This window comes from Zalophus californianus, chromosome 17 (assembly GCF_009762305.2).
Source record: "Zalophus californianus isolate mZalCal1 chromosome 17, mZalCal1.pri.v2, whole genome shotgun sequence".
NCBI classification, from domain to species: domain Eukaryota; kingdom Metazoa; phylum Chordata; class Mammalia; order Carnivora; family Otariidae; genus Zalophus; species Zalophus californianus.
The window spans coordinates 56,160,594-56,231,611 of record NC_045611.1 but is presented as its reverse complement, the minus strand read 5'-3'; the positions used below and the strand labels follow the sequence as shown (position 1 = coordinate 56,231,611).

Here is a 71,018-nt window from a genome sequence, read left to right as displayed (position 1 = left end):
GATGCGGGACTCCATCCAGGGACTCCAGGATCATGACCTGAGCCGAAGGCAGTCGCTTAACCAACTGAGCCACCCAGGCGCCCAAAGATTTTATTTATTTGACAGAGAGAGAGAGAGATAGTGAGAGCAGGAACACAAGCAGGGGGAGTGGGAGAGGGAGAAGCAGGCTTCCCGCGGAGCAGGGAGCCCGACGCGGGGCTCGATCCCAGGACCCTGGGACCATGACCTGAGCCGAAGGCAGAGGCTTAACGACTGAGCCACCCAGGCAACCCTCCAACTACGTGGGATTTAACACAACACTGAAGACCTTTCGTGTTGGGGGTTCTTAGGCTATTTGCTCACAGTATTTCATGGTGTTGTGACGGTGGGTATGTAACAGAGGTTAAGGTCGAGGCCGAGGGATTAAGGTCACTGACCTAGATCAAGGGGTATGCAGACCCGGGGACCCCGTCTTCAGGAAGCCTAGCAGGACTTACAGCAACCCGGTCCCCTGGACCGCTAGCCTCAGACTGCGAAGTACAATGCCTTTTAGACATACAGAAGGCACTGCCCAGCTTGAAATCACAGCTGGAGTTGAATCCTGTGAAGGACAACTTGAGGCGACCCTATTTAAATAACCAAATGTAAACAATTACAATTCTAAAATTTTACACTAGTACCTTATCTTCTCCTTAGTTTGAAAAAAAAAAGATTTTCAAATGGGAAAATGTCTTTTAGGGGGTCTCAGGATTAAATTAGTTTACATAAATTTCTTTTCTGTTTTTTTAAGATTTTATTTGACAGAGAGAGACACAGCGAGAGAGGGAACACAAGCAGGGGGCGTGGGAGAGGGAGAAGCAGGCTTCCCGCGGAGCAGGGAGCCCGATGCGGGGCTCGATCCCAGGACTTTGGGATCATGACCTGAGCCGAAGGCGGACACTTAACGACTGAGTCACCCAGGTACCCCCAGGTTACATAAATTTCAAGGATATTCTTTCCAAAAAGAGATCTCCTGCCTGAGCACAGGGATTTTTTTCTGAGCTCACTTTCAATCTACAAGGTCCCAGGTATTTGAGGATTATTTCTATGCCAGCCCCTAGTCTGTTCTTTTGTATACAGAACCCCCGGACAACACGGGTGCTAGAGAAGCCAGCCATCCGAGCGTGTGGTCTAGACGTTTACACTGACAGTGGGGCTCAGGCGCCAGGAGGATGACGTTCTCACGTGAGGACCCAACCCAGACCTACTCTACCAGAAATTCTCTGGGCCGGACCAGAAGTTTGTCCCCAAGCCTTCCAGATTTTCATTGTATCGAAGTTGAGAACGCCCTGTGCAGGAAATCCTGAAGGATAAGCATCTGGGAAAACAGAGGCAACCACGAATGCACAAGTATCAAGTTACCTGGAATTCCTGGTACCCAGAACCATGTGACCAAGAAGGCTTTCCTCTGTCCGTGGGACTCAGTGTCGATAACACTTTCCTGAATCTTATACCACGAAGCGTCCCCCCACAGGAGGCCTCTGAATGCTGGAACTTGCAATAGCCACTTATGAAGCTACTGTATGGAGGGGACAAAGAAAGGTTTCAGACCTCCTTCTAAATTTACCATAAGTGTATGGCACATGGAGAAGGGGGTTCTCTGCCACTTTCATGAATGCAAATCCTCATGACACTCGAGAGTTATCTGCTCATCCTGCCACATCCTGTGTGGCTTCTCTCATTTAGCATGATGTTTTTGAGGTCCATCCATGTGCGGCACACCTCGGAACTTCATTCCCTCTTATGGCTAAGTAATATCCCACCGTACGGATGGACCACATCACCCTCGCACCTGCTGATGAGCCTCTGGGCTGTTCTCAGCTCTGGGCTGTCGTGAATAACGCTGCAATGAACACGGTGCACGTGTTGTGTTTTCTTTTGCTCTGACTACCGGTTTTCAAGTTCTATTGAGTGTATACTTCAGAGTGGAAGGATTTCCTTTTTATTTTTTAATTTTTCAACCCATGCAAGGTTTACCCTTTCGAAAGCAAGGGTGATAGTAAAATCTCAAGAAACGGAAAAAACCCCAACAGCTGTTCATAGGCTCCCAAGGCTCTCAGAATGAAGGCACAGTTAATTTAATAATGAAAGTCAGGCCCCACAGTCCCTTGGCCTCTCTAGACATTGCATGTGGGTCTCTGGGCTGAGAAGGCTCCCATCCACCCCCCCACCCCCCGCCCACCCAATCCCTGCTTCTCTTTTAATTTGGCAAACTCCTCCCTACCCTTCAGATCTCTGCTTAAAAGTCTCCTGTTTGGGGATTCATCCCAGACCTTTTCCTCTGACTTGGGTCCTTTCCCCACCGACTCATCACATTACTCTCTCCTAAGCCTGGTCCTCCCTTCAAGACCTAGTCTGTTATAGGGGCACCTGGGTGGCTCAGTTGGTTAGGCAGCTACCTTCGGCTTGGGTCGTGATCCCAGGGTCCTGGGATGGAGCCCTGCGTCAGGCTCCTTGCTCAGCAGGGAGTTTGCCTCTCCCTCTCCCTCTGCCGCTCCCCTTGCTGTGCTCTGTCAAATAAATAAATAAAATCTTAAAAAAAAAAAGACTTAGTCCATTATAAGGATGTCTGGGTGGCTCCGTCAGTTAAGCATCTGCCTTCGGCTCAGGTCATGATCCCGGGGTCCTGGGATTGAGTCCCACATCAGGCTCCTTGTTCAGCCAGAAGCCTGCTTCTCCCTCTGCTTGTGCTCTCTGACAAATAAATGAAATCTTAAAAAACAAACAAACAAACAAAAAACCACTTAGTCCACTATACAAAACCAGGGGGACAGATAACAGAACGGCATTTGCTAAGGACTACAGGTGGGTGAGGGCACTGACCATGACAGGCATGTGGAACTTTTCAGAAGGAAATGAGCTCTATATGTGTTCCTGCAGCTTTGTTGAGATACAACTGAGATGTGACATTGTGTATGTTTAAGGTGTAAGGTGATGATTCGATGCCCCTGTGTGTTAAGATATCATTACCACAATAAGGTTAGTTAACACATCTTTCACCTCATAGAGTTGTTCCTTTGTTTTTGGTGGTGAGAAGGTTTAAGATCTCCCCTCTTAGCAGCTTTCAGGCATAGAATGCAGTGTTGTTAACTTTAAGCACCATGCTGTATGGAGTGACTAGGGAATTCTTTTTTTTTTTAAGATTTTATTTATTTGACAGAGAGAGACACAGCGAGAGAGGGAACACAAGCAGGGGGAGAGGGAGAGGGAGAAGCAGGCTTCCCGCTAAGCAGGGAGCCCGATGCGGGGCTCGATCCCAGGACCCTGGGATCATGACCTGAGCCGAAGGCAGACGCTTAACGACTGAGCCACCCAGGTGCCCCTAGGGAATCCTTTCTGAAGACGAGCTATTCGAGCTGAGATGTGGTTGAGGAAAAGGAATAAGCCATGGCAACATTTGAGGAAAGAGCTCTTCAGGCAGGGGGAACTGTAAGTGCAAAGGCCCTGAGGCAGGAAACACAGTCCTAATATAATGTAGTCTCGTCTTAAGATCCCATCAGATGTTCACAACCTCCAGAGGTGGGTAATTTTATCTATCACACCTGTAAGAACAAGGGTATGTCTAGTGTCTTTGCAGATATACAAACGGACAGTGGCCGGGCCATATTATAGAACACAACTCTGGGGCGCCTGGGTGGCTCAGTTGGTTAAGCGACTGCCTTCGGCTCAGGTCATGATCCTGGAGTCCCGGGATCGAGTCCCACATCAGGCTCCCTGCTCAGCGGGGAGTCTGCTTCTCCCTCTGACCCTCCTCCCTCTCATGCTCTCTGTCTCTCATTCTCTCTCTCTCAAATAAATAAATAATATCTTAAAAAAAAAACTTAAAAAAAGAACACAGGGCGCCTGGGTGGCTCAGTCGTTGAGCGTCTGCCTTTGGCTCAGGTCATGGTCCCAGGGTCCTGGGATCGAGCCCCGCATCGGGCTCCCTGCTCCGCGGGAAGCCTGCTTCTCCCTCTCCCACTCCCCCTGCTTGTGTTCCCTCTCTCGCTGTGTCTCTCTCTGTCAAATAAATAAATAAAATCTTTTAAAAAAATTAAAAAAAAATAAAAAAAATATAAAAGAACACAGCTCTGACCTGCGATCTGCAGTGACCAGCCTAGAAAACCAACCCACTATTTACAGCGACCAGCCCAGAAAACCAGCCTGCTATGTACAAGTCAGACCACTATTTCGAGCACCAGTCCAGGAAGCCAAACAATAACCCCTGCAGTAATCAGCCCAAAATGACGAGGAGTTAATAACTGATAGTTTCCCTATTTGCCTGTCCCTTTTTGGGTGGTCTTTGTTTATTTCTGCAACTCAGAGATCGAAGGTCATCTGCTCAAGTCCACACAGCGTTTCAGTGGGAAAGCTGAGATTGAGAATCCAGTCTGAGTCCAGAAATCCTTGACGCCCCCCCATGCTGAGAGGGTCCCGAGATGAAGTCCCCAGCACCCCTTTCCCCCTCTTTGGGTCTCTGACCGCTCTCTTTCCTGGAGCTCAATTGTATGTCTGTGACTCAAAGAGAAATTTACTTTTATTTCCTGCCACGGGGAGAGGGAAGCCAACGACAGAATGTGCTGTGGGCAAGCTGTCAGGACAGGGCTGAGCCTCAGAGTGCCACTGAAACACGGAGCACGCTTCCTGTGACAGCAAGCAGGATGGGACGTCGTTCAGCCTTAAAAACAAGGACACTCCACCAGTCCTAACAGCATGGATGGAGGATGAACCCGGAGGACGCTGCTGTGAGATGGGCTGGAGGCCGAAGGGCCAAGGTCACATGATCCCGCAGTGTCAGGAATCTCCCAGGAGGACAGTGAGGTCGGCAGACCCGTGGAAGCAGAGCGTGCAAAGGGGGTCGCGAGGGGCAGGGGAGGGGCGGCGGGAGATGCTGGTCCCGGGAGGGCTTCTTGGTGGCAAGAAGTTCTAGAGACTGCAACACGGTGATACGGTTACCAGCAGCGTGCCGCGCACTGAAAATCTTGCCCCGGGCGTGTCTCTTCTGTCCAGTGTTGTGATCACACACACGCACGATGCAGTGAGGAGGGAAGTGGGGGGTGGACACATGATGGTACAGATGGTGGCACAACTCATCGAATTTGTACGGCCTTTTGTTTGCCAACTGCGCCTCAATCAAGTGGTTAAAACATAAAATCAAGTCTGCTGAAACTGTTTCAGAAATAGCAACTTAAAAGTATCGAACATGTATGGAGACAGTATGTGCCCCACAGGGGTACATCCTGTCCTTCCCACTTTACACACCAGGCATTAAACTTGTCAGGCGCATGAAGGGCTGACACAGTAGGATTTGAGCCCGGACTCCTCGGTATTTCCCGGGTGAGATCCCAGAGGCTGAGCAAGGTACTCAAGGAAATCCCCTCTTCGTCGGTTATGCGTATTCATTTCCTTCCATCAATGGCAACAGCGTGACTTACTCATATTCAAAACATTTTTTTTTGGCCAAAATAGCATTGCACTTTAATTTGTATTTCTCTCACAGATCAGGATATCCCTTTCTGCTTTTAATGGCTATATCAAGGTCTACTTGACATACCCCACATATTCACTCGTCCGAAGTGTGCAATTCAGATTTTTAGGAACTCCACAGAGCTGTGCAACCGTGGCCATGAGGCACTCTGAAGTTTTTCACCCTCTCCAGCTCCTTTATGGTTGGGACCCCTGCTGCCACTCTCAGCCCCTGGCAACCACCCACCTACTCTGTCTCTTCAGATTTTCCTTTTCCAGACATTTCATGGAAACGCAATCATGCAACAGGCAGTCTCGTGTGCCTGGCTTCTTTGACTTGGCGCGATGTATTTGCGGTCCGTCCCTGCTGCAGTGTGTTAGCTACACACAGCACACTTCTTCACTCCCACTAGCTTCATTTCGGGTGCCTGAACAGCGCCGTCCTATAAGCCAGCCAGCCTGCGTCCACCTCAAGCTTGTCACCTCACGGTCCCTTTGCTCTAGCCCATGTGTCTCTTCCAGCTTCCGGCCGGGCTCTGATGCCCTCGAGCTCCTCCTAGCCCACGCAGAACCTCTTCTATCTCCACATTCCGTTTTGCCACGATTTCTGTTCATTTTTCACATTGAGAGGATTTGTCGAGGGAAGGGTCAGAGATTGGATGGAGGAGAGGAGGATAAAGGGTGTGTCTCACTATTTAAAGGATGCTGAGCCAGCATGTGGGGCAGGTGCCTTGAGCTGGAGGGGAGGAGTCCAGGGCCGTGGGAAGCTCTCTGGGTAAGGTGGGTCAAGGTGCTGGGAGCCCTGTGGTGCTGGCAGGGCGTGAGGGCTGGGAGGTTGCTGGTGGCTGGGGCTTTGCCAGACCTCATATGACTAACCTGGCCTGTTGTCACTTAGGTGCCTAGCACTCAATGGAATGCTTGTCTTGGCCTGAAAAATCCCCAAGCAATGTATGTGGGTTAACCTGGTGAGCTGAGTCATGAGGAGGAGTTGAAGTCTGGGCCTGTTCCCTAGGGGGGCTTTCTGCCTCTACTTCTAGGAAGATGGGAGCTATACCAAGGGTCCTTAACCAGGGTTCACCCCTGCCTCTTCCCCATCCCCTGCCTCAGGGGACAATGAACAGGACGGTTTCCCCCACAACAAGGAGTTATTCAGCCCCCAAGACACCCCCAGTATATTTAGAACCCCTGGGTTGCAGTGTTAGGATAAGATGCACGAACATCTGGGCTGAGATTAAGCAGGGTGGGGGGTGGAGAGCATGGGGGGGGCAAGTAGGTTTAGGAAAAGGGCTTGCTTTCCAAGGGGTGGACCAAATATCAGAGGAAGAATAGGTGTCTATTTTCTGTGAATGATAAACAAGAACTGGAAGAAAATGTCCACACTGGGGGGACAAAGGAGACGCCAATCCCATTTTGTTAGTATAATAGCATATGAATATATTTCCATTGTTTATTTTTTTTTTAAAGATTTTATTTATTTATTTGAGAGAGAGAGAGAATGAGAGATACAGAGCACGAGAAGGAAGAGGGTCAGAGGGAGAAGCAGACTCCCCGCTGAGCAGGGAGCCCGATGCGGGACTCGATCCCGGGACTCCAGGATCATGACCTGAGCCGAAGGCAGTCGCCCAACCAACTGAGCCACCCAGGCGCCCTATTTCCATTGTTTAAAAAAATAAAAAGATACAAGGGTGCCCGGGTGGCTCAGTCGGTTAATTGTCTTGACTCTTGGTTTCAGCTCAGGTTGTGATCTCAGGGTCGTGAGATCGAGCCCTGGGTCGGGCTCAACGGGGAGTCTGCTCTCCCTCCTCCTCCTCCTCCACCCCCCCACCTTGTGCTCTCTCTAATAGAATCTTAAAAATAAAAAGAATACAGCAAAGTCCAAAATCCGTAAATTTTTTTTTCTAAGCCAGTCCAGGGTTTTCCTGAATCTTTACAGTTGTCTGATGATATGCATGAAAATGTTTATTTTTTAAAGATTTATTTGTTTTAGAGAGAGCACGAGTGAGGGGAGGCGCAGAGGGAGTGAGAGAGGGAGAGAGAGAGAGAGAGAGAGAAGCAGACTCCCTGCCGAGCACAGAGCCCAATGCAGGGCTCGATCTCATGACCCTGAGATCACAACCTGAGCCAAAATCAAGTGTCGGACACTTAACCAACTGACCCAGCCAGGTGCCCCATGAAATCATGTTTATATTTTTAAGCTTTTTGATTACTAAGGTTAAATTTACATATAGTAAAATCACTCTTTTTAGTGATTTTATGCTTTTATGCTTTATAGTTTTACAAGTTCAGTCATGTGCTCACTACAATAAAGATACAGAACAGTGTCACCCCAATTCCATTGGAAACTGCCCATCTCCTTTGCCCCTAGAGTTTGGACTTTTCCAGAATGTCCCATAAATAGGATCATACATAGTCTTTAGAGCCTGGCTTCTCTCACTCAGCAAAATGCATTCATCCACGTTGGTTCCTTTTTCTTGCTGAGTTACATTTTATTGTGTGGACATGCAAAGGTTTTTAAAATCCTTTCAGCTGTCGAGGGAATTTGGGTTGTTTTTAGTTTTTGCCCATTATAAATAAAGCCACTTTAAGCATTTATATAGGGTTTTGTGGGAACATTAAGTTTTCATTTGTTAAAATATGTGGGCATGGGATGGATGGGTCATTTATGTGTATGATTAGCTTTCAAAGAAACTGAGAAACTCTTTACCAAGGTAGTTCCATTTTGCATTCCCCACAGCACGGTAGGAGAACTCCAGTAGCTTTGCATGTCTGTCAACAATGGGTATTGTCTTTTTTTTAAGCCATTCTAAGAGTCTAAGTGGTATCTCATTGTGGTTTTTATTTACTTTTCCCTAATGGTATCCTGTTGACCATCTTGTTAAATATGCTTATCTGCCATTTGTACATCCGGTGTCTGCTCATATCTATCTTGGGTTATTTGCTTTCCTATTACTGAGTTATGGGAATTCTTTTTGTATTCTGGATGCAAGTCCTTTATCAGACATGTGATTTGCAAACATTGCTACTTTGTTTTGGGGGTTGCCTTTTCATTCTTTTAAGAGTGTATTTTGGGGGCGCCTGGGTGGCTCAGTCAGTTAAGCGGCTGCCTTCGACTCAGGTCGTGATCCCAGGGTCCTGGGCTCAAGCCCTGCATCAGGCTCCCTGCTCAGTGGGGAGCCTGCTTCTCCCTCTCCCTCTCCCTGCCACTCCCCCCTGCTTGTGTTCTCTCACTCTGTCAAAAAAAAAAAAAAAGATTTTAATAAAAAAGAGTGTATTTTGAAGAGAAGTCATTAATTTTGATGAAGTCTAATTTAAAAACCCTTTTTTGGGGGGCCTAGCTGGCTCAGTTGGTCAAGAGTGCGACTCTTGATCTGGGGGTTGTGAGTTCAAGCCCTATGTTGGGTGTACAGATTACTTAAAAAATAAAATCTTTTCTTTTTTAAGATTTTATTTATTCATTTGAGACACACACACACACACACACACACACACACACACACACACACAGAAAGAGAGCATGAGCAGGGAGAGAGGCAGAGGGAGAGGGAGAAGCAGGCTCCCCACTGAGCCAGGAGCCCGATGCGGGGCTCAATCCCAGGACCCTGGGATCATGACCTGAGCCGAAGGCAGACGCTTAACCATCTGAGCCACCGAGGCGCCCCCAAAAATAAAATCTTTAAAAAAAAATCCCTATCATAATCCTTTAATATTACCTTGAGATTGTGTGACCTGGCACATCTGGGCACAGAATAATTGAGATTTTATTTTTAATTAGATTTAGCAACCTTCCTACCCTATCTAACCTTTCCCATGGCTCAGGGCAATAACAAACTCTTACCCTTGTATACAAGACATTGGGTGTTTTTGTCTTTGCTTATCTCTTCATCTTCATCCCCTTGAAATATAGACGTTCTTATCTTTTCTCCCAGGAACCATACACCCATTGCTTACATAGCTTCGAAATGCACAGGGCACTATTCTTATTCTTATTATGTCAACTTATTTAATCCTCACAAGAACCCTGTGAGGTTTAACATTTGCTTCCACTTTGCCAGGGAGTCCACGGAGAAGCTAAAATAAGTTGACCTTCATGTTCTGGTCCATTCCAGAAATGGAACTTCAACCATCACGGTCAAGGTCCAGGGTCTGGCTTTGTGGTTTTGTTTCTTTTTTTTTTTTCAAGATTTTATTTATTTGACACAGAGAGAGAGCGAGCATGAGCAGGCGGAGTGGCAGACAGAGGGAGAAGTGGCTTCCCGCCAAGCAGGGAGCCTGATGTGGGGCTCGATCCCAGGGCCCTGGGACCATGACCTGAGCTGAAGGCAGATGCTTAACTGCCTGAGCCACCCAGGCACCCCTGTTTGTTTTGTTTTTAATGTGGTGAAAAACACCTAATTTTAAATTGCCCTCTTAGCCATTTTTAAATATACAGCTCATTAGTGTTAGGTTCATCACATGGTTGTGCAGATCTCCAGAAACTAGATAGATCTCCTAAAACTGACTCTATTCCCATTACACTCTAACTCCTCCCCTCCCCCAGCCCTTAGCAACCACTTCTCTACTTTCTGTTTCCATGATTTTGACGACTTTGGATGCTTCATGAGTGGATTCACACCATATTTCCCTTTTGTGATTGGTTCATTTCGCCTAGCATAATGTCCTCAAGTTTCATCCATGTTTTCCCACGTGACAAGATTTTCTTTTAATTTCTTTTTTTTCTTTTTAAAGATTTTATTTATTTATTTGTCAGAGAGACACAGTGAGAGAGGGAACACAAGCAGGGGGAGTGGGAGAGGGAGAAGCAGGCTTCCCGTGGAGCAGGGAGCCCGATGCGGGGCTCGATCCCAGGACCCTGGGACCATGACCTGAGCCGAAGGCAGACGCTTAATGACTGAGCCACCCAGGCGCCCCTTCTTTTAATTTCTGAGGAACTTTCATATTTTTTTCCGTAATGGGTGCACCGTTCCACATGCCCACTGACAGTGTGGAAGGGCAGGTCTTCTATTTTTAATCACCCCCAAATTCTTAGCAATCTACTTTTGAAAAATACATGCTCATATTTACAAAGAGGCACACACATTTAAGTTCATGCCAGGATCCATGTAAGCGGAATCATGGAAACAATCTAAATGTCCATGTGTAGAGTTCTGGTAACTTACATCATGGTACATTTCTTTTCTTTTTTTTTTTTTTTTAGATTTTATTTATTTGACAGAGAGAGACACAGCGAGAGAGGGAACACAAGCAGGGGGCGTGGGAGAGGGAGAAGCAGGCTTCCTGCTGAGCAGAGAGCCGGATGCGGGGCTCGATCCCAGGACCCTGGGATCATGACCTGAGCCAAAGGCAGACGCTTAACGACTGAGCCACCCAGGCGCCCCCTATTTTAAAGTTTTTAATTTAATCTCTACACCCAGGATGGAGCTTGAACTCATGACCTCGAGTTCAAGTATTACATGTTCTTCTGATTAAGCCAGCCAGGTATGTCCTTCTATTCCCATTTTAAATTAAGACCTAAAGAGGGGCGCCTGGGTGGCTCAGTCGGTTAAGCATCTGCCTTCTGCTCAGGTCACAGTGATCCCAGGATCCTGGGATTGAGCACCAGTTCTGATTCCTGCTCAGCGGGGAGCCTGCTTCTCCCTCTCTCTCTCTCTGCCCCTCTCCCCTCCTAAGGTGGTGCAGGACTCGATCCCAGGATCCTGGGATCACGACCTGAGCTAAAGTCAGATGCTTAACTGACTGAGCCACCCAGGCACCCTCCGTGTTCCAAGAAGCAACACCATGAACCTCTGGCTTTGGTTGTAGCTCATTTTCCAGAGGAGAAGCAAGTGAGGGGCTCCAGATGAGTCAAGAGGGAACCTGCTGGCGTTCAGAGAATCTTTCTACATATTCCCAGGGGAAGTCAGGTTATTGCCTCTCTCTAGGAAACCAATTTTCCAATGCAAACAAAAACTACATTTTTAACATTTAAACTATAATCAATAGTCTTAACGGGGATGGGGGGACTTCAAACATGAAGAAAAATAAAAAAAAGTTTCCCTTGAGACTCCTGTCTAAGCCCCAAGCTTTACCCCTTCCAAGTGCCTATTGTTCTGTAGGTGGCTGTTGGAATATGATTTGGTTACACCGGAAGTAACCGTTTGGTATGGATTGTGAATACAGAATTCATAAACTCTCCCAGCATGCATTCCATCTTCACTAAAGAAGAAGCATACTAAAGAAGCCTCAACACATCATGCAACTGATCAAAGGGACCATATTTTCTGAAACGATACATGTAACAAAAATGTAACACCATAGCCAAAAGGTGGAGACGATCCACATATCAATGGCATGAAGGGATAAACAGAATGTGATATATACAAAGCATAGCATAGCATAGAATAGAATAGAATAGAATAGAATACTATCCAGCCTTAAAAATGTAGGAAACGCTGATACATGCTACAACGTGGACGTGGACAGACTCCGATGTTATGGGAAACACTGCTGGGTGAAATAAGCTGATCTCCAAAGTACAAATATTGTACAAGGTCACTTATACAAAGTATCTAGATGAGCCAAATTCGTAGAGACAGGAAGTAGCATGGTGGTTGCCAGGGGATGGGGGAATGCAAAGTTACTATTTTATTAATGGGTTCAGAGTTTCAGTCTGGGATGATGAAAAAGTTCCAGAGACGGTCATACGGCAGTGTGAATGCCCTTAGTGGCACTGAACTGTACAGTTAAAAATGGTAAATGTAATGTATATTTTAACCACACACACACACACACACACACACACACACAAAGCTGCAATGCAATAAAAAAACCAGAAGCGGACTCCTAAAGATGGTCACCCCCATTCATCTGGAAACTGAAGAAAATGAGGAATGCAGGACCAAGTGACAGCAAAGTAATTATGCTTTAGAGCTTGTCAGGTTCAGCCAGAGCCTTTATAAACGTAAAGACATGGGATTTAGTGATTAGTCAAATGGGAAAGTAGGAAGTGATAAAAGTAATAAAAGTAAGAACAGAAATTAACTTAAAAGAATACTACAGCGGATACCTGCTTTTGTGTTGGTTTCTATGGCGCTGGGTTTGGGATGTGGATGGAAAGGAGTACGTTTACAAGGAGCCCGCAGTAACCCAACTTGCAGAGAGATCTCTCTCACAGTTTGGAGGGATTTTGTGGAGAAAGGTATGGGCAGCATGTGGCTGAAGTGATCAAGGGTTCTAACCCTGCAGACAAGTGCAGATTAGACCCCAACGAGGAATATATTCAGATTACCTAAATGGAGCCATACTCTGATGACACGTATGGGATGAAGGACAATCACCTATTTTGACCAAAATTACAATCTCTGCTATTTCATGTACTGTATACCCTTCACTTCAGATGGTCGTGTCCATGGGGATCTTCATGAACAGTTCAACCTTCCGTTGTGTTAAGACGAGGGCCACTGTCACTCACAGAGAGATCATCTAAATCCAGCTGAAGCCGGCAGTGAAGGTATGCAGAAGAACCAGCAGGTGGCATTTGCAACCCTTCGGGATCCAGCAGACCCCAAAATGCTTCAGAGGGCACTCTAGGGATCTGTACATACAACAGGAAATCAGGGGCCTTTGGAAGCTGCCTAGGTGTTTCTATCTGAAATAGCCAGTGACCCCAAACTCTTCAGACTTCATAATAAAGTACCAGTCTGCTCTGAAGATTTTACTAAAAAGTGTGTGAGGATGCCTTAAGGAAAAAACTGGGTGGTTGAGTTGCTAGAGCATGCAACTTTTTTTTTTTTTTTTTTTTTTTTAGCATGCAAATCTTGATCTTGGGGTTGAGTTCAAGCCCCATGTTGGGTGTAGAGCTTATGTTTAAAAAAAAAAAAAAAAAAGAGGAAAACAAACAATAGCTTAACCGGGCCAGATCAAAAGTAGTATCAAAGGGACCTGGAGAGAAACTGTCATTGCCTTATAGAGGTTCTCACAGCCTCTGAAACAGAGAGATCCCTTAGTCGTACAAGGTCACCTGCCAGAGATTGCTTCAGTCCAGTGAGCCTGTGGACTCTCTAAACGGATCTCTAAAACAGATCCACTTTGCCTCATTCATTTGAGAAGAGCCATGTGTTCAACACTAAGTGTGAAAAGAAGTTAAGATCTATTGAAAGGTAAGACTTGGGAACTTAATTCTGGAAATCATAGCGTTAATTTACCACTCACTGAAGAATGCAGTGGCCAACACGGTATCAAGTGTAGATCATGCAAGTCTGAGAATCACGGCCACGTGGTTTCTAATGTGCTGGTAAGATGTTGTCATCCTGTTTAAAGACATTTTAATGACTCACAGGCAATGATTCACTGTGCTTAACATTTCTGATACCATAGCTAAGGTTAAATTTAAGTCTGTATTTTTAAATTTATACTACCATTTTGGAGACTTTTAAAATGTAGTGATGCTTATTTTAAAGGTGTTATTAAATGTGAGAATGCTTGCACTAAAAAGAAAAAAAAAAGACAAAATAAACATCTACAGATACTGAACAAGAACATAGAAAAAGGCACCAAAAAACATTATCAGAAATAAAAAGGTAGAAATATCTTTTGGCTAATAAATGCAAAAAATAGAAAAATCAGACAATTTTCTAGAAAAATATTAATGACCACAAAAAAAAAAAGAGGAAAAATACCAATGACCACATTGACTGGTCTATAATGACCAGGGGTCAATGAGAGCTTTTTCTATAAGGGGGCAGGTAGTATTTTCCGTTTTAAAGACCAGACTATGGGGCGCCTGGGTGGCTCAGCTGATTAAGCATCTGCCTTCTGCTCAGGTCATGATCCCGGGGTCCTGGGATAGAGCCCTGCATCCGGCTCCCTGCTCAGCTGGAAGCCTGCTTCTCTCTCTCCCTCTGCTTGCCGCACCCCTACTTGTGTGCTCTCTGTCTCTCTCTCTCTCTCTGTCAAATAAATAAATAAAATCTTAAAAAAACAAACAAAAAACCAGAAAACTTTCTTTAAAAAAATAAAGACCAGACTATTTACAGAACGTAAACAAACGGCCAAGGTCAACTTTAGCCAATGGGCAGTAGGCTGTCGGTCCTTCAAGTTCTTAACTAACTGAACTTGGATCTCGATGGCTAGATAGTATCACTAACTCAAAAAAAAAAAGAAAAAGAAAAAAGAAAAATCAGTCAAAACCTCATGAGCCTGGGGTCATCTGGACAACAAATTTAAAAAAATACTATGGGGGTGCCGGGGTTGGCGTCTTCCTTGGGCTCAGGTCACAATCTCAGGGTCCTGGGATGGAGTCCTGTATAGGGCTCCCTGCTCAGCAGAGAGTCTGCTTCTCTCTCTCCCTCTGCCCCTTCCCCCATTCATACTCTCTAATAAATAAAATCTTTTAAAAAAATACTATGAAAAAGAAAATTATACACAGACACATTTCTGAATGCAGGATGCAAAGTAAATTCAGTAAAATTTTGGTTCAGGCCAGTGATTAACAAAGGTTAAAATTTAACATTAACCTAATGACCGCTGACAAGGGGCACATTAGCAGCCCAGAACTGGTTTTGCATTATAAAATCTATGTATGTGATTAATGACAGAACAGGGTAATTGCTAACAGTAACGCGTGATTTCCAATAGATTCAGAAATATTTTGTTTTTTTTTTAAAGATTTTATTTTATTTGACAGAGAGAGAGAGCACGAGCAGGGGGAGAAGCAGGCTCCTTGTTGAGCAAGAAGTCCGATGTGGGGCTCAATCCCAGGACCTCAGGACCATGACCTGAGCTGAGGGCAGACGCTTAACCCACTGAGCCACCCAGGCACCCTAAGATATATATATATATATTTTTTAAAGATTCTATCCATCTATTAGAGAGAGACAGAGAGCACTCGTGCGTGTGAGTGGGGGGAGGGGCAGAGGGAGAAGCAGACTCCCCGCTGAGCAGGGAACCTGACGCTGGGCTGGATCCCAGGACCCTGAGACCATGACCCAAGCTGAAGGCAGACGCCCAACTGATTGAGCCACCCAGGCGCCCCCCAGATATACTTTTGATATACTTCAAAATTAAATATTAGCCAAAATATCGGGATTAGATGAGGGTTTTGCACCCAGGCACTACTGACAGGGGGCGTTGAATGATTTCCTGTTGCAGGGGGCGGTCCTCTGCATCCTCAGTAGCATCCCTGGCTCTGACTTCTACACCCTCCTCCCCACTCAGTTGTAGCGACCAAACACGTCTCCAGAATTAGTCCCCTAAAAACATCTCATCTTGTGCCAGGGCTGTGAGGAAATCCAGCCAAGCTCGCCTCTCTCATTTATACATGTGTTTACTGTTCCCTACTGTACTGGGGGGCTACGAAGGTGGCCAATGGCCGGGGCTCTACTGTACCCCAGCGTTCTTCATGGAGCCAGGGCTCTGGAAGCTTTATTGAGTGGATGGAGGGTGGATGCCAGGGGATGGCCTTTCAGAGGGGGCAAGGGGGGATCTGGAGAAATGCAGGGCACTTGGATTTACATCCTTGCATTCTCACCTAAGGAACCTATGAGGACAGCAGCAGGACTGAGGAAAAACTCCCTACTAACCAAGCAGAAGGGTAAGGGGCCTGAAATTTGTATTGTTTGGCAATTACAGTGATGCAAACACTCCAAAACCGGTGGATTTCAAGCTGCTGATGCACCAAGGTTTGCAAAACACGTGAAAATTTAATAATTGCAAGTCAGTATGAGTTGGCTCGAGCACACCACTTGAAGGTGATGGGTTCCCAATGTTGGTTGGGAAGCTATCACTTTTTTTTTTTTTTCCATCTGGAATAGCTTATTATATCATGGGGTGGTCTTCCCTTAAAAATTAGGAGATCTTACCCATTTTATCCCCCCATGTAATATTTTGGGTGGAATTGTGATTATTTCTCTTTTGAGGTTAAGAAAGCCTCAGAGTCCATACTGTTTATTTGGCCAAATTTGGTAAACATACATTCTCTTAGAAAGAAAGAGCCCTTCCTCCGATTACCAAATCTCACTTCCTTCTAAGAGGCACCCAAAGATCCAGGAGACTGGTTGGGATCTCAATCCCAATGGGACTGTTGCCAGCCCAGATTAAACAGGGAGAGAGTGACACCCAGAGGCACATGGTTTCCTTGAGTCAAAAAAGGGGAAAGAGAAAGTATATTCAATGCTCAAGAAACTGGTCTTTTCTTGTTTAGAACAGATTTTCTACATAGGACAAGTCAGAGCTGGGTGGAAAACAACGTGCTAGGGCAAAGAGCTGGGATGATAAGGGGCCAGACTGAGTTCTGGAGTCTGTGCTCATGCTGCACGGAGAGATGGCGGGTTTGGGCTAACCAAGTGTCCCTCTCTCCTCAGCCCAACTGAAGAGAAGCCAAGAACGTACCTTGTTCATCTCCCATCAAAAGGCAGAGCTGGAAGCCTTGTTTAGTCTCAGTTTCCAGATTATGTCACCCAGGGGTCGCTGGCATAAAAAATCAACTTACAATACACTGTAGTGCAGGTCGGAACCCCTGGGGGCTGTGCCAGGCCTGTCCCGTGCACCCCAGACCCTTCTCCTTCATGTTTGCTCGCTCTCCCTTCCCTGTGCCCCATGACCAAATAATCATGACTAATCCTCCTTTATGGAGCAAGGATCAATAACCTGACTCTTGTGCTAGAAATACAGACCTACTTTACACAGGAGATAAACTGAGGCACAAAATGGCACGGCAGCTTCCCCAGGGTTGTCAAGATGGAATTCTCCTACGTGTGGAGCACTTGTCCTACATTGTGCCTTACAAAAAACCCCAAAGACGAGAAGGGCCATCCTTTAGGGTCAGACATGCCACTGTTTGCTGAAGCTTGTCTCTGGGACTTGCTCGGTGAGGTGACTAAGCAACCAGGACAGAGGTCTCCAGCTAGAGTCATACTGAGGGCAGAGAGTCTACCCAAGATACTTCTCGAGGACCTCCTCAGCCAGACTCCATACTCCATTCTGTCCTATGAAACTCTGACCCCTGTCCCGCAGAGAGCTCCTGGCATTCGGCAGTACCCCCTACTCCTGCTCTGGGGTCCAAGCCCTGCCTCATCCCCTTCTGTCATCTTTCTCCATCCATGGCTGAGAAACAGTTCCTACCCTGCCTCGGGTACAGTGGGCAGAAGCCCCCCTTGCCTCCCCAAGGAAGCCTGGTTCCCAAGATGATGAACGGTCACCATCCTGGGTCCTTTTCACTTTCTGGATTCACCACCCCACTGAGCCCCTGAACCCCTGATCTCCCCTCTTCACTCCACAGGTCTGGTTTAAGAACCGCCAAGTTCAATGGAGAAAGAGTGTCGAGAAAGAGCAAGAAGCAGGGCTTCCAGGCCCTGCCCCTGCAGCCAAGAGGAACAGAGCCCCAGGACCCAGATACCTTGCCCACAGCGGGTCCATTCTCCCCAGACTTTCCCATCCCCCAGCGGCAGGTGCTGGAGACCCAGCCTGGGCTTCTCACCAGTGTGACTCTGAGCTGGACAGGCTGTTGGCCACAGTGCCTGCCTTGTCCTCTGCCCCTTATGACATAAAGCCAGGTGATAGAAGCTTATGGGTGTCTAGGAGAGGAGGAGAGCTCCAACATGTTCACTTGCCTCTATCCGTACCTCTCCTGGCCTGAGCGCTAGCTAGAGCCAGAGTCCCCCTAGCTGGTCCAGTCTGAGCCTCTCTGCTCCACAAGGCTATTGATCCCTATAGCACAGTAGCAAGCTGGAAATTCCAAAGAGCTGCCAGGATGGTTAAGCCCGTAGATTTCAAAAGTTACGGCTTTAGGGGCACCTGGGTGGCTCAGTTGGTTGTCTGCCCTCCTCTCAGGTCACGATCCCAGGGTCCTGGGATTGAGTCCTGCATCAGGCTCCCTGCTCGGCGGGGAGCCTGCTTCTCCCTCCCCCTCTGCCCCTCTTGTTCTCTCTCAAATAAATAAAAATTTTTAAAAATTAAGTTTTTAGGTCACACCAGAATTTCCAGGGCATTTCTCCACCTTTTCTTCTCTCATCCGTGTTTTCCTTTGGCTATGCTCCCATGCCCAAAGCTTTTAAAGTCATCTTTACACCCGAAGTGGGGCTCAAACTCACGACCCCAAGATCGGGAGTTGGGCACTCTATGGACTGAGCCAGCCGGGTGCCCGCCATCTTAACCATTTTTAAGTGTACGGTTCAGTGTGTTAAATACTTCACATTGTTATGCAGCTCACTTCCAGACCTCTTTTCATCTTGCAAAACTAAAACTATGCATTAAATAGCAACCCCCTATTTCCCTTCCCCCAACCCCCGGGGCCTCCTGGCGCCCACCATTCTACTTCGTCTCCATGAATGATGACTCTAGGAACCTCACTCAAGTGGAATCATAAGCTCCTTGTTCTTTTGTGAATGGCTTATTTCGCTGGGCCTTTCTTCAAGGTTCATCCATGTTATAATTTGTGTCACACAGTTTCCTTCCTGTTTAATTCAATTTTTATGGCCTGTTGATTTCGAGTCATACTTAGAAAACTTGAGCCTACCTGCAGTAAATACAGGAATTCATCTGTGTTTTCTTCTTCCGTGTTTGCGGTTTTCTCTTTTTACATTTAGATCCCTGATCTACTTGGAATTTATATCTTGTGTGGGGTGTAAAGCAATGGCCTAATTCTATTTTTTCAAATGGCTAACCAGACGTCCTAGCATCATTTGTTTATTTTTTTTAATTTTTTTTTAAAGATTTTATTTATTCATCTGAGACAGAGAGATACAGAGAGAGAGAGAGCATGAGCAGGGAGAGAGGCAGAGGGAGAGGGAGAAGCAGGCTCCTCGCTGAGCCAGGAGCCCGATGTGGGGCTCGATCCCAGGACCCCGGGATCATGACCTGAGCCAAAGGCAGACGCTTAACCATCTGAGCCACCCAGGCACCCCCTAGCATCATTTGTTTAAAAGCTCACATCTGGGTGTTGGGAAAACTTACAGCCACATGCAAAAGAATGAAATTGGACCGCTATTTTACACCATCTACAAAAATGAACTCAGCATGGATTAATGACCTGAAACCATAAAACTCCTAGATGAAAGCAGGGGGTCAGCGCCTTGACATCGTCTTGCCAAGAATTTTACTGGATTTGACACCAAGAGCAAAGGCAACAAAAGCAAAAACAAACAAAACTACATCAAATTGGAAAGCTGCTCACAGGAAAGGGAGCCAACAACAAAATGAGAAGGCAATGTACCAAATGCAGCAAATATTTCTAAAGCATACGGAGAACTCATATAGATCAATAGCGAGAAAAGCTAAAAAGAAAGAGAAAAAGAAAAAAACAAGAAATAAAACCCAGTCTAATTAAAAAATGGGAAGTGAATCTGAATAGATATTTTCCCTAAGAAAACACACAGTTGGCCAAGAGGTCCATGAAAAGGTGCTCAACATCACTCATCATCAGGGAAATACAAATCAAGAAACCACAGCAAGATAGCACCTCACACCTGTTAGCGTGAATGGTGGTTATCAGACAAGAAATAGGGACTGTTGGTGAGAAGGTGGATAAAAAGGAACCCTCGTGCACTGTTGGTGGGAATGCAAACCTGTGCAGCCATTGTGAAAAGCAGTATGGAGTTTCCTGAAAAAATTAAAAATAGAACTACCCAACGGTCCAGCAATTCTACTTCTGGGAATATATCTGAATGAAAGGAAAACACTATCTCATAGAGTATCTGCACACCCATGTTCACTGCAGCATTATTTACATTAGCTGAGACACAGAAACAACCTATGTGACCACTGAGGGACAAATGGATAAAGAAAATGTGGTCCTGGGGCGCCTGGGTGGCTTAGTCGTTAAGCGTCTGCCTTCGGCTCAGGTCATGATCCTGGGCTCCTGGGATCGAGCCCCGCATCGGGCTCCCTGCTCCGCGGGAAGCCTGCTTCTCCCTCTGCCACTCCCCCTGCTTGTGTTCCCTCTCTCGCTGTCTCTCTCTGTCTTAAAAAAAAAAAAAGAAAATGTGGTCTATACCCATAACGGTATGTTATTCAGCTATAAAAAAGGAAATTCTGCCATTTGCAACAACATTGATAGACCTTGAGGGACTTATGCCAACTGGAAGAAGTCAAACAAAGATGGATAGCCTATGACTTTACTTATCTGTGGCATCTAAAAAAAACCCTGAATGCCTAGATACAAACAGAATAGTGGTTAACAGAAGCAGTAGGGGGTCGGTGGGGGAGGAACTGGATGAAGATGGTCAAAAGGTACAAACTTTTAGCCATAAAATAAGTAAGTCCTGGGGCGCCTGGGTGGCTCAGTCAGTTGAGCGTCTAAGACTCTTGATTTCGGCTCAGATCATGATCTCAGGGTTGTGAGATCGAGCCCCATGTCAGGCTCTGCGCTCAACGAGGAGCCTGCTTGTCCTTCTCTCTCTGCTCCTCGCCCTGCCTGTTCTCTCTAAAATAAATAAATAAATAGGGCGCCTGGGTGGCTCAGTTGGTTAAGCGACTGCCTTCGGCTCAGGTCATGATCCTGGAGTCCCGGGATCGAGTCCCGCATCGGGCTCCCTGCTCGGCGGGGGTCTGCTTCTCCCTCTGACCTTCCCTCTCGTGCTCTCTATCTCTCATTCTCTCTCTCTCTCAAATAAATAAATAAAATCTTTAAAAAAAATAAAATCTTAAAAAAATAAATAAAATCTTAAAAAAAAAAAAAGCAAGTCCTGGGATGTAACGTACAGCATGGTGACTATAATTTATTTTATTTTATTTTTTTAAAATCACTATCTGTTTTTATTTTTTATTTTATTTTTATTTCATTTTATTTTATTTAAGATTTTATTTATTTGACAGAGACAGAGAGCAGGAACACAAGCAGGGGAGCGGGCGAGGGAGGAGCAGGCTTCCCGCGGAGCAGGGAGCCCGATGCAGGGCTCGATCCCAGGACCCTGGGATCATGACCTGAGCCAAAGGCAGACGCTTAACGACTGAGCCACCCAGGCGCCTGGTGACTATAATTTACAATGCTGCATGGTATATTTGAAAATTGCTAAGAGAATAAATCCTAAAAGTTCTCATTACAAGGAAAAACATTTTTCATAATTATAAAAAAAAAGATACAAGGCCACATTTGCTTCTGTGATTTCAGATGAGGCTTTTATCCTACAACTAAATATCCTTGCATGTTTCTATTCCACAGCCTGTCTTCCTCTGTACGCACCAGTACCACACCGTGTTCTATGAAAAGTCTGCTCCCCCTTTTATTTCTTACCGATTTTATTTATTTGTCGGAGAGCGAGCAAGCACAAGCAGGGGGAGCAGCAGGAAGAGGGAGAAGCAGGTTCCCTGTCAAGCAAGGAGCCTGATGCTGGACTGGATCCCAGGACCCTGGGATCATGACCCGAGCCGAAGGTGGATGCTTAACCGACTGCGCCACCCAGGCGTCCCAGTCTGGTCGCTTCTAATAGCTTTTTTTCCTCAGTGTTTCCCTTGCTATTTCAATGAGCAAGTTATGGGATGCCGATAATACCTGGACAACATTTGCATGTCTCCAATGCAGTTTTAATATGCTGGAGATAGATCCAGAAAAGGAAAAAAAAAATCATGTTCTCAGGTTAGTTAGAAGGCAGAGAATGGCCAAACTTCAGATTACAGGTAAGAAGAAGAAAAAAGAACACATCTGAATCCCCAAACGTTCCCTTCTGAGCCTTTGGTCCAGAAAAAAAATGCACAGAGGAGATAAAAGAAAAGGTCCACCCTAATTGTGAAAATGCAAAGTGCCCCAGCTGTTCAGTACCTGGAGTACAGGAAGGGACTTATACATCAGCGTGCATCCAGATGGTTTTCTCAGGATTCAGCGCATCTGGGGGAGAAGCAGGGTCCAATGGAAGGAAGACCAGTTCTTCAGAGATTAAATCTGGGAGGGGGAAAAAGCAGCAGAGGGAAAGCATTAGGGTCCCGCAGAACAAATAGAATTAAACAAAATCATCAGAGGATATAGAAACCCTTCCCCGCGAATCAGAATTTAGTGAAGAAACTGTCCTTTACTGGACTGACAGAATGGGGCAGGGGGTGTAGGGAGGTAGCATTTCAGAAACTACATCCACAAAATGAGAGGAAAAAGGAGTCTTTATAAAATGCATACTTATCAAAGATGATAAAAATTTGACTTTATAAAACATATACTATGTAACAATAAAATTTAAAACATGCTTATGAGTCAGTAGGACAAAATTAAAGAGTGTCATTTTTTTAGATTAGCCAAAGAAAATAACATAATCACATCTCAGAAGGGGCGCCTGGCTGGTTCAGTCAGTAGAGCAGGGGACTCTTGATCTCAGGATTGTGAATTCAAGCCCCATGTGGGGCATAGAGATTACATTTGTTTGTTTGTTTGTTTGTTAAGATTTATTTATTTCAGAGAAGGAGAGAAAGAGAGAGGAGGGGAGGGGCTTGAAGGGAGAGGAAGAGAAACTCAAGCAGACTCCACACTGAGCACGGAGCCCGACGCAGGATTCGATCTCACGACCCTGAGATCACGACCTGAGCTGAAACCAAGAGTTGGACGCTTAACTGACCCTGCCACCCAGGCACCCCAAGATTACTTAAAGAGAGAGAGAGAGATCTATTCACCAGTAACAATTAAGGGGGAAAAAGAGGTTTAAGGCTCTATGTACAAATCTGCAAATAATCTTCAAGGTCATTCTGCATAAAGTGGTAAACTTTTATGGGGGGGGCATTAAATATTTGACAATACAGGGAGATATAACATGCCCATGAATGGAAAAGTCTAATGAGAAGCAGATTCTTCCAAATTCATTTGTAAACTCTGAACAATTCTGATCGGAATGCTAACTAGGCTTTCTTGAGGTGGGTGGGTGGGGACTTGCTGAAGTTTTGCCCAAAAATCACATAAAAGAATAATATGTAAGAAATTCTCAAGTATTCTAAAATGTATATGAAAATATTTTGAAAGCCAAGAAGCAAGGGACCGGTCTGTCCGTCCTTCAGAAAGGATAAAAACGATCAAAGGCTCATAAATGGTGTGGGCTGATCAGGGCTAGAGGGTAGAGTATGGACCCGGGTAGCCTACTGGAGAGGAATCTAGAAGGATTTTTTTTTTTTTAAAGACTTTACTTTTAAGTAATCTCTACACCCAACGTGGGACTCAAACTTACAACCCCAAGATCAAGAGTCACATGGTCTACCCACTGAGCCAGCCAGGAGCCCCTAGAAGGACTTTTTCAAATTAATTACATATTTAAAACACAACCAAGTAGCCAGGGTCCTGGAAATGGACAGGGGAGGAAATCTCCAAATGTTTTTGGAAATTGGGAGAGTTGTCTGTGGTGGGGAGGAAAATGAGACAGGATGGGCATAAAAACCAGTAACAGAGATGGAATCAGCCCCCCAGAATGTCAGCAGAGAGCAGGGCGTTTGTCTGGGGAGAAGACCACCCAGGGAGATGCCCCCGGGTGTCTGAGCGATGCCCTAGCACAACCTGGGGTTCCATAGCGGGTCTGGTGTCTAACTGAACACAGTGCAGTGTTAACCCCAGGCACCACTCGGTGTTACAGACAACACAAGAAATATTCCACCATAGTTCACTTACCTCACTCAGGTGACCTTCTTGGCGAGAGGGGTCCTGGAGGCGAGGGGAACCTTGTGTCTGGGCTAGTCCTGGTTGGAGCTCTGACCCCACTGCTTCATGGGGTCTCGTGCGCCTGATGGTGCCGGAATTCCTGGTTGGGTGCAGGGCTGCAGGGTGCAGAGCTCTGAGTGGGGGCCATCAAGGCAGCGGTGCATGGGGACCCAGTCCACTAGTGGGGTTTGGAGAGGGCCTGAGGGAGGTGCGTGTGGGCAAAGATACCCATCCTGGTGTAGAAGCCGGAAGACACCGCAGAAGAACCCAATTCCGAGGTCGGAACAGACGAGCAGAAGAAATCAAATTGAGCGCCATGCCAACTGCACGAGCTCCGACCTCTCAACAAGCTCTAGGTTCCAGGGGCCAGAGAGAGGCCCGGAGTTGGTGTGTGTCAGGCAGGGGACTGGCCTTGAGGGTGTCAGGGGAGTGGGGGGGTCAGGAGACTGAGGGGCTGGCAGACAGGGGTGGCGGAGGAGACACGCGCGGACAAGGCGAGGGACGGTGAGGGGCGTCCAGGGGGTGTGTGTGGGGAGACACGTGCAGCTGCTGAGCATGTTTGCATCACGACTGCCACCTGTCCCTGGGGTCGCAGGGGAGGTGTCCCTGGGGTCGCAGGGGAGGTGTCCCTGGGGTCGCAGGGGAGGTGGCGTCGGTGGGACGGGGGGGTGGCAGAGCAGGCCTGCACCGGAAAAGCGCCCCCCTTGGCTGGCGACCGGACATCTGGGGGCGGGGAAACGCACGAGGAGACGGTCGGGGCGGCGCGTGGAGACGGCCCCACGGACACGGGGCCAGGGGCGTGGGTGGGGGTGGGGATGGGCGGGAGCAGCGCTGGGGACTTGACGCACCGCCAGGACACGCGCGCACGCACATGATGAGCCTGGCAAGAAACCGGCCTCCCCCGGACGCAGGTGCAGGCGGGCGCTGTGGAGCCGGGCAGGTGAGCGGGCTGTTGAGGAGGCTGGCGTCAGAGGTCTGTCAGGGGTGCTGACGGCCTGGGGACCCCGGCCCTGCGGACGTCGGCGTGGAGACGCAGGACCGGCCGAGGGCCCTGCTTTGAGGACAAGGCGCGCGGACCTCGGGGGTGTAGGGACAGACAGCAGAGACTGCAGTTAGCATGTCTGTCCACCTTCTGTGCTCTGGCCCGGTCCTCCTGGCTTTGCTGCCGCTGATGTTCTTGCTCTGGCTCTTTTGTTCTTAGACCAAATCTGGGGAGGAGAGAGAACATGTGAGTCAGGGTGAGTGAGTATGGAAAGGGTCCTCGGGGCAGCGCCCATGTTTCCCAGGACAGAAGCTGCCTTCCCCAAGAATCGCAGAGCAGCTCCACCTCTTCCTCTGGATCCAGCTAGGGGCCTAGTGTCCAACTCCAGCTGTTACTCAAGTTCCAGAAGGAAGGCATGGAGGAGGTATGAGCCTCGGGGTGGTGCAGAGGCCCGCTGGGTCCCCGGGGTGTCCTGGTGAGGCTGGCGTCGTGTTGGAAGGCTAGAACACCACAGCTCTTTCCCCAAGGGGCTCTGTGGTTAGGGAAATTGGGTGGGTCTGGGTAGATAGGTCGTGCCTCTGAGATTAATGGAATGGGATTGACAGAGCCCTCTACGTTTTTCTGGTGGTGTTTCTGGACACCTGTTTTTATCGGAATAAAAACCTGGAGGACCTTGTCTCTGCAGACCTTACTTACATGATTGTGCAGGATGAGTTTTAAAGATTTCTTTTTCTTATCTTTTTAAAAGATTTTATTTGAGAGAGGGAGAGAGAGAGAATTTGAGTGGATGGGGGATGACCTGAGCCGAAGGCAGACGCTTAACCAACTGAGCCACTCAGGTGCCCCTAAAGATTTCTTTAAATATTCAGTCTTGAGAAAGAAGGAAATCCCGCCACTTGTGAAAACGTGGATAAACCTGGATGGCATTACGCTAAGTGAGACAAACCAGACAGAGAAAGACCTACTGTAAGACCTCACTTATATGTGGAGTCTGGAAATGTCCAACTCCTAGAACCAGCCAGTAGAATGGTGGTTGCAGAGTGGAGTGGGAAATGGGGGATGTTGGTCAAAGGATACAGACTTCTTCTAACTGTAAGATGAATGAGTTCTGGGCAAAGAGAGTACATCCACATGGAAACTATGTGAGGTGGTGGATGGGTTAATTAGTTTGACAGTGGTGGTCATTTCTTTTTTAAGATTTTATTTATTCATTGGAGACAGAGAGAGAGAGTACATGAGCAGGGGGAGAGGCAGAGGGAGAGGGAGAAGCAGGCTTCCCGCTGAGGCAGGAGCCTGATGTGGGGCTCGATCCAGGACCCCGGGACCATGACCTGAGCCGAAGGCAGACACCCAACCATTTGAGCCACCCAGGTGCTCCCGGTCATTCCTTTTTTTATGGGGCAGAGGGAGAGAGAGAACCCTAGACAGGGGCGGGGCTTGATCTCACAACCCTGAGATCATGACCTGAGCTGAAACCAAGACGCTTAGCCTGCTGAGCCACCCAGGCTCCCCACTGTGATCATTTCAGTGTGTACAGATATCAAACCATCATGCTATACACCTTAAGTACACACGATTTAAAATTTGTCAGTTGGACCTCCTTAAAGCTGGGGAAAATACCGACAGTTCTTAAGTTGGGGGTTGGCTAGGCATGCAGACGTAACTCCTTAGCTGGTCTTAGGTGAACCATGGCTGTTGGCTGGGCTGTGCCCTCGCTGTCCTAGGAAGGAGGGAAACAGACCAGGGAAACTGAGTCGCCACGCCAGATCCACCATCAGCCCTCCCTTCCTCCCGGGGCCAGAGACCAGGAGACCCTAGAACCTAGGATGTGCACAGTGTGCATTGTCCAACCAAACCCTGTTCACTTCAGCTCTAGCCCTTGTCTTTGCTCTGGGTGCCCCGCAGTAGGGTGGAGCCTTGCCCAAACCATGCAGCCTGTCTGCCTCCAATTCTAGTGGGAGGAGAAGAGTGTGAGCCAGCCATATCTAGACACCGTCCTTCCCACGTCGCTGCACTTAAAACTCCTGGAACAGATTTATAAGCCAGCCACCGTTTCTGTTCCCAGTTTCTGATTAGGAAGTTGAGGCAGAGAAGTTAACATAACAAGATGAGGAAGGACCGTAAGAAATGAGAGATAATGATTCCTTCCCAATCTCATTTATACTTTGATAGACGCCCTATCAGGAGGTAAGTGTCCTCAACCCTTCTAGATAGGATAACTAACGCATCCTAATTTGCTGGGGCGGGGGGGCGGCGCCTCTTGGTTTTAGCACAGAAAAGGGCTGCATTTGGAAAACCTCTTAGGCGCAAACTGGGAACAGCGGGTCACCCAGGTTCTAGACCAAAGGCTGGCAAATTTTCTTGTTTCTTCTTGGCCTGTTGTGTGGCCAGTGAGTGAAGACCGGTTTTTGCATTTTGTAGAGGTTTAGAGGAGGGTGAACTGGGAGTGTGAGGGCAGGGGTGGGGGTGAGGTAGGCGTGGAGTTGAGGGTGGGGTCTGGGTGAGGGTTAAGGGAAGGGTGGAGGTGGTGATGAGGGCAGGGTGGGGACAGACTGGGGGCTGAGGAGGGTGAAGAAGGGGACAAGAATATCGGACAGATCGCACACGGCAGAGAAAGCTTAAAATACTTACCATCTGACTGGTTAAGAGTTGGAGCCCCAGCTGAGGGTGGGTGCGGGCAACAGAGGGGAGAACGGAAGCCCGAGCAGCTCAGACTCACTGGAAGGATGGGAGGGCTTTCCTGCTGGGGTTGCGCCCGGAGCCACAGAACCGCCGTGATGGCCTTCGGACGGGGCAGGTGTCCTTGAGGACTGGATGGCATGCGAGTGGCCTATGGGACAGACGGGCTGTTGGCTTTTTAAGATTTTGGGGCGCCTGGGTGGCTCAGTTGGTTAAGTGACTGCCTTCGGCTCAGGTCATGATCCTGGAGTCCCGGGATCGAGTCCCGCATCGGGCTCCCTGCTCAGCGGGGAGTCTGCTTCTCCCTCTGACCCTCTTCCCTCTCGTGCTCTCTCTCTCTCATTCTCTCCCAAATAAATAAATAAAATCTTAAAAAAAAAGATTTTATTTATTTGACAGACAGCAAGAGAGGGAACACAAGCAGGGGGAGTGGAGAGGGAGAAGCAGGCTTCCCGCGGAGCAGGGAGCCCGACGTGGGGCTCGATCCCAGAACCCCGGGACCCTGAGATCACGACCTGGGCTGAAGGCAGACGCCCCTTGTGACTCCTTTAAGGGGCAGCACGGACAGAGCCCGAGGAATCCAGCACCCGCCAGTTCCTTGTCCTTGGATCAAGGTCACCTTCCTGAGCTTTAGTTCCTCTTGGTGTGGGGGTGTTAATAGGTGCTTCTCATTGAGATCCACACCGTCCTTCTGTTGTCAGCCCAGAGTAAGCTGTTCCAAGTCGGTCCTGCCAGTGAGGATCATGATTCCCATTTATCAGCTGAGAAAGTTGGGTAAAGAGGGCTTAAGCCCTGCGTGAGGGGTGCTGGACTCAGATACAGGCACTGCTCTTGTCATGAGACCACTGGCCTGCTGGGAGCCTCCGGTACCCGGGCCCGAGTCCGCCAGCCCCCGGTTCACGGCCCACACCTAGCCAGACTTTTTTCCATCCTTAATCCTCCCCAGTCCTGGTCACCCTGACGACTTGCTCTGTGAACTTCCCCCTCTCTCCAGACTACCCGATAAACCCGGTTCAAACACGGCAATTGTTACAGGATTTTCTTGGTCACGCCACTTCAAAGAATGAAGAGGTAGACCAGACAACCAGAGCGGTGGGCAGCAAAGCAATTGTACAAACCTCGTGAAGACGGAGTGGACCCAGAGGGGTTACCACTAGAGGTTCTCAGTCTAGGGGTTTTTATGGGCATGTTGACCGGCTGTTTTAATCTGATTAACCCTCCCTGCGCCTGTCATCCAATCAGATTTTTGTCATCTATCTAACACATGGGAAAGGGTGGAGGGCTCATGAGGTGGTGCAAAATCCTTTCAAGGGTGGTTTCCTCTTAGGGTGGGGCCCCATGTCCCTGCCTGCCTGCCTTCCAACTAGCCTTCATCAGCAGGTGCGAGCGATCAGGGAGGTGAGGATGGGTCTGGAAATGGAGAGACAGTGCACATAGAATGGTAAGGAAGCTCCCTTAGGCGTCACCATTTCTACCGAAAGGGCAGAGAGGAAGGGACGGTCCGTGAGAAGAGAATTTGGGGCAATAGGAAAAACCTGGACAGAGCTTGGTATACCTGTGAAGCTAAGTGAAAACATGGGTGGCCTGTATCTTAACGAGAGCTTCTGAGAGTTCCCAGTACCTGTTAGTGTGTGTCTGTGCACTCACATATGTAACACACACCCGGAGCCCCCCTGCAGGTGAGACGTCCCGGAATCTGGTTTCAGAAGCTCTCCAGGTGATTCTCATCATCAGGCAGTTTTGGGAAGACTGCATTAGAAGGTGGTAGAAAGGGATGGAGCAGGATTTGATGCAAAAGAAAGGCTCTCATTCTGAGGATGCTAGGAAACCATTCTTTCCTTCCTTTCTAGAATATTCCTTGAAAACTTACTTTGTGACATTCTATTTCCTGTGTGAATTCTACGGCCTCATCAATTATTACTATTAGTGATAAGTGACGAGGAAAAGTTCTTACAAGCAGAAGCAATCTAGGAATTGTGGAAGGAACGATTGAATCTGTTTCCATGCATTTAAGCCCTGACACACATTACTTGCATATTGATTTAAACAACCAGCTTTGGGAGCACTTTCTGCCCACGGGTCCTGTCCCTGTGCTTTGATAAAACCACCTTTTTGCACCAAAACAAAAAACAAAACCAAAAACCCACACTAGCTTTAAGAAGTTGCTTTGGGGACCATCAGGGAAATCTGAAAATCATCTGGCATTAGGTTTACCAAGGGCTGTTTCTATTTTTATTTTTTTAAAGATTTTATTTATTTGACAGACAGAGACACGGCGAGAGCGGGAACACAAGCAGGGGGAGCGGGAGAGGGAGAAGCAGGCTTCCCGCGGAGCACGGAGCCCGATGCGGGGCTCGATCCCAGGACCCTGGGACCATGACCTGAGCCGAAGGCAGACGCTTAACGACTGAGCCACCCGGGCGCCCCTAATTTTTTTTTAAGTAAACTGTACACCCAGCGTGGGGTTCGAACTCATCACCCTGAGATCAAGAGTAACATTCTCTACTGACTGAGCCACCCAGGCGTCCCTACCAAGGGTTCTTTTTACTGTCCTCACTTTAACATGAATGAGTCTCACCAGTGAGATGGTGAGTGAAAGAAGCCACACACACACAGACACACATGAGTTCCCATGTTGTGGTTCGGTTTTTTGCAAGTTCAGCCACAGGCAAAGCACGCAGTGAGTGGAGATGAACAGTGGCTCCATCTGGGCTGATGGAGAGAACATCTGAGCACACAGTTTATGCAAACGCCTACAGCAGGGTAAGCAAATCCCCACAGTGGAGACGGTCTCCTCCACTCATCATTTACCAGGGGCTAGAAGGCAGGATGCAAAGCCCAGCGTCGGGTCTCCAAGTGTTCCCAGCCTTGGGGCTTCGAGAAGCTTCTGGCACTGAGCCCCCCGACCCCAGGGGTCCTAGCCTTGCACCCACCTGGTGGGCTCCAGCCCTCCCCTCTAGCTCACCATAGGGACTTCCTCTGGGGATGTCTCTGATTCTTCTCAAGAGGTGCATCTCTCTGGACCCTTCGGGCGTGGGTGTGTCTCTTGACTTTGGACCGTCGTTTAAATAGCGCCCACTTCTGGGGACGGCACTTCTTCCATTCCTGCAGTCTGGGCTTTGAAAACTCCTCAGGTGTTCCTTATCCCATCAGCAGCTTTGGGCCCTGCCGGGCTGGCAGGTGGTGGGAGGGGCTCAGTTATAAGAAAGGACTCTTATCTGAAGGCACTAAAAAGCCACTCATTGCCTCCACCAATCTCCCTCTCCTCCTGTTTTTCTTTCAAAAACATTTCGAAAACCTGCTTGGTGGCAGGCTCTGTTCTACGAACTGGGGTAGGGCGGAACGCGGAAGGGAGCTCCTGCTCATGGTCAGCTTGCCCTCTGGAGTGAGGTCCCAGGCAATCAGTGGCTACCTGCGCTCGAAGAACATATAAAAATCTGGGCGCCTGGGTGGCTCAGTCGTTAAGCGTCTGCCTTCGGCTCAGGTCATGATCCCAGGGTCCTGGGATCGAGTCCCACATCGGGCTCCCTGCTCAGCAGGAAGCCTGCTTCTCCCTCTCCCACTCCCCCTGCTTGTGTTCCTGCTCTCGCTGTCTCTCTCTGTCCAATAAATAAATAAAATCTTGGGCGCCTGGGTGGCTCAGTTGGTTAAGCGACTGTCTTCGGCTCAGGTCATGATCCTGGAGTCCCAGGATCGAGTCCCGCATCGGGCTCCCTGCTCAGCAGGGAGTCTGCTTCTCCCTCTGACCCTCCCCCCTCTCATGTACTCTCTCATTCTCACTCTCTCAAAATAAATAATAAATAAATCTTAAAAAAAAATAAATAAAATCTTAAAAAAAAGAACATAAAAATCTGTGGGTTCCAAATGAAACTGAAAAAAAAAAACCCGAAAAAGAATAATTGAACTCATTTTTCATCATTGGAATAAACAAGGATGTAGAGTTCTTTATTCTGACCAAGAAAGAATTAAGTTTTGGGGGCGCCTGGGTGGCTCAGTTGAGTGACTGCCTTTGGCTCAGGTCATGATCTCAGGGTCCTGGGATTGAGCCCCACGGGCTTCCTGCTCAGTGGGGAGCCTATTTCTCCCTCTCCCTCTGCCTCTCTCCCCGGCTTGGGCACTTGCTTTCTCTCTCCCAAATAAATCTTAAAAAAAAAAAGGAAGAATTAAGTTTTTTTTTTAAGATTTTATTTATTTATTTGACAGAGAGAGACAGTGAGAGAGGGAACACAAGCAGGGGGAGCGGGAGAGGGAGAAGCAGGCTTCCCGCGGAGCAGGGAGCCCGACGCGGGGCGATCCCAGGACCCTGGGACCATGACCTGAGCCGAAGGCAGTCGCTTAACCAACTGAGCCACCCGGGCGCCCAAGAATTAAGTTTTTAACCGGTAGTTCTGTATGGATTCTACTTCTCCATCAGCTATCATTATTTGTGTTAATGAGAAATGTCCCACAAGTAGAAGTATCTCTCTGCTGATTGTGGGAGGAGTGGCAGAATTATTTAACACCCCAATTATCTAATTAATTATGGGTACCCTATGTGATTGGTGAGAGGGACCTATTTGGCTTTTTCTGGTCGGTCCTATGGTGAAAGTGAGGGTAGTGGCAAACATTAGGAAACCTCTCTGTCATTGACCTGGTCCTGGTGGTTTGGGGCCCTTGTGGGCTGATGGCTACAGAGGTTATGAGTCAGAGTTCTCTTCTCAGCTCTGTTCTGGCTCCTGTCCACTTTCATAGCCAGTCTGTCAGGCTGTCCCTGAGCTTCTCAGCCTGGCACTATGGACACTTTGGGCGGGGTAACTGTTTGTGGTGGGGGGACCGACCTGTGAGTTGTGAGATGCTCAGCATCCTTTTGGATACATGCCAGAGGGTGCCGCTCCTTCCTCGTGGGACAACCCAAAATGTCTCCTGCCAGATGTCACCCCACCCCTGGTTGGGAACCGCTGTGTTAGACCAGGAGTCCTTATGTTAACCCTGTACTGTCCACAATATGCATGGACTTCATTTATAACATGTAAGTGATGGAAGCCACATGGAAGGGTTCCTGCAGAATGTTTCAGTCATGTGGAATTTCTGATCGGGCAAAAAATCCAAAGCAGCCGTTCCTTCTGGGGTAGGGGGGAGTGCCATAGAGGGCTTAGGAGAGCACACTGTGGAAGCACACACACCCTGGGATGAGGCACATGACAATGCATGCTGGAATGGTTGTCTCTGGCGGGAAGACAATGAGGGGGGGAAGACTGTAATCCTCCTAAAGCCACATCTGCCCCAGGAGGGGAGCACACACTGTATTTTCTTCTGACAAAAAAAAAATCTTAAAAAAAAAAGAGAAGATGAAAAAAAAAGAAATTGGAGGATTAGGGGAATGGAGGTATTTGGGTGATCAGGACATAAAATGATGCCTGGGGAAGTGACCAGAAAAAAAAAAAAAAGAAAAACTAGAAAGTAGAAAAATAAGCCAACTGCCCACTTACGGACATTGACTAAGTCTTTTTAGCTGAACAATGGTGAAGAAAACAAATCAAGATGAAGGAGGAAAAAAAAAAACCCAAACTGTCCTTAGTAGTCTCATTGTATATATTTATTGAGATATAATTTAAAAGTTGTCTCCAGCTTTACTGAGATATAAGTGTAAGGTGTATGATGTGTTGATTTGATACATTTATATATTGCAAAATGGTTACTGCCAGTGGCATTAGCTGATGCTTCCGTCCTGTCACATGATTTTTTTATTGTGGTGTATGTTATACAATATTACAGTTGTGTCTTTGGATGAATTTATACATGCAGGTTCCTGCCATCTGAATTACAACATGAAACATCCCCATCGCAATACTTTGTTGAGCGACTCTTGCCACTCAGTTCCACCCCACGGGCACTTGTGGGTCTTTTTTTTTTTTCACGAAGCCCGTTTCTGAAATGCCTCCATGTTGCGTAGATCCTGACTCTGTCTCTTGTCTGGAATCACTGAGAATCGTTACAGTAGGTGACCTTTTGTGTCTGGCTTTGCTCACTAAGTTCTTTGTGGAGATGAAGAACCCAAAGAATTAGCAGTGAAGCTTGTGGAAAGAATTTGGGATTCCGTAATGGGACATAGGGAGTAGATGTTAGGATCTCGGCAGCAGCCGAAATGGACTATTTTGTGGCCAGAAGGATGGTCTGAGAGAGCCTTAAAATTGGAGCATATGCTGAGTTGGAAGGAAGGTATGGGGTGATCTGTATAAACTAGGGAAGCAGGGTAGGCACCATCGGGGGCTCCTGGAGCGGCATCCGTGTGTCTCTTGGAAGAGCGGGCCTTGACTTCCGCCCCAGCTAATTGCTGTTGTTTGGCTTTCTTGACTTTTGCTCTGTGGTTCTTGAACCAAACCTAAGGAGGCAAGAGGAACAGTGGGTTGATGAATGCAAATGAGGCTCCAGATGTTTTCATTTTACCTGATACCGTGGCTACTGCTCGGTGAGAACAGTTAGCTCCACTTTTCTGCCACTTAGATCCTTTTGCTGGACACTCTCCCAGCCTACGCCCAGGAGGGAGTGGAAATGAGGGGTGATGGGGACAGAGTGAGGCAGGGATCAGAACCCCCAGAGCAGGAGAGACTGATGTCAGCACACTTAGGCTCATGGCCAGGTCGGATCTGCAACTGTAATTTCGTATGGCCCATGAACTAAGAACAGGTTTTTTGGTTGTTTTTCCCCCCACAAGGTTTTTATTTATTAAAGTAACATCCACACCTCTCCAGTGGGGCTCGAACTCATGACCCTGAGATCAAGAGTCATGTGCTCTTCTGACGGAGCCAGCCAGGTGCCCCAAAGGACAGGTTTTACATTTTTAAATGGTTGAGGGGAAGAAATAAAACCCACAATAAGAATATTTGGGACAGGTGAAAGTTATATGAACTTCAAATGTGTGTCCATAAAATTTTATAGGGATGTAGCAGGTACACCCATTTCTCTGCATATGGTTGATGCCTGCAGAGTTGAATAATTTTTGGCGGAGACCATATGGCCCACAAATCCTAAAATATTTACTGCCTGGCCCTTTACAGGAAAAGTTTGCTGATCCTTGCTCTCGGGGGTCAGGGAGAGGGTTTTAGGGTAGGAGTCTGGGTCTTTGGAGTCTTGGGGACTGGAGTGGTATGAAGCTTCAGGAATTGTCTTCTGGGGAGGTGGCATGGCAGGGTGGGGCTTTGATTTTCCAACCTGCAGTACGGTGGGATGTATCTCCAGTTTCGAGGCCATTTCTTTCTGAAGGCTGGGAGCGGGGTATGGGTTCTTGCTGAACAAGAATTCTAAATCTGCCAGTTGTTTCTCAGTGAACATGGTTCGTTTCCTTTGTGAATGTTTCTGATCCTTTCCTGGGAAGGAGAGAAGGGCACGGATGAGGTGCTAAGAGAGTTCCATCATCAAAAACCAGAACTCCCCTCCCTCTCCACAGAGGTCAAGCTTGGCTGTCAAGTGATGAAGATACCGAGATACTTAGGCATGGCCTGGATGACTTTCCTGCCAGGTTTCCTAAGCCTTATTTTGTTGCTCCTCCATCTATTCAGCATAGAAAAGGGTTATGTATTTATTTATTTAAGGTATTTAAAAGATTTTTAAGTATTCTCTATATCCAACCTGGGGCTTGAACTTAAAACCCTGAGATCAAGAGTCGCATGGTCTGCCGACTAAACTAGCCAAGTGCCACAGGAAAGGGTTATTTAAATAAGGACCCCTTGTGTGTCCACTCTTAGATTCTGTGTGTGTGTGTGTGTGTGTGTGTGTGTGTGTCTGTGTGTGGTGGGGAGAGGGGTATAAGGGAAATCTCTGTACCTTATGCTCAGTTTTGCTGTGAAGCTAAAACTGCTCCAAAAATAGTGCATTAATAGTAATAAATCGTTGCTGTCATGGATATCATTTAGTGAGGACCTACATATACACAAACCAAAAGTGTTAAAGTACAGTACATTATGTAGTGCTAAGTACTCTTATAGAGAAAAAAATTAGGGGCAGGGCATAAGGAATTTGTGTAAGGGGGTTTTAGTTTTAATGACCTATGAGTGAAGGTCTTTCTGGAGGAGGTGAGGGAGTGAGCCATGTGCTTATCTGCAGGAAGGGAAGTGCAGAATCCCTGAGGAACAATAAAGAGATGAATATTATTGCATAGGGGAGGAGCACTTCCATCCAACATGGTACCCGACTTGGTCTGGGTATCCTATAAGAGTACAGAAAATGCCATGGGATGTTGCTTCTGAGCTTATAAAAGTATCTGTGCCTTCTGTCTTGGACACTTTCCCTCTTTTGGATCACTTGCTTCAGGGGAAACCATATTGATTGACCATCCCTGCGGCAAGGCCCTCTTGGCAAGGACCGGAGGTCTAAAGTCAGTGAGGAACCGACGCCCCTAGCCAACAACGTTGTGAATGAGCCATCTTGGAAGTGGATCGATCGTCCAGGCTCAGTTCAGCCTTAGCTGACTGCATTCCTTGCTGACGGCTTGTTGGCAACCACATGAGACCCTGAACTGACATATCATAAACTCCATATTTAAAGTATGCAATCTCAGTACATTTTATGTGTATATTGACACACTCAAGAAGTCATCTCCACAATCAAGATGATGCATATACCCATCTAATCCTGTTTCCTCTCATCCTTTTCAAAGTCATCCACCTGATTTTCTCAGGTCAATGTGGCCTTGACTCCCTACCAGTTAAGGACAATAAGGAAAGATAAAGAAATAAAGAACAGGAAAAAGGAAAAGATGAATATAGGCCAATTTCACTTAGGAACATAGTTTCAAAAGTCCTTAAACTATGTGAATTGAACCCAACATTGTTTTAAAGTAAATATATCAAGAGCAAGTAAGTTTTATCTCAGAAGGGAAAGGATATTTAGTATCAGAAAGAAAAGTATCAGAAAATTCACCATGTTAATACATGAAGGCATAAAAATAATATAATTATCATGATCGATGCAAAATTTTTTTTCTGTGAAGATTCACCACCTATTTATGATTTTAAAAAGCAAAATTGGACAAACGTAGGAAACTATTTTCAGATGTGCAGGGCTGTGATCCCTGAGATAAGGGAAATTTTATGAAAATCTTAGGAGCCAGCTTGATTATTTATATTTATAGGACACTATATCCAGCAATGGCAGAAGTTGTATTCTTTCCAGTGCATATGGTTCATTCATCCGGAGAGAGTGTATGCTGTGCCGCAAATCAAGTCTCAGGACATTTTAAATGATTTAAGTCATCCAAAATATGTTCTCTGAAAATAGTGGAGTTAAGATAGAAATATGTAACAAAATAACATCTCTCCCCCGGTGTCTGGAGATTAAACACATTTCTGAATCAAACATGCGACAAAGAAGAAATCAAATGGTGTTGGATCAACTGGATATCCATATGGGAAAAAAAAAATGAACCTCACCCTCATCTTAAGCCATATGCAAAAATGAATTCCAGGAAGATTTCAGACACAAATATAAAGTCTAACTCTAAAACTTCTGGGAGAAATCTTCAGAGAAAACTTTGGGTCAGGCAAAGCTGTCAAGAACACAAAGCATAAAAGTAAAAATGGATGAATTGGGTTTATCAAAAATAAAACGTTTGTTCTTCAACAGACCGCCTTAAGGAAATGGAGAGCACATAATGGAAGAAAATACTCATAACACGTGTATCAGACAAATTTGTGTCCAGAATATACAAATAATCCTATGACCTCACAATTCTACTCCTAGATATACACCTAGTTATGTAAGAGAAGTAAAAAAAAATCCATAAAAGGCTTATAGTATATGAATTTCCTACTAGTTTATTCATAGTAGCCCAAAATTTGGGGGGGAAAAATCCCATATTCATCAGCAAGTAATGGCTAGCCAAATTGTGTTTTATTCCTATAATAGAATAGCACTCACCTATTAAAAAGAAGCTACTGCTACATACAACACAAATGTATCCCCAAAACATGCTGAGCCAAAGAAGGCAGGTACAAAAGAGCCTATACTCTATATGTTGATTTTACATGCAATCCTAGGCAGGCAAGAGTACTAATCTGTAGGGGCAAGAAAGCAGATCAGATAGTGCTTGGGGCTAGTGGTGGAGGTGTCGTGTTGTGTTATGGTTGGGATAGGGGTGGGGAATGATGGCCACATTGGGATGTGGACCGTTTTAGGGTGATGGAGATGTTCTGTGTTTCCACTGGGATGGTGATTCATAGGCATACACATTTGTCAAAACTTACTGAATTGTACAATTAAAATGGGTAGACTCTATTATAAATTACACATCAATAGAGTTGGGTTTTTTTTTAACCTGGAAAAGAAAATCTTAACAAATCAAGGAGTAAAATATCTTGCTACACTTTGAAAGTTATATACCAAATCCCTCTGGCAAACATTATATACCTAATGGAAAAAACATCTGCATTTCTTTTTAGCGTCAGGAGCATGAAAGAGATATTTATAAGCACCCTGACAGTGTAATGTAGTTCCACTAGAAGGAAAGGAAAAATGTATTAAGATCAGAAGGGAAGAGATAAAAGGGATCTTTGTAGGTAATATGATTATTTACTAAAAAATCCATCAGAATCAACAGGCGGGCTTTTAGAACCATTGAAGAGTTAAGCAATTTTGCTAGTTAAAACACCTACAACATTTCTCTGTACAAGCCATGTTCAACTTGAAATAAAAGTGAAGAAGAAAAAACGACATTCACAAAAGCAACCCAAAACTCCAAGATATCTAAGGATGAAATTAACCAAGAGGACATAAGACCCCAGGGACCTGAGTGAGAAAGTCACAGCTTAAAACCGTTCAAGGACATTTTTTTGGATACTTATCTTTATGACCTCTGACTAGGGAAGGATTTCGAAATTAGACACAACATGAGCAAACCATGAAAGAGAAAAGGATACATTTGACTACCTCATAATTAAGAAATTTTATTCAAAGTTTCCTTAAGGGAGTGATTCCAACTGGGAAGAAGATCTTTGTAATAGGTAGAACTAGCAAAATTATCTTAGCTGTGGTCTCGTGAGTGAAACCAGACTTGTGAATCTGAGAAAAAGGTAGGAGGTTCCTCAAAAAAATAAAAATAGAACTGCCATATGATCTAGCTGTTGCACTTCTGCGAATATATCTGAGGGAAACAAACGCTATGTCAAAAAGAAGTCTGCACCCCTGGGTTCACTGCAGCCTTATTCACAATGGCCAAGACATGGAAACAACCTGTTGACAGCTACATGGATACAGAAGGTATATGAATATAAATATTTATATACATTCATCAGTGGAATGGAGTCTTCATCCAAGAGAAAGAAGGAAATCCCGCCGTTTGCAACAACACGGATGGATCTTGAGGGCATTATGTTAAGTGAAATAAATCAGAAAGACAAATACTGTATGGTACCACTTATACGTGGGATCTAAAAAAGCTGACCTTGTAGAAACAGAATGGTGGTTCCCAGGCACAGGGGGTGGTGGGTGGGTTGGGGAGACCCTCTTATAGGGTACAAACTTGCAACTAATAGATAAGTAAGTCCTGGAGATCAAATGCCCAGTACAGTGATTACAGTCAACAGTACTCTAGTATAAACTGCAAAATTGCTAAGTGACTAGATCTGAAATGTTCTCACCACAAAAAGAAAAGGGTAATTATGTGTTGTGATAGAGGTGTTCCTAAGAGGTGGTGGTCATCATATCAAATGTATAAACATATCAAATCAGTGCATTGTACAACACAATGTTGTATGTCCATTATTTCATTCCTCAAAAACAAACAAATCCAAAGCCTCACTGCATACCAGGCACTTTTCTAAGTGCTTTGTGAATATTAACTGACTCAATTCTCATCGTTCCCCATGTGGTTGGTACAGATGTGTAAACTGAGGCATCGGGAGACTAAGTGATGGCTTTGAGGCTGTGCTCTGCTCCGTCTCTCGAGAACCAGTGGCCAACACATACTTACTAGTGCGGTTTATTGCATTGGGCTCCAGTGTTTATGACAGAGAGTCCTAGCGTTTCTGTTTACCTGCTGTGTGTGGCTTTGGCGCAAGCATATCATCTCCCTCAACGTTCTCTGTAAAATTGAGACTTTCGTCTGTAACCGCTTTATTATTTTAAAAAATATTTTATTTGTGGGCGCCTGGGTGGCTCAGTCGTTAAGTGTCTGCCTTCGGCTCGGGTCATGATCCCAGAGTCCTGGGATCGAGCCCCACATCGGGCTCCCTGCTCCGCGGGAAGCCTGCTTCTCCCTCTCCCACTCCCCCTGCTTGTGTTCCTGCTCTCGCTATCTCTCTGTCAAATAAATAAATAAAATCTTTAAAAATATTTTATTTGTAAGTAATCTCTACACCAATGTGGGGCTGGAACTCACGACCCTGAGATCAAGAGTCATATACGCTGCACCACCGACTGAGCCAGCCAGGCGCCCCTGGTTGTAACCACTTTAAAAGATTTTAATGGTTGGTTGTGCCTGAAAGTGGTTTAGCACAAGCCCGGGGAATCAAGTAAATGCTTGATGAAATGAGGAGATTTCCAGAAATCTTAACCAGACTGCTCGGTTAAGCCTCCATTCTTTGACTTAATCATCCCAGTAGGGATCAGAGGCCCCATTTCCGAAGGATCAGCGGAAATGTGAGACAGCTAACAAGGGGAAGATTTGCAATTCAAAGACAGAATTGGGTTTCCCTCTACTGGGTTTGCCCTTGGAGGACAGCCTCGTCTCTACTACCCGAGTCAGCTGCTCTCCACGCCTTCACATAATGTCCTTCAGTTCCCATCCCTCGGCTTACCTTTAGGAAGGTCCCCTGTGCCTGCCATCCCATCTAGCTGGATCCCCATGCTCTGGTCCTGTGTCAAGAGCTGGCAAAGGTGGCATGGAGACTTAAATATATTCCTCGGCAGCCAGCCACACCCCAGTCCCACCCCTCCGCCTCCCCCCCCCCCCCCCCCCCCCCGCCAATCCATTAATCTGATCCCTGGGTCCTCAAGCCCCTGGTTGTCTGCTATTTGATGTGAAGTCCACACCCAGGAGCGTCATCGTCACCTGGGAACTTGCTCAATGCAGAATCTTCGCCTATTGGTCAAAGGGTGCGAACTTCCCGTTATAAGATGAACAAGTTCTGGTAATTATTTTTTTTAATTTTATTTATTTTTGAGAGAGAGAGAATGACAGAGAGAGAGAGAATGAGAGGGGTGAGGGTCAGAGGGAGAAGCAGACTCCCCGCTGAGCAGGGAGCCCGATGCGGTACTCGATCCCGGGACTCCAGGATCATGACCTGAGCCGAAGGCATGACCTTAAAAGGTTAAGGGAGTCGCTTAACCAACTGAGCCACCCAGGCGCCCAAGTTCTGGTAATCTAAAGTACCGCATGGTGACTAGAGCTAAAAATGCTGTATTATAGACTTGATAGTTGCTGAATGAGTAGATCTTAAATGTTCCCACCACAAAAAAAGAAATGGTAAGTATGTGGCAGGATGGAGGGCTTAGCTACTGTCCATGGCTAAGGAGTCACGTTGCAACTTTTCGAAACTTATACACGGGTTAGAGCACATCTCAATGAAACCGGAAACAAAGGCCGATTTTGCAGAGCTGCCAAGTCTGAGTCCGCCTTTCCCAAGAGCCCAGGTGATTTGAGTGCACCATAGGGACCGAGGAGCATCGCCGTGCCTCAGATCAGTGCGTCTGTGCAGGAGGGAGCTCAGGATCACCCGGAGCCCTTGCTGAAACACAGGTTGCTGGGGCCTGAGGATTATGTTACCTGAAGAGCTCCCAGGTGATGGTGCTCGATGATGGGGACTGGTTAGGTGGCTGTCAATAACAGAGTCACTCTGGTAGCATGCGGAGTGGTTAGGATATGCCTGACATTGTTCTAAGCACCTACATGTTCGAATTTATTTAATCCACTTAATCTCATTTTACAGATGAGGAAACTGATAAAAAAAGAAATTTAATTGACTTGGCCAGTGTCCCATAACCAGTAAGTGGCAGAGGTGGTATTTTCCCAGGCCATCTTGCTCTGGTTACCCTGCTTTAGCCAGTGAGGTGCTATTGCCCCTAAATCGAGTTGGGGGAGCCGAGGGGACCCACAAGTAAGCAAAGAACAGTGATTTAACATGGATAATTGCATAGAAAGAAACATGCTAAAATAAAGGGGCTAACGATGCGTTAGAAGTAGTGCTTCTCGCTGTGAACTGTGTAAGACTGATGAATCACAGACCTGTACCCCTGATACAAATATATTAATAAAAAAAAAAGAAATAGCGTTTCTAGTAAGCCTACTTCTTATAACTAGATTTCTGCCTCCCTTGTGTCTTGGGTTTTGTGTTTTGGACCAGAAAGCATCCAACCAATTGACCTGTCCTCTCAAAAAAAAAAAAAAAAAATGGCATGATGAGATATGATGACCAGACAATGAGAAATAATCATCATCATTATCATCAGATAATCAGCCTCATCTCCTGTTAACCAGATTAGCAAATAATGTATCTGAGAGGCAGTGAATACGTCTTTAGTGGTGAATGAGACACACCGAGCCATAGTTTATAAGCCATAATTTTTCATCTTCTGGTAGTGTCAAACTGGTTTTATTTTATTTATTTATTTTTCTGAAGATTTTATTTATCTGAGAGAGAGAGACACAGAGAGAGTGGGAACACAAGCAGGGGGAGTGGGAGAGGGAGAAGCAGGCTTCCCGCTGAGCAGGGAGCCCGACGCGGGGCTCAATCCCAGGACCCTGGGACCATGACCTGAGCCGAAGGCAGACGCTCAACCTCTACTGAGCCACCCAGGTGCCCTCAAACCAATTTTAAAAGAGCCACCATTCTGCTTTGTTTTTCTGGATTTACGTATTGAGGGTATTTCGCATAAATGGGATCATACGCCATGTGACCTCTTGTGTCCCAGCTTTCACTGAGCATACTGTTTTCAAGGGGGATCCTTCATTTCCTTTTGTGGCTGAATTATACTCCATTGCATGGATCTGCCATAATTTGTTTCTTTATTCATCTGTTGATGGATGGGCTGGGGCCAGAGGGAATGGGCAGGAACTGCTTAATGAGCACAGGGATTATTTTGGGGTCGTGAAAGCATTTTGAAACTAGGTACAGGTGGTTGCACTAAATGCTGCTAATTGTGAACTTTAAAACGGTTAACTTGGAGGCACCTGGGTGGCTTAGTCAATTAAATGTCCGCCTTCGGCTCAGGTCAGGATCCCCGGGTCCTGGGATCGAGCCCCGAGTCGGGCTCCCTGCTCAGAGGGGAGTTTGCTTGTCCCTCTTCCTCTGCCTTCCCCCCTCCACCTCGTGCTCTCTTTCAAATAAATAAAATCTTTAAAATAAAATGGTTAATTTTACTTAAGTGCAGTTCACCTCAATAAAAAAAAAAAAGCCACTAAGAAATTGTCACATAGGGGTGCCTGGCTGGCTCAGTTGGAGGAGTGTGCGGCTCGATCTCGGGGTCGTGAGTTTGAGCCCCAAGTCAGGTGTAGAGATTACTTAAATAAATAAAGCTTAAAAAAAAAAGTGTCACGGGGCGCCTGGGTGGCTCAGTTGGTTAAGCGACTGCCTTCGGCTCAGGTCATGATCCTGGAGTCCCGGGATCGAGTCCCACATCGGGCTCCCTGCTCAGCAGGGAGTCTGCTTCTCCCTCTGACCCTCTTCCCTCTTGTGCTCTCTATCTCTCATTCTCTGTCAAATAAATAAAAAAAATCTTTAAAAAAAAAAAAAAGTGTCACATAAAGTCCAGTTACCGGAGGTGCAAAAGCTTGCTTTCCCTCAAGTGGCTACCATCAGTCCAATCAAAGGGGCTAAACCCATAGCTTGCTTGTTTCTGTCTTTGGAGACAATTTCCTCCCTCTCTTGGGAAAGGAGCAACTGTTCTAGGTTGGCCTCAGGAGAACCCAAATGCTACAGAAAACTTGCTTTTATTTTTTAAAGGAAAGGGGCACCTGACTGGCTCAGTCAGAAGAGCATGCAGCTCTTGATCTCAGGGTGGTGAATTTGAGCCCCACGTTGGCTGTAGAGATAAGTAAAAAAAAGATAAACTCAAAAGGAAGATAATCTTTATATTCCAAGCCTTTCTTGAAGTAGCTCACTCCTCTTTTCAGAGGTTTCCCTGCATTTATTTATTTATTTATTTCACTTCATATTTTATATTCTGTTTATTTGTTTTATTTTATCTTGAATTTAATATTTTATTTATTGTATTTTATATTTTTAAAAATTTCACTTGTATTTTAATGTCATATGTGATTTATTTACGGGTACTTTATTGATGGCAGTGACAAGGTGGCAAACCCTACGCCCCTCCCCCGCTCCAGGGTGTCTGGGATGGACTGTGAAGGATGGAGATTCTCTGTGTGTTGGGGGATTGAACTGGGGCAAGGACTTCCCAGCAGCCGAGGGCCTCTGTCTTCCTTTTGAGCTCTTGCTAGGGCCAGTGGTCTGGGGCTCTGACGCCTTGGAGGCCACACTATACTCAAATTCGTTGTCGTACCAGGAAATGAATGAGCTTAACAGGTGCCAGACCCCACAGCAGAGGTGGAGGAGTGGGTGTCCCTTTTAAAGACGCAGGAGACAAGCTGGTCCTCTGTGTAACCCAGAATGCCCCTGAGGGGGCTCGCCGATGCTGACTCCACCACTTTCTGGATGTCTTCACGTTGAACAGCTTTCTTCAGACGGCAGGTCAGATCCAGGACCCACGACAGCTGGCCATGAACGAGCTTCGCATTCAGCTCAGGGGTGACCCTGCCAACAGTCTTGGCAGTGCTGGCAGAAGCAGGGAGGATATTCTGGGAAGCCCTTTGCTCATTATGCACCACAGCTTCCTAGAGGGGCCCCCCACGGTCTCCTGGGTGGGAGTGATGGCACAGTCTGTGGCCATGAGTCCCTCCGTGATGCCAGAGTTGTCATGGGTGACCTTGGCCTGGGGGGGGGCCAAATTGTTGGTGATGCAGGAGGCATTGCTGACAATCTTCAGGGGGTTTTCCTACTTCTCATGGTTCATGACCATCACAAACATGGGGCATCAGCAGATGGGGCAGAGAGGATGACCCTCTTGGCTCCACACTTCAAGTGAGCCCCAGCCTCCTCCAGGGCAGTGAGGACTCTGGCAGACTCCACAATTTGTTTGGCACCAGATTCACCCCATATGATGCTCTTGATCCTGAAAGATGGAGATGGGCTTTTCATTGATGACAAGCCTTGATTGTGCCATTGAGCGGGCCATGGGTGGAATCATATTGCATATTGTGTAGCCCATGTGGTTGAGGTCAATGAAGGGGTCATTGATGGTGACAGTATCCACCCTGCCAGAGTTAAAAGCAGAGCTGGTGGCCAGACGCCCAATATGGTCAAATCCATTCGCTCTGACCTTCACCATTGTGCGAAAGTCACACATCTCAGAGACGGCTGCTGGTACCACACAAGAAGACTTGGTGGCCTGCCGAACGGGAGGAGCAAAGGGCCTAAATTTTTTAAATTAAATGGTTTCAGAAATTCCACCTGAGTCTGAAAAGGCACCCCCTCAAGGATAAGTCTGCAGCTTCAGGGGGAGACAGGAAGACATTAATGAAATTGAGTTAGTGGCGTTTTCACCTATGGCTGTATATTGTCATCTTCTGCGGAGTTTTAGGGGCTCCACCCCAGGGTCAGTAAACCCAAATCTCTGCAGGTGGGACCTGAGCATAAAGATTTGCATGCAATCCTCAAATGCTTCTAGAGCCCCGGTAGGACTGGAAATTGCTTAATCTTTAGAAGGATTAAGCTGGTGTCCAGGAATTCACCTTGGAGCCTGGGGAATCGAGGTGTGCCACAGAGTACTTGGGACGCCCTGTGACCGCATCACTCTCTAGCTAGCACTCATTTTTGTTTTTTAATTTATTTAATTTAATTAATTTAAAGATTTTATTTGTGAGAGAGCGCACAAGCAAGGGGAGCAGCAGAGGGAGAAGCAGGCTTCCCACGGAGCAAGGAGCCCGATGCAGGACTCGACCCCAGGACCCTGGGATCATGACCTGAGCGGAAGGGAGACACGTAACCGACTGTGCCACCCAGGAGTCCCCCTAGCTAACACTCATTGCCTACCTTAAGGACCGGTCCCAGGAAAGGAGGCTGGCCACTACTCCCCCAAATCAATGGGATTAAGCTCTTATCAGTGCCTGGCTTGTCTCTAATCTTATCATGGCTCTCAGATCTTTTATAATCTGAGGCAATCCCCTGCCCACCTTTCCCGGTAAACCATTTCCCCGCGCCTGAACTTCAACTACCCCCACTGGTATTTTCAACCCTCTTCTCTGACTAATCTTTCACACTCTTGTTCTAAAGTTCCCCAAGATTTGGTTTTCCCTCCAAACTGAGTGGAGGGTATTTATCCGTCCACATCCCGTTGGTGGGTGGGATATGTACTCACTGCTCTTCAGTGCTGAAGTCTGAGTATTGTTCATCCTTCATCCTTAAACAGAGCCCACGAATCTGAAACATGCCATTAGATCTGCTGCCTAGACCAATGGCTCTTGGTAAATCTTGTCCTTGGGTAGACCTTCGGTGATGTCTGGAGACATGTCTGGTTGTGACACCCAGGGAGGGGAGGATTCGACTGCCATCTAGTGGGTTAGAAGCCAAGGATGATGCTAAACATCCCACAATGCACAATACACCCCCCCACAGGGAAGAATCATGTCCCCAAGTGTCAGTAGTAACAAGGCTGAGAAACTCTGCCTTAGATTCAACCATCCACTGGACTTCCTTAGTGAGGTTCTCTAGCCTCATCTTGATTACCTCTTTCTATAGACTGAAGACTAGAATGTTCTACCGGACAGTCACATGGCTTCTCTCAACTTCATCCAAATCTCTATCACTTCCTCAAAATAAAAATGACAACAGGTCCCCCTCCATCTCCAAACCAAACCAAGTAAATGCTCAGGGAAGCATCCTATCTTAACAGCATCCATCAGTCTTCATCCCTCTGCCCTGCCTTATTTTTCTTTAGCACATTTATCATTTCTTGGCATGATATTTTATATCTCTTCATTGCCTGTCTTGTTTACCGGAATGTAATATCTATGAAATCAGGATCTCTTTTGTTTCCCACTGAATTCAACAGATATTAACTGGCTGATGATACCTGTCACTATTGAAGACACCAGAGATCCAGAACACACAGACAAACCCACGTCAGTTTACGGTTTAAGGAGACTGCGTCCTATTTTAAGGGCGAATGCAACGAAAGGACCGGAATGTTCTGAGCTGATTCAAGCAAGCAGTTAACTCGTCCATGTGCTCTTCAGTAATTAATGAGCTCCGGACGCAAGTATCTGGGGAGACAGGAAGGATCAGAGTCCTTGTCCTCATGGCGGCTTTCTACTTCCTGGTGGGGCACTCTGTTGATAAGTTAATAAATGTTCGGAAATTCATAGTTTTACAAAGTGATGAGTGCCGGGGAGAACAGAGCAGGATGAAGCGATGGAGCATGCCCAGGACGGAGTGTGGCGTCAGGGCAGTATTCTGTGCTTATCAAGGACGCTCCTCACAGGAGAGAATCGAGGGTTGGGGAGAAGGATATATCCTGATGCATATACTGGATCCTACGCTTCCTCAAATAATTGGTACCAAAGGACCCCTTAAGATGGTCCCATTTGGAAAGTCTCCGCCAGTTCATTTCTAGGGTGACGCGAAGCCTGCTGGTTTGGGACAGACCCTGCACTGTGTCCAGGCTGGTGGCACGAGCTCCTTGCTGCTTCTGTGCTCCAGCATCTCCAGCCATGTCCGGTGGTGTCTGTGGTCGTGAGGACACTCCCAGGCGGGCGCCTCTGGCAAGCGTCGGTTACAGAGCCCTTACCAGGGATTCTAGATTCTGGAGCAAGGCCGTGCCTTCCACGACGCAACTCCTCACTGTTGGAGACGCCGCTCCTGGAATGCTGAGTCCTGATCGATCCTGCGCCTCTGAACGAGGCCAGAAATGCCCATCATGATTTGGGTGCGGTTAGACTCTCCCCCCTCCCCCGCCCCCCCCCCCCCCGACGACTGGGTCCAAACCGGATCGGTGCGGCCGCTGTTGCTTGCGCCGCGGAAGAGGTGCATTGAGCAACTGAGTGGAGAAGGTGCCGAGGGCACAGGTTAGTCACATGAAAAATTGGCAACGGATCCCGGGGTTTCTAAGGCAGTTACATTGGTGCCTCTTTCTCAGCACACACCGTGGCCTCACGGGGTTTTCTTAAAACCCACCGGGTTTTCCTAGGAGCAGCTGAGGGAGGGGAGACCTGCAGCCCGGCTCACAGAGGGGATTCCATAGGGAATTCTCCGAGCGGCCAGAGCTGTGAGCAGTAGCACCCTTGGCTTCCCACTCTGTAGGGAGGGAGACCTGGCCTGAAATCAGGTTATATATGGACTTCCGGGACGTGGAAAATTGCCCCGCTTATTGGTCAGGGAAAGGAAGATGGCTGAAAGATGGGAGTCAGAGCGGTCTGTGGACAAGGCAGGTCAGTGACCTGTGAGAAAGCACACAGAGCGTGTAGAACTTTGTGTCTCCTGTTCATGCCCTCCAGGGGGCATTCACTGCAGAGAAGGCCCTCGACAACCGGGTGGAGATGACGCTCTACCCAGCAGGTGTATGGTCGTCCCCTTCCTCAGACCACTGCTTGCGTCTTGAGCCCCGATGTGGGATCTGACAAAACACCAGCTCACGCCGAGGGATTCATTTTGTGCTGCAGAGGGTGCATCGGTACATGTGTGACTGAATCCACCGTTCACGTCATGGAGTGCATTCTACAGAACCAGCTGCCATGGCGGAGTGGCCTGTGAAAGGCTTGGCTCAGGTGCCGGCTCAGGGATGACATCTTGTGGGGGTGGGGTGCTCTGTGCATTGAACTGACAAGGCTCAGTGTAAGGTGCTGCGTTCCTCATAGCTGGAATACACAACTCTAGCTCTCAAGGGGTGAAAATAGAATTGGCTTTCATCACTCTCATTTCTAAGGTCTCACTTGAAGAATTTGTGCTTCCTGTCCTCCAACCTCAGGCTCTGTTGGGTGAGGTGTCTTCATTTTCAGAAGGGTGACCCTTCTGCCGGGAACCAGGAAGGGTTCCTGCCTGGTTACTTTGGGCTTTCCGTGCTGATTAACCAGCAGGCAGAGAAATGAGTTACTTGACTGGCATGGATCGTGAGAACGATGACGACTACCGGGGACTAGGGTTACTGCTACATAATGGGGTCAGCAAAAAGGCCTCTGTCTGGGACCCAGAGGATGCCCTGTGCCCTACAGTCATGGGGACAAGGAGACTGCACGTCTGCGACCCAATAAAAGCAAAGTTACTGAGATAACCCCAAGGGATGGTGAAATAAGACTCGCGTGAATCAGAGATTTTTGACACCTGGCATCAAACTTTAAAATTCCAAGGATACAGATAATTGCAAGACACAGGCAAAGCACACGGAGAATGTCACAGGCAACCAACACAGCTGCTCCAGCCTTCCTCAGCACATTAGAATGACCCCTGATTTCAGATATGAGGTCCTCATTCAAGTGATGTATACTGGGGCTTAAGTTACACAAAGGAGTTCCTTTGATCAATGACTTTCTTTCCCACCCCTCCCATTCTCTGACAATTAAATAGAAGTCACATTTTCCAAGGGTTGCTGCCCCGTAAACCCATACATCTCCGTTGTGTTAACGATAAGCCGTCTAGAAAGCCCAGGTATGTCCTGTGAAAAGCATTTCATAGATAAGGAGTCTAGTTGGGTTTCCTCTGATACCACGAGGAGGTCTGATTAGCGTGTTTACAAGCCAGGATAGGAAGAGTGGATTATAGACCAGCTGCTAACTCTTCCTTCCTAGCAGCCCACGATTCAGACCTTTCGGAAAGGAAGGCCCATAGGCAAACTATGGGAAGGGCCCAGATAGTCCATTGACAGATGAATGAATAAAGATGTATATGCACGATGGAATAGTACTCAGCCATCAAAAAATAGAAATCTTGCTATTTGCAACAACGTTGATGGAACTAGAGGGTATGATGCTAAGCGAAATAAGTTAATCAGAGAAAGACCATTATTATATGATCTCACTCACATGTGGAATTTAAGAAACAAGACAGATGAATACAGGAGAAGGGAGGGAGAAAAGACAAAATCAGAGAGGGAGACAAAGCATAAGACACACTTAACTACAGGAAACAAACTGAGGGTTCCTGGAAGGGCAGGACATGAGGTAACTGCGTGATGGGCATTAAGGAGTTAAATAAAATTAAATACATTAAATTTAAAAAGAGGAAGCCCAAATCACCCCACCAGACAAACGACTTAGACAAAAAATACAGTGCTGACCCACCACAAGAATCTAGAAGGCGTGGCAGAAAAGAGAGAGATGAGTGGTCTTGGGTCCAAGGTGCAGTGGGGACCGTGGCTTGTTCCACTAACCGTACTGAAATAAGAATTCCGTGTAGACTGTGGCTGGATCCTTAAGGACTCAACAGCTGGGTGGACTGAAGGTGGAAATGAGTGTATTTGAGAAGTGCAAGGCTTGTGCAGTTGTAGATGTCACATGGTACCCCCTTGGTGCACCTGGAACATCAGTCTGGGCTTCGAGGTACATTCTCATGCAAACACAGACTCCCCTTATTTTGCCACGATCTCACCTCAAGCATGGGGCATTCATCCTTCTGTATTCGTCCCTGGAGTCTTTTCTGGTGCTCCTTACCCCATAGAAAATATTAGCCCAGAACTGCGGGAAGTCAGTGCCTCTGAGGAAAACTCCTAGCCAATGGGGGAGGGGTTAAACTTGGCACATAAATGCCCCAAACTCCCATCTTTCCGGCAGGGGATTATATGAGGCATCATATATGCTCTACAGTAGGATTCAAAGGCATGAACTGCCCCACCATCGCTCACACCATGGATTCCAATCACTTATCCTTACATTGGCTCCCTTCCTGCCCCATCTTACTCTCCTTCCTACCTCCTTCCTGTTTTGGAGGATCATTTTCCAAATAAACATCTTGAACTCAAGTCCCTGTATCAGGCTCTGATTTGGGGAATCCAGATTAAGGCAGTATCATTCTGATAAAAAGGATGAGGAAGAGACGCAAGAAACAGAAGTGAGGGGCGCCTGGGTGGCTCAGTCGTTAAGCGTCTGCCTTCGGCTCAGGTCATGATCCCAGGGTCCTGGGATGGAGCCCCGCATCGGGCTCCCTGTTCAGCCAAGAGCCTGCTTCTCCCTCTCCCACTCCCCCTGCTTGTGTTCCCTCTTTAGCTGTGTCTCTCTGTCAAATAAATAAAATCTTAAAAAAAAAAAAAGCGAAAGATCTCCATCTCCCTTAAAAAAAAAATCAGTTATGGATAAAATCACCAGAGTACAAAAGACTCGGGGACAGAAAAATGTAAAGAAATGGGTTAGTGCAATTGCTTTTGCAACTCTCTTCTTTCTCCCCAGTTGTTCATACTGCCTGTGAATTCTTACACCATACTTAAAAATAATTCCTCTAAGGGAAAGATTCAGTGCATCAGGAGTCTATTGACGTATATATGGTGAAGACAAGAACTGTTTATATGGAAATGACAAAGTTCCCCCAGCAGCCCCCAGTCTGTCCCTGCATCCTTCTGCAAGTCAGTTCAAGAAAACCTATCTATGGTGATTCCTGTTCTGATTGAAGATAATGCAGTTCACAGGTGAGATCGCAAATCAGTAGTAGAACTTAGGAGTTCAAAATGCCAGGGGTAAAAGAAAATAATAATAATTAAAAAATAAAAATAAAAAAAGCCGGGGCTAGGGTGTTACACACCGTGGAGCCGGGAACCAAACGTGAGGTCTGGTGGCTCCCAGGCTGGCCTCCAGGGATCCCGTGGCCACGAAACAGACAGCAGTGTCCACAGAAGTGAAGGCAGAAAAGGTGTGTGTGCAGGTGTAACAGAATGTGTGGTGGGGGGATATTTCTGGGGCAGGAGGTGTAGACTATGTGGGTGAAATATTTGCCTTGGTCTTGACTCACCATCCAAGTATTTACTGCTGTTCTTCCCGCAACAGCTTTTATGCCCCTCCTCTATCCGGATGGAGTCCGCATCCTTTTAGATCAGGACTGGAGAATGTGCAGAGGGTGGGCTGCATCCACAGAGTTCTCCTCATCCCTCAGGAGGCAGCCGCTGCCGGGCACCGACATTTGGTGCACATCTCTTCATCCCAGATGAAATGAAGAGGACCCCTCCACACTTGCCCCTAGCTAGGTATTTCCAGAAGGAGTAAAGGAGACAGGAAGTAGAAGTGAAGAGACTGCAAGGAAGGGGAAAGATCAAGAGCTCTGCAGGAAGATGGAAAGAAAGAAAGATGAATCCGTCCCAGAGGCTCTTCTGGGGCGTGTTCAGTAAGGGCTCTGTGGTGCGGTCAGCAGGATCCAGCTTAGAGAACTCTGAATGGGATCTGGAGTCTGGGGTCCTCAGGGATTATCTTAAAGGGTTTTGGGGCCTTGGAGAGACCCTGAGGAAATCCCTGCGATGGGGTCAAGACTGAATTCGATAGACCCCTAGTGGGAACAGACTGTGTACTCAAAGCATCTTGGTAGTTGAAAACACCCTGGTTGAACAGAATCCACAGGAGCGCAGAAATAACTGGTGAGCCTGTCTATCAGTGGTTTTCAGATTCTTTTGCCTGGGTCTCCTAATAAACATATTTTCCAATATGACCCAGTACACAAATGCATGCATAACCACACACTTTGACAATTGTGCTTTGATGTTTCTAATCCACACTTTGCCTATGTTTCAAAAAGCCTTAATATAACTAACACTGACTTCATGATCCACTGATCTGTCATGGTGAGCTTTTTGAAAAAACACTGCTGGAATGGAGAAGGATGGTCTTTCTAGTAAGTGGTGCTGGGACAACGGAATACCCACACTAGGGGAAAAAGGTATTGGACCTCTACCTCACCCTACCCACAAAATTAATTCTAGTTGGTTGTATACCTTAAATATGAAAGGCAGGACATGAAAGCTTACAGAAGAGCTTCCTGACTTCAGAACTAGGGAACCATCTCTTAAACAGAAGGCAAAATATTAACCATAAAGGAAAAAGACTGAAACACTTTCTTATGTTAAAATTAAGCATTATGATAAGACTATTTAAGACATTCCCTATAGCATAATGGTAAGCACCTAAAGCTGACTCTCCATACATCCTTTAAAAATGAGATCAGCAGGGGCGCCTGGGTGCCTCAGTTGGTTGGGCGACTGCCTTCGGCTCGGGTCATGATCCTGGAGTCCCGGGATCGAGTCCCGCATCGGGCTCCCCGCTCAGCGGGGAGTCTGCTTCTCCCTCTGACCCTCTTCCCTCTCGCGCTCTCTATCTCTCATTCTCTCTCTCTCTCTCTCAAATAAATAAATAAAATCTTAAAAAATAAAAATAAAAATGAGATCAGCAGAACCAATAAAATCACCCCTTGCCACACTTCAGGGCATAACAAAAGAATCTTGACCCTATCTTTCCCCTTACACAAAAATCCAATACGAATGATTTACAAACCTAAAGTCAGAAGGCAGACAGTATGTTTTTAGAAGATAACATAAAGAACATTTTGATGATCTAGGAGTAAGCTAAGATTTACTGAAAAGGACATAACAAAGTTTTACAGTGAAGATACAAAAATTAGAATATATTGAAATTAAGGATTTCCGTCCTTAAAACAAAAACAGCCCTGAGAAAGCGGAAAGGCAATCCACAGGGTGGGAAAACACACAGGCAACAGCATATAAAGAATTTGCACATCAATACGAAAAAAGACAATTCGGCACAAGAATGAGCAAAAGCCGTGGCCAGAGAAAAAGAAGGCAAGAGTGGGTGACGTCACGGCATCGCGGCGGCGAAAGCAGTCCCTCCCTTTCATCCCCCTGTGACCACGAGTTAGACACCCACCCGGGAACCGAGGCGCCTCTGAGGTGCTGCAGGATCCACGCTGTCGCTGGGCCCAGGCCGGGAGAGCCTCGCTCACCTGCGCCTCAGGAGACGGACACCTGCGGAGCCAGCGAATCTTGGGGAACCCGGGAGCGTGCAGACCCGGGTAGAGTGTCGCCACCAGCGAGAATCTGCACAAGTGCGGCCTTCCCGGTGGGAGGCGCGCGGCAGGGGTGCGGGGGTGGCTGGAGCGCAGGACGCCGCGCGCGCGCGGGCGGGGGGGGGGGTGTCTCCGGAGCCGCTCCGGGCGCGCGGTGGGACTTCCCTGACCAGACTTCAGGGGCATTGGAGGGAGTGTTCTCAGGGAGCCCCCGGGCCCGGGCGCCAACCCCAAACCTCCCAGCTCCGCGCGCGGCGAAGCGCGCCGAGGCCGGTCCCACGGACCCGGAGCGCGCTCGGAGAACCGGCCTCGCGCCGGCTCCGGAGGGGGACCGCAGCTCGAGCCACGGCGCCGCCTTTAGGAACACGAGGGAACGCCTTCCAGGAGCCCGCCTGCTGAGTTGAAAGGACCCCATAAAGCTTAGGAATTCTGCCCCAGGAGAGAGCAAGAAGAGTGGGGCAGGTGCATCCATACAGAGACAGAAGACCCCAAACGGTAACAGTGCCATCGAACAGAAGATGAAAAAGGTGTGTGCGAATTCAAATGTGAAAGCACCAACGCAAACTACAAGGAACATGAAAAATCAAGGAAATATGCCAACATAAAGAAAAAATGATAATTCTCCAGTATCTGAGCTCCAGGGCGCAGAATTCTGTGATCCCCTTGATAAAGAATTCAAGACAGCAGTATATAAATGAATCAAATCAACCCCTGAAATTGTACACCTTAAATTCACACAATGTTAATGTGTAAGTTCTTTCTCAATAAAGAACACTTGCCCAAGACCAGCCACCGTAGGTATTTAAGAGGATTTCAGGAATTAAATGGGAATTGTATACAATGGGTGCCAAGCTTTTCTGAATTGGGAAGGTGTGTGTAATTTGACTAAAACCATTCAGAACCACTCCCATGGAACCCAACCTGGAAAAGCCTACAGTAATCTAAAAATATCTCTTTCGGTACCACTTACAGAGGTGTCCTGAGTATCATAAACCTTTCTTTTTGTATATACATGAAAGATTTGCCTGTGATCTTGTGGTATAAACTCCATGTCATGGCGCACATCAAAGACCTATTATAGCCACTCCCTTGATCTCTATCCAAACTGATCCTCATTGCTCAGCAGTTGTGGGTGGTTGGAAGCATCTTTGGATCTTGTACTAGGATAATAATTTTACCCAGTGGTACTATATGCAGAAGAGTTCCTTTTCCTAGCTAAATTCAGTATTTTCCTTCTAGGTGATATTAATCAAGTATGTTTCTTTTTCTCTTTTGTAAATGACTATACGCTGCTTTTACACTTAGTCAAGTAACTTTATTTTCCTTATCCAATGAAAGAGGATCTCATGATTGTGTTTCTGTAGTTTGAGAACTAGCCACATCCAGAACAGATTTTCTGGATACTTCCCTACCAAATCTTGACTGAAGATATGTTTATTGGTGAGTTACACTGTTGAAACGTTTTATTTTATTTTTTTAATATTTTATTTATTTATTTATTTGAGAGAGAGAATAAGATAGAGAGAGCATGAGAGGGGGGAGGGTCAGAGGGAGAAGCAGACTTCCTACTCAGCAGGGAGCCTGATGCGGGACTCGATCCCGGGACTCCAGGATCATGACCTGAGCCGAAGGCAGTCGCCTAACCAAATGAGCCACCCAGGCGCCCTGTTGAAACATTTTAAACCTTGCTGCTGTCGAGTGGAAAAGCTTTTCCTCTATCCTTTTAGGTCCTATGAGTAGGGTCCGGCAAAAGAGACAAAAGACAGATTAACAGGAGAAAAAAAGATTAGACTGGAGCTAACAAAAGTAGTTACCTTGCTAAATGGTAAGTTAGAGGCTTATACACCTAACTTAGGGGATGCCTGGGTGGCTTAGTCGGTTAAGCATCTGCCTTCAGCTCAGGTCATGATCCCAGGGTCCTGGGATGGAGTCCCACATCGGGCTCTTCCTGCTGCTCCCCCTGCTTGTGTGCTCTCTCTCTCTGACAAATAAATAAAATTAAAAACAAAACAAAACACCTAACTTAGTAGGGGAAGGGAGTAGGGAGAAAAGGCTTTTATGGAAAGAACAAATTGGTTTCTTCAAAAAAGGCAAATAGGTTTTTAAGAGAACAAACAGAAGATCAGAAACTTTGTGATCGTGTTTGTCTATGCAGGTTTGAATGGTCTTTTGATCTTCAGGGAATTATAGTCATAAGTTTACTTTCCTTCTTTGGGAGCAGCTCTTCCCTGCCTTATATTGTAGAATATTCTGCTTTGAGTCAGTTAAGGGAAGTGCCAAGAAGGCTTCTTTCTGCCATCTATTGAGTCTCAGATGGCTTCCCTTTAAAATAATCTTCTATCCTGGGGTTCTGAGTTGGTTTCCACACAACCAAGCACAACTCTCCACAACAGCGTAAGCCACTTCACTCCATCTTGTGTGGCTGGCTTTTTGAGAGTCAGTGAAAGAGTTACTGCATTTAAATCCCCTTTTGGTGGCTCGTACCCTGTGTTTCAACATGTTGGGGATTTGATTTTTCAACATGTTGGGCATGTTGTAATCTGGTCTGTCAGTCCTTCACCACCGGCCTCTCCGCTGCATGCCCGTTCCTGCACCCAGGTCTCTCCTTTCTCGGCCTGCATGCTCTGCACGCTCTGCTTTCCCAGTGAACCGAGCTCCTTGAAGAACAGGATCAAGTCACACTCATCTGTCTTTTCCCGTCCCCATGTGCTAGGCTGGGTGCATGCATGATGCTTGTTACATGCTTTGGCTGTGTGAATTAACAGACATCAGAGCTCCCCTTCTTCTGGTTGGGGCCCAGCTCGGCTTGGGGGTCCCCTGCACTCGAGTGCCGAGGCATGGGCAGATGGTGGACAGTCAAGGAGCCAAAGAAGACTGGGAGGGAAGAGGGTTGTGAACATGGTCCGTGTTATACAGCCCCTACTTCTCGGGGGCCTTGATGATCAAATGGATTCAAGCATTTAAACATCTTAGAAATATATTGAAGGGGTCCAGGACAGCCCCCCTACAACTACATAGAAGAATCTAAATTGGAGGGTCTTTCCAGAATAAAGGTTATTAGTAAAGATAAATTTTATCTGGGGTGCGTGGGTGGGTCAGTTGTTAAGCGTCTGCCTTCGGCTCACGTCAGGATCCCAGGGTCCTGGGATCGAGCCCCGCATCAGGCTCCCTGCTCTGCGGGAAGCCTGCTTCTCCCTCTCCCACTCCCCCTGCTTGTGTTCCCTCTCTCGCTGTGTCTCTCTCTGTCAAGTAAATAAATAAAATCTTAAAAAAGATAAGTTTTATCTGAGTGACCCATCTGGATGGCAAGGCAAACATCTAGTTACCAAACATCTGCTCTTCTGCAGTTCTTTTTTGGGGAGGGGGTGCGGAGAGAAAAAGCATGCCCAAGCAGGGGTAGGGGCAAAGAGAGAATCTTAAGCAGACTCCCCACTCAGTGCGGAGCCCAATGGAGGGCTCGATCTCATGACCCTGAGATCATGACCTGAGCCGATATCAAGAATCAGATGCTTAACCGACTGAGACACCCAGGCGCCCCAAAACACCTGCTCTTCTTATTGCCCCGTGAACTATACCCCTTCCCTCTGAAATCCCAGACTCCTACTCCCTCCTCCTTCATTCAGGATGATACAGACGCCTCATCTTGCCTGTTTTTGGAATTTCCATGTGTGTGTGGATGCCTATGCTGTTAAATCCGATGTTGTCCTGTTAATCTGTCTCATGTCAATTTGCTTCTTAGTCCATCTAGAAGGACTCTTGAAAGGGACAGGAATTTTTGCTTTCCAACACTATGACCCAGAAATTCCACTTCTGGTTACATATCCTAAAGAATGGAAAGCAAGGTCTGGAAAAGATATTTGTACACTTGTGTTTATAGTAGTATTATTGTCAATACCTAAAACATGGAAGTTCCTCAAGTGTCCATTGACCAATGAATGGATAAGCAAAATGTGGCATGCACATACAAAGGAATATTACACAGCATTGAAAAGGAAGGAAATTCTGACACACGGTAAAACATGCATGAGCCTTGAGGACATTCTACTAAGGGAAATAAGCCAGACACAAAGGACAATTATTGTATGATTCCACTTCTATGAAATAGCTAGAGGTCAACCTCATAGAGACAGAAACTTGAATAAGCTGAACGGTGACTGCCAGGGCCTGGGGGAGGGGGGCATGTGAATTATTGCTTAATGGGGACAGAGTTTCAGTTTTGCAAGATGAAGAGTTCTGGAGACAGATGGTGGTGACGGTTGTACAGAATATGAATGTACTCAACAAGACTGAACCGTACATTTAAAAATAGTTCAGATGGCAAATTTTCCAAACCACAGTTGGAAAAAAAAAGGTCTTTAAAACTCTGTGGAACCATGGGACATCGCTGTCGGACTGCATTGTTGCGGAAGCGCTCTGCCCCACCCGTCCCCACCCCACCTACCCAGCAGTAAGAGTTGTCTTTTGTGCCTGTGGGCTCCCAACTTCGGTGTGAGGGCTAGATCAGCTCCAGCCCAGCTCCGCTGAACTCCGCTCTGCTGACCGACCCCGCGCTCCAGGGTCTGCTCCCACCACCCGGGTAAGCTTTGGGTGACCCCTCTTCTGTAGGGGACTGGGCGCACAGTGCAGATACTCCTAAAGAGACCTGCAGCCCAGCTGTGGGGTTGCTTGGCTAGGCTCCGGGTGGAGGGTGGAAGAACCCGTTTTCCATATGGAAAGAAGGAGCTGGGGGCTGTGTGTGTAAGGGATGGGGGTGGGGGAGACTGGATAGGTGTCCGGAGGCTCTAAGACTTGCTTTCTTTGACTTGTGTTCCAACAGTATTAAAGATTAAACCCTATAGGGGTTTGTGATTTTAGCCTCACATTTGGTCATTCGTTTGGTACACACAGAAATGTGGTGAGGCTGCCTGCATTATTACCATTGGCAGCACTTTATTTCATTTGTTTATTTATTTTTAGATTTTATTTGTTTGTTTGAGAGAGAGAGCACAAGCTGGTGGAGAGGCAGAGGGAGAGGGAGAAGCAGACTCCCCGCTGAGGCTGAGCAGGGAGCCCGATGCGGGACTCGATCCCAGGACCCTGAGATCATGACCTGAGCCGAAGGCAGACGCTTCACTGACTGAGCCACCCAGGCACCCTATGAGCAGCATTAAAAAAAAAAAAATGGTGGTAAAATACACATAAAATTTGCCACCTTAAGCCATTTTTTAAATGTACATTGGGCAACCAATCTCCAGGACTCTTTTCATCTTGCAAAATTAAACTCTGTACCCATTAAACAGCGCCTACCCCCGCTCCCTCTAACCTGGGGCAATCACAATTCTACTTTCGTTTGGATACATATACCCAAGTGGAAATGCTGGATCATACGGTAGTTCCGTTTTTAATTGTTTGAAGAGCCACACCTTACCCACTGCAGCTGGACCCTCTCACGTTCCCAGTAACGGTGCACGCGGGTTCATCTGCAGCATTAGGGAAGGAAGAAGGAGATGGCCACGTGGTGCCAAGATTCTTCTAATCTGGTTCTTGGCTCTCGAGTTCTTGCTCTTCACCAGCACGCTAAACTTGTACTTTGGATTATCATCGACAGAAGCCCTTGATGATACTGGGCATTGACTGGCTCAGCCTTGCCCTGCAGAGCAGAGCAGTGAGGAGACCTTCCGTTGCCCCAGAGGAGCAAGCAGCAGGCCTGTCTCTTCTGCCTTGGAGAGGTCAGTCCTGCCTCCCTCCAGGCAACTGGGAGGTCCCTCAGGTTTCCTGCTCTGCCTGAGCCAGGCTAGTCTCTCCCTCCCTGCAAATTCCGTCTCATTCTGCCCCAGCTCAAAATTCCAATTCCGTGTTGCTCTGCAGGCGAAGGAGGCAAAGCAGACAGGTTGCAGGATCCTTGGTGTAGAAATGTGTGGAGTGTGAGCCTCTCTGATCACCAAGCCCTGCCAAGCGTCGCTTCACACGTAACGAGGGAGGGAGGAAGGACAATCATGATGATTTTTCCCTGTTTTACGGAGGGGAGGGCTAAGAGTGGCGGGTAGCTCGTGCGAGATCAGACGGCTGATGTGAGAACCTGGATGGTCTGGCTTCGGAGGTCAGGGCTCTTGTGCCCTCAGCTCATGGGGATGAGCTTTACCGTCCTGCAAGCTTTTGCTTGCTTCTTTTCAAGTAACCCTCCCGGTAACTTTGAAACATATTAAAAGTCTTCTTATATTTGAGGAAACAGGAAACGGAGGCGCAGAGATGGGTGACTGGCCCAGGATGTCCTGTTACCACTTCTCTGCGGGATTGATCTTCTGCCCGACGACTCCCAGGGCCATGGCGGATGGACGTTCTAGACGGCGTTCTCTTTTCTCCGCAGATCTTGGCCTCCACCTCCAGTGCTCAACTCCACCGAGGATGCTGTGTCAGCATGTTTGCTGGTTTGGCCAGAAGCTGGTGCGCAGGCGGCCCCTGGGGCCGAGGGAGGGGGCTGAGAGTCGCTTGGCCCGGTGCCTGAGCACTCTCGATCTGGTGGCCTTGGGCGTGGGCAGCACCCTGGGAGCGGGTGTGTACATCCTGGCGGGCGAAGTGGCCAGGGACAAAGCTGGGCCGGCCATCACCGTCTGCTTCCTGGTGGCTGCCCTGTCTTCTGTGCTGTCCGGGCTCTGTTATGCGGAGTTTGGGGCCCGCGTGCCGGGCTCTGGCTCTGCGTATCTCTACAGCTATGTCACGGTGGGACAATTGTGTGCTTTCGTCACTGGCTGGAACCTCATACTCTCCTATGTAATCGGTGAGGTGGCGGGGGAAAGTGGGGGGAGCAAGGGACTCAAGGTCGGGAAAAGAGGCTTCACTCCGTCGTGAGCACTTTGTTATCCGCCTTGTCGGGGGGCGGTGGGTCATAGCGCAGGAAAACCCCAAAACTTCATTCTACTCAACTCTGTCCAGCTTTCGTAGAATGATAGGACCGGGAGCCAGGAAGGAATGGGGACCGTAGGATGGGGGGAGGCGGAGCTCCGGTGGGAGGGAGGGAGACAAGTTTGGGAAGGCTCATCCTCCCCACTCCCAGCTTCCCTGTTTTCTTGCCTGGCATAACCTCGATCTCTTTCTAACCATATTAAATAGTTGACCTATTTTATGAATCATCTGTGTCTGCTCTCCCCACCCCATGAAAGGAAACTCTTAGAGATTAGGTATTTTGTCTGGTTTCTTCCTGCCGCCCCCTCAAAGATATCCCATGGCGCATAGTAGGAGTTCAGTTTACGTTTGTCAGTGAACATACCTCGTCCTACGCCCGCAGGTGCCGCCAGCGTGGCCAGGGCCTGGAGCTCCGCCTTCGACGACTTGATTGGGAACCAGGTCTCTCGGCTCCTGAAGGGAGGTTTCTCACTGCACGTCCCCCACGTGCTGGCCACACACCTGGACTTCTTCGCGCTGGGCCTGGTGTTGCTCCTCACTGGTGAGGCCAGCATCGTCTAGGATGGGAAGAGCGGGGTGTGGAGGGGGAGCCGTGCAAAGAATGGTGGACAGCCCTGGAAGGGAGGGTCCGCGCTGAGAAACGGGAAGGCAAGTCTTAGACCACCCCTTCTGTCCCTGGGCGTCACTGACGTTTTGGGCTGGATCAGTGTCTTTGGTGTGGAGGGATGTCCTGTGCATTACGGGTGTGTGTGTACGTGTGTGTGTGTTTTAATCATTGTTGGATGTTGAGTAGTGTCCCTGGCCTCTACTCACTAGATGCCGATGGCACCCACCCCCCAAAGTATGACAGTCAGAATGTCTCGAGACATTGCCAGATGGCCCTTGGGTAACAAAGTCACCCCCAGCTGAGAATCATTCACTTAGACACGTTTCTTCCTTTGTACTGAGACCAAAGGTTTTTTCAATTGAGGTGAAATTCACATAACATCCAATTAGCCACTTCATTTTATTGTTCCCAGCTTTACTGAGATTTAATTGACATACAGTGCAAGTTCAAGGTGTACAACATGATGCTTTGGTGCACGTGTATATCACAGGCTGATTACCACAATAAGAAATTAACCATCTTAGAGGGCATGTCGTTCCAAACCCCAAAAGGACCAGTAACCCCAAGAAGGAACCCTTGTACCTACTAAGCAGGCACTGCCCATCCCCTGTCCCCCCAGCCCCTGGCGACCACCGGTCTGCTGTCTGTAGGGGTTTAGTGATTTTGCATATTTCATATTCCATCTTTCCCACAGGACTCCTGGTCCTGGGAGCTAGCGAGTCGGCCCTGGTTACCAAGGTGTTCACGGGCGTGAACCTTTTGGTTCTTAGCTTCGTCATCCTCTCTGGCTTCATGAAGGGAGATCTGCACCATTGGCAGCTCACTGAACAGGACTACAAACTGGCCATGTCTGCATCCAATGACTCTTCTAGGTTAGGCGGGCACTCTTGGTCACAGTAGAGAGTGTGGGGAGTACAACTGGGAATGCGGTGGGGAATAAAGAGGAATATGGTGGGCTGGTGGATCCAGATGCTGAGCGAGGGGAACGGAGCCCAGGACTTAGGGTATTGACTGAACCGTCAGTAGAGATGGCTGAACACTCACCCCCGTGTCCTTCCTTGTTCCTTCTCACCACAGCTTGGGCCCTCTGGGTTCTGGAGGGTTTATGCCTTTTGGCTTTGAGGGGATACTCCATGGAGCAGCGATGTGTTTCTACGCATTCATTGGTTTTGATTGCATTGCCACTACAGGTAACGAGGTCATTCTGCCCCATCAGGGGTTTGGGCACAGCTGGGCTGCCCTTGGGCAGAGGGTTGGTAGGAGGGGTAGTCTGCTTCTGAAGGTGGAAGAGGAAAGAGGATTTTGTGCCTTCATCCCAGGGTTTTCCTGACCCAGTATATCCACCCATCCCGCAGGGGAAGAAGCCCATAATCCTCAGCGTTCCATCCCCTTAAGCATCATAATCTCACTCTTCATCTGCTTTTTGGCGTATCTTGGTGTCTCGGCTGCACTTACCCTCATGATGCCCTACTACCAGGTCCATCCCAGGAGCCCCTTGCCACAGGCATTTCTCCATGTGGGATGGGCCCCTGCCAGATACACCGTGGCTACTGGAACCCTCTGTGCTCTTTCATCCAGGTCGGTGTCTGCCTTCTCCGTGTCTGGGAGATTCTCAGGTATCCCAGCCCTTGGGCTTGAGAGATGAGAGGGAGAGACACCTGACCCCACGCCGGCTGGGGTCTGTCGTGCTCCTCCACGAGCTCACGTACTTTCCCGTTTTCTCCTCCAGCCTCCTGGGTACCATGTTCCCCATGCCTCGAGTGATCTACGCAATGGCAGATGATGGGCTCCTTTTCCGGGGACTCGCCTGGATTCATCCCCGCACACACACCCCTATCATGGCCACCATAGTGTCTGGAACTTTTGCAGGTAAGGAAACAAAACCCATTCCTTCAATCAGTTTCCTTACCTTGGATATTTCCAGGGGTTCCTCATCCCCCTTCCCCACCTCGTTTGTGCCTCATTCTAGCATTCATGGCATGCCTCTTCGAGCTCAGTGATCTTGTGGACCTCATGTCAATTGGGACCCTGCTTGCTTACTCCCTGGTGGTCTTTTCCGTTCTTGTTCTCAGGTGAGACTCCACTGAATCTTGACTGGGGCTTCTTGGACTCATGGGGATTGATGAGGAGCTAATCCTCCTCTGCTCCACGCTGCCTCCTAAGTGTCCTATGGCATTCAGAGCGGGAAAAGGTGGATCGGGCTACCTGATGTTGGATGAGTAGGGGCTGGTGTTCATATTGCCTAAATACCTCTCATTCAGGTACCAGCCAGACGAGAATTTAAGCAAGAACGAGAAAACAGAGGTGGAAATAAGTGAGATAAAGTCTGCACCTCAAGCAGGTTCTTCACAATCTGTACCTGAAGCAGGAACCACACAGGATCTGCTGAGTCTGCATAACCGGGTCAACACCACCCCGACTCTGAAATCTAGCTGCATTGTCTGTACATGTACCTTACTGCTTGGTGAGCAGTGGGGTTTCGGTCTGTGGCTCGATGGGGTGGGAGTGTGTGTCTTTGGCAGCTGAGGAGGAGGCTCAGAGAGATGGTGACCCTTCTTGACGAGGGCAGTTTTGGGGTGGGGTGTGAACCAAGGTCTTGACATATTTGGCTTCTAGAGTTGGACCTGTTCTCCTGCAACTTGACCCTTGTAGCTCTCCTGCTGACGATCCTGTGCCTGATACTGGTCCAGTGGCCCAGCCATCTGCTGTCTGCAGACCCGGTGTATACCACAGGGGCCGTGTTGCTCCTGATGCTCATTATTGGGCTCACTTTCATCATCTGGAGACAGCCCCAGAACCCCACTCCCCTTCACTTCAAGGTAGGTGACCTTATGTCCCCCAGACTCTCCACCTTGAGTGAATGAACTCTGTATGCTTTGAAGTCTACCACTCTTGGCTGGGAAGACAATGGGTCAGTTGCTAAAACAATGAACTATTTCCTGATCTGACCCGCACTCAGTATTTGGTTACCTCCATTTGCCAACTCCCACTCCTTCGGGAACACTCAGTGGGCTATGAGCAGGCACTGAAGGCGCAGAGTAGGAGTGGAGTCTTCCTTCCCACCCAGGTGGGGTGGGGATCTCCCTTGCAGACATCCGTGCTGTGTCCAGCAATTAACTGACTTTGCCCACAGGTCCCCGCTTTGCCTGTGCTCCCACTGCTGAGCATCTTTGTGAATGTTTACTTGATGATGCAGATGACCGCTGGGACCTGGGCCCGATTTGGCATCTGGATGGTGATTGGTAAGTGGCTTTCTGGGGAAAAGAGGCTTCTCAAGGGCTGCAACTCAACCCTCTTCCTACTACCTTTCCGCAAAACTGTCTCAGAGGCCATAGTTGAAGTCCTGTTGGGTACTTCTAAGTGCAGGGAGTACCTACTTTTCCATCACTTTGTTTCATTTCTCTACTAGGATTTGCCATATACTTTGGATATGGGATCCGACACAGTTTGGAGAAGGACAGTGATCAACAGCCACCAGTCTCCAGCTCCCAAACTCTTGACAAAAGCATCCCGAGTGCTGAATTAGCTTAACCACAGGAAATAGATGCTCTGTGGAATCACTCCATACACTGGAGGTATCTTCTGGTTTAAGGGAGACTTTGAGCCTCTATGGAATGTGAAGGTGGGATGCATTTAGAGCACTGTGTTTATTGCCATTGGACAAAAATGCCTTTAATCTTGTTTAATTTTTAAGTAAACTTTTAAAAGCATAATATACATAAAATTGCATACTTCATAAATATGCAGCAAGATGCATTTTCACAAGGTACCAGCAATGTAACCAGCAACCAGAGGAAGGAATAAAATATTACCTGCACATAATAGGTGCCTTCTTGTGCCTATTTCCAGCAAAAACACAGATTGCCACATGGGAAGAAAATGCAGGTTTCACCTCTATGTTGTGTCAAGAATTGTACTTTATTTTTTATTTTTTAAATTTAATTAAAAAATAATCTCTATCCCCAATGCGGGGCTCAAACTCACCTCCCCACTGCCCCGAGATCAAGACTCATGTGATCTACCGACTGAGGCAGCCGGGTGCCCCTGAAGAATTGTACTTTAAATATTAGGACCCAAACAGATTGGAAGTAAAAGGAAGGGAAGACACATCTTGCAGGTGGTCACGGGAAGCTGGCATAGCTATGTTAATATTAGACAAAGGAGACTCTAAGAAAGAGCGTAATATCAGATGAAGTGGATCATTTCAAAATGTCCAAGAGAACTGGTCATTTTTATTTTCCCGCCAGCTTTATTGAGATATGATTGATTTATAACCTTGTGTAAGTGATCATCTTTCTTTATGTTTCCGTGGTACTCTTAGAAGAAGGCCTGTTGTGTACTTCTAAGTGGGGGGGCGTACCTACTTTTCCATCAGTTTGTCTCATTTCTCTACTAGGATTTGCCATATACTTTCGATATGGGATCCGACATAGCTTGGAAAAGGACAGTGATCAACAGCCACCAGTCTCCAGCTCCCACACTCTTGACAAAAACATCCCGAGTGCTGAATTAGCTTAACCACAGGAAATAGATTCTCTGTGGAATCCCTCCATACACTGGAGGTATCTTCTGGTTCAAGGGAGACTTTGAGCCTCTATGGAATGTGAAGGTGGGATGGCTTACACCAGGGAGTAAGCAACCCTACACAGTAGGGATGATGAGGAAAAGTTGTGAGTTGAAGAAAACAGCATTGCCAGAGTGGGGGCGGTGTGGGAAGTAATGGTGGTTGATCAGTGGGTGCCATTGGGTGGAACTGAAAGACAAGACAGCAGAACACAACGCTTGAAACTGAGATTCTAGATGCTGAAGGTGTCGGTAATAGCCAAGGACAGGATTGTCTGTGGGGTGAACAACTCCAGGAGAGTGACGACTGCAGGGGTGGAGGTCAAGAAACTGAGTACCAAAGTTATTCGGTGAATTTAAAAACATAGATGGAGGAGGATTAACAGCGTTAGAAATATTGCCGTTTTGCCAGTCCTAGCGAAACGACAGGGCTAGGCGGTGTTAGTTAATGGAGACAAATTGAGGTGAAAGTCTGATGGAAAAAGGTTGATTATCATTGTTACCACTAACGTGGGACAACCAGATACACGGGCATCCCAGCGGGCTGCAACAGGCAACAGAGTGCTACCCATGAAGGGTTGGTGACAAAATGAATCAGAACATAATCAAGCCTCTAGCAACCATCAGCTAATAGAGGACCTAAGGAATAGGGTCATATGGCTACTGAAAACGCAATCAGCCAAAACCAGAACGTGGACAATTCTCCAGGAAAAAAGAAATGATAGGACTCAAACCGGAGAGTTGATTGTTTCAGAATGAGTATTTATGAGACAGGAGAGCCAGATGCTGACATTTGGAGGATCCGTCTACCTTGTCTTTTGCCAGGCAGGAGTCATATTCTATCACCCAATTTTGTAGGGTCTGATAAAGGTATTGGGGCTGTTTTTAAAATGTGTGTCAGATTTTGGGTGTGCTTTATAAGACCTCAGCCATGGGGGTGGCAGGGGAGAGGGTGGGAAAGCACTGTCGATCTGATTTAGAACAAGTTCACTGTTTGATAAAGACTAAGAGATGGTTGTGCAAATTTGAATTAGACGATATTAAAGAGCTGAGTATTGTAAATTTCTAAGACATGTAACAGTGGTTGCTGGAGGTCAACAGCATCTTGTGTTGAGAGTAGCGGTGACAAGCTTCTTAGACATGAATACCGTGCTTACGCCCAGGGTTCTTGAAAGGGCTCTTGTGGTTCTGTGCAGTTCTGCAGGCGACAGCCAGGGTGCGGTGGGTGGAGGACTTCATAGGTGCCGTGGAAAGGAACGTGGAGGGCAGCTGGCTGACAAATGCAGCCGTAAGGAGCGGACATTGATGATGGCAGTTTCCCTTTTGCAAGTGTTAACTGCTCACGATGGTGCTGGGAATGCAGTGCTGAACATGAGAGCCACGATCATCACTTCAAGGTACGTTTCCTTCACGTAGGGGATTTGACCGATGGTGCAATGCTCAGAGATATATGCAGCTCTCCCTTCATGGCATCCTATTGGCCCTGCCCGTGCCTCGGCATCCCCACCAGAACGAGGGGACAGAGAGTGTCTACAACCTAGGGCTGCCTCAGGATTTAGTCAGTCCACACAAAGCCCCCCACATGGCGTCTGGCACATGGTGCCCTCACTGTGGTCACTGAGCACAATGACTAAGGATGTGATCTTGAGGCAGACTGGCTGGGGTTGAGCCTAGAGTCACTGCGCAGTATTGGTGTGACCTTGGGCAAGTTAATTAACCTTAACTGCATCTCTGTGTCCTCATGGCAAATCGGAAGAATGATACCTACGTCATAGTGTTACTGTAATCGTTATTGAATGTGAGTTTTAAAGACATGGCTGCAGGGATGAGTAATGTGGATTCTGGTGCCAGTGTGGTGCAGAGCAACCGAAGGGTCTTACACGGGAGCTGTGGGTAATGCCCTTGACCTGTAGGTTAAAAACATGCTCAGGATCACTGTGGGGAGAACTAGTGATGAGATGTGTGCTGAGCATGTGGCTGTGATTCATCTCTATCAAAGTTTAACACTGTATCTGCATTTTTGTTTTCTACAAACATTCTCTGAAACCTTTTCTTGGGACACTGGCATCTATCTCGCATTTACTCAAAAGCCACATTCTCAGTGAAGCCTCCCCTGTATGTCCTGAAAAGATCCCAAATTGCAGACTCCCTCGATCTCCCTCCCCATCTACAGCAATGTCTCTTGTTTACCAGCAAGGCTAGAAGCATGAGGCCCTCCTCCGCTCATGCTTTTGGTCTCCCACTGAGGTCCTGCCTGCAGACCTTTTGGTCCAAGCCCAGACTTGTCAAAGTGTGTGTGTGTTTAGATTGTAGTTGACAATGTGACATTAGTTTCAGGTGTACAATGTATTGATTCGACAAGTCTATCAAAGTATTTTTCTTGGGGCTCCTGGGTGGCTCAGTCGTTAAGTGTCTGCCTTCGGCTCAGGTCATAGTCCCAGGGTCCTGGGATTGAGCCCCGCATTGGGCTCCCGGCTCGGCGGGAAGCCTGCTTCTCCCTCCTCCACTCCCCCTGCTTGTGTTCCTGCTCTCGCTATTTCTGTCAAATAAATAAAATCTTAAAAAAAAAACACGTAAATTTTTGACTAAAAAATTGTTTAAAAAGCTTTTTAGGGACACCTGGGTGGCTCAGTCAGTTAGGCGTCTGCCTTCAGCTCAGGTCATGATCCCGGAGTCCCGGGATCTTCTCCCTCCGCCCTTCACCCAACTCGATCACGCACACATATGCTTTCTCTCAAATAAATAAATAAATCTTAAAAAAAAAAAAGCTTTTAGCCAAATAAAACATACTTTTTTTTTAATAGCTTAAAAATAAGTGAGGATACACAAATGAAAAGCAAGTACAGAACAGCATTTCTTACGAGTGACATGATGGACATTTTACTCTGGGTAATTCTTTCTGGTTGGGGGCTCTTCTGTGCCTTGTCCTGTGTTTAGTAGCGTCTCTGGTCTCTAGCCTGTAGATACCAGCAGCATCCCTGCTCCCTTTAAACATAGACTGGGTGACTTGGAAACAACCATTCATTTCTCTGAGTTCTGGAGGCCAGTAAGTTCAAGAGCATGCCACTGGCAGATTCGATGTCTGATGAGGTCTTGCTTCTTGGTTCATAGAGGTTACAGCTGTGTCCTCACATGATGGAAGGAGCAAGAGAATTCTTGGATGTTTTGTATAAGGTGCTAATCCCATTCAGGCGGATTCCACTTTCATGACCTGATCACTTCCCAAAGGCCCTACCTTCTAGAAAGTGGTCGCTTTTCTGTTCAGAGTGTTGTTACTATTCTCATCTTCGATCTCCTGTTGACTTCGTAGGTGTTCAGAATGGTTTGATCCCTATTCAGCTGAATTCCTGAGACCAGACGAAATCCAGGTCTCCTACTCCTCTGCCATCTTGCTCCGCCCCCCCTAAAACATACTTCTTGAGCCGATATACCACTCAGGCTGTGAGTTCCCAAGCCTCTCATCTACAATCCAGTTCTGCTCTTCTGACGTAGAAGTTGTACAGAAAAGTATAGGAGTCCCTTAAGGGCTTCTTAAGACCTAGCACTGGGTTGGGCACTGATGAGAGCAGTGGTTAGAAACACAGGCTTTGGTGTCCAGCTCTGTTTTGGCTCCATTTTAGCTGTAGGACTGTTGGGTAGGTTACTAAACCTTGCTAGAGATTTGCCAGTGTATTTAAATGCTCTAATTTTGTTTATTTGAAATTCACATTTGGCTAGTTTACTCATTATATAGTCGCTGAAAGGATATGAAATCTGTCTAGCAAAAGACAGTGCATAGGTTGTCCTTCCAAGTAACCAGGTATAACCAGACATGGAAATGTTTGATGGACCTGTCCGTGAGTTTGCCTCATACCAATGCTGCAATGCCCCCTCCCACAATTCTCTAGGGGAAGTCAAGGATCAATGTAATTTTCACCAAGGAGACCCTAAGAATAAGAGGAGGTTCTCTGGGAAAGTTGCTATGTGTAATGCTATAAAAACACATTCTTCTAAGTGGAAATGCTGAGTCAAAGCATATACACTTAAAAGTTCTGGCAAATATTGCCAAATTGCAGCAGCATAGTGCTGTCCAAACATATAAAGAGAGCCACATAGGTAATTTAAAATGTTCTAGTATCACGTAAAAAAAAAGAAAAAGAAAAAGAAAAAACAGGTGAAATTAATTTTAGTAATAGATTTTATTTAGCTCAATATATCCAAAATGTTATTTCAACATGTAATAAATGTAAAAATTATATTTTTTAAAGATTATTTGAAAGAGAGACAACAAGGGGGGAGGAGAGGCAGAGGGAGCAAGGAACCTGACACGGGGCTTGATCCCAGGACCCTGGGATCATGACCTGAGCCACCCAGGCGCTCCAAATGTAAAAATTAATGAAGTATTTTGCTTTTTTATTTCTGGACAGTCTGCAAATTCCAGTATATATTTTTACACTTAATTTACCACCTAGCCACATTTCAAGAGCCCGATAATGGTATGTAGCTACTGGCTACCATGCTGGATGATGCTCTTGAATCTTCTCCCATGCTCACACGTTGGTGTAGTGCAGCACTCAGGTAAACTATAGTCCATGGCCTAAATATTGCTTGTGGCCCTATTTTTGTATGGTCTAGAGGCTAAGAGTGGTTATTGTTTTTAAAAGCTTGTAAAAAAAAAAAAGGAATATGTGGCTCAGAGCATATGTGGCCTGCAAAACCTAAAATATTTACTATTTGGTTCTTGGTAGGCAAAGCCCTGGGTTTGGTGGAACAGAACGTGCTCAGGTTTATTCTGTGCATCTGCTGTGTTGATGCGTTCAGATTCACCTCATGTTTTGAGGAGCTTCACTTTAGCCACCTATGCCTACAAGAGACCAGAAGGATCGCTAGTGATTTCTGGCTTTTCTTTGTATAATTATTACTTTCTTCTCTTAGTCAACCTAGCCAAAGGCTTGTCAATTTTGGTGACTTTTTTCAAAGAACCAACTTTTGGTTCCATTAATTCTTTGTACCTTATTTTTTTAAAGTAGGCTCCATGCCCAGGATGGAGCCCAACACAGGGCCTAAATTCATGACCCTGAGATCAAGAGTTGGACGCTCAACCAACTGAGCCACCCAGGTGCCCCTTTGTACCATTTTTCTATTCTCCATTTCATTTTTCCTCCACTCCAGTCCCTATAATTTTCTTCCTTCTGTTAGCTTTTCCTGGTTTCCTATCTTTTCAAATGTAGGTGTTTACTGTTCTAAGTGTCCTTCTGAGCACTGCTTTCATGGCAT

The 71,018-nt window shown here is 47.2% G+C and overlaps 2 protein-coding genes across 2 annotated transcripts; one reads left to right on the top strand and one right to left on the bottom strand.

The window, feature by feature from the left end:
- Nucleotides 1-33,286: 33,286 nt before the first annotated feature.
- Nucleotides 33,287-40,498, bottom strand: DPRX (divergent-paired related homeobox). The gene is made up of 3 exons (XM_035725307.1): nt 40,469-40,498; nt 34,890-35,044; nt 33,287-34,059 (listed from the first exon to the last, which is right to left on the bottom strand). Exons 1-3 carry the CDS (start codon nt 40,494-40,496, stop codon nt 33,706-33,708), a joined length of 537 nt encoding a protein of 178 aa, XP_035581200.1. The 5' UTR covers nt 40,497-40,498; the 3' UTR covers nt 33,287-33,705.
- A 17,671-nt stretch (nt 40,499-58,169) lies between these two features.
- Nucleotides 58,170-64,730, top strand: LOC113936299 (cationic amino acid transporter 3-like). The gene is made up of 12 exons (XM_027619355.1): nt 58,170-58,286; nt 60,057-60,467; nt 60,975-61,133; nt 61,894-62,071; nt 62,277-62,389; nt 62,555-62,777; nt 62,929-63,068; nt 63,169-63,271; nt 63,461-63,663; nt 63,852-64,018; nt 64,333-64,441; nt 64,609-64,730. The coding sequence occupies exons 2-12, from the start codon at nt 60,095-60,097 to the stop codon at nt 64,728-64,730; spliced, it is 1,890 nt and encodes a 629-aa protein (XP_027475156.1). The 5' UTR covers nt 58,170-58,286; nt 60,057-60,094.
- The last annotated feature ends 6,288 nt before the right edge of the window (nt 64,731-71,018 follow it).

What these genes read in the sequence shown, in the direction of transcription:
- DPRX (XM_035725307.1), bottom strand. Translation starts at nt 40,496, where the DNA reads ATGGCAGGCACAGGGGACCTTCCTAAAG. An exon ending in CACAGGGGACCTTCCTAAAG is followed by an intron (nt 35,045 to 40,468) that starts GTAAGCCGAGGG and finishes TCTCCTTCCCAG; the next exon opens with GAAAGGATCAGAAACATTCA. An exon ending in TACATCCCACCGTACTGCAG is followed by an intron (nt 34,060 to 34,889) that starts GTTGGAAAATCA and finishes TTGCCTCCTTAG; the next exon opens with GTTTGGTTCAAGAACCACAG.
- LOC113936299 (XM_027619355.1), top strand. Translation starts at nt 60,095, where the DNA reads ATGCTGTGTCAGCATGTTTGCTGGTTTGGCCAGAAGCTGGTGCGCAGG. An exon ending in TTTTCCGTTCTTGTTCTCAG is followed by an intron (nt 63,272 to 63,460) that starts GTGAGACTCCAC and finishes CCTCTCATTCAG; the next exon opens with GTACCAGCCAGACGAGAATT. An exon ending in TGGCATCTGGATGGTGATTG is followed by an intron (nt 64,442 to 64,608) that starts GTAAGTGGCTTT and finishes TTTCTCTACTAG; the next exon opens with GATTTGCCATATACTTTGGA.